The sequence below is a fragment of the Siphateles boraxobius genome, unplaced genomic scaffold (assembly GCF_051911475.1).
Source record: "Siphateles boraxobius isolate OS27281-9 unplaced genomic scaffold, OSU_SipBor_1 19, whole genome shotgun sequence".
Taxonomy (NCBI): Eukaryota; Metazoa; Chordata; class Actinopteri; order Cypriniformes; family Leuciscidae; genus Siphateles; species Siphateles boraxobius.
Window position 1 is genome coordinate 5,090,155 of NW_027508799.1, and position 67,611 is coordinate 5,157,765.

The 67,611-nt window shown below is 40.8% G+C and overlaps 3 protein-coding genes and 2 long non-coding RNA genes across 7 annotated transcripts in view; 4 read left to right on the forward strand and 1 right to left on the reverse strand.

Annotated features, from left to right (window-relative positions):
* LOC143741618 (uncharacterized) overlaps positions 1-12,828 on the reverse strand; it is a 548,742-nt gene extending 535,914 nt beyond the window's left edge. The window contains exon 1 of the mRNA XM_077233884.1: positions 12,825-12,828. The gene's annotated coding sequence lies outside the window, so the exon portion shown is untranslated. The remainder of the gene's footprint in view (positions 1-12,824) is intronic.
* A 24,222-nt stretch (positions 12,829-37,050) lies between these two features.
* On the forward strand, positions 37,051-39,285 carry LOC143741620 (uncharacterized). The gene is made up of 6 exons (XM_077233885.1): positions 37,051-37,080; positions 37,439-37,623; positions 37,803-37,946; positions 38,027-38,152; positions 38,250-38,288; positions 38,375-39,285. The coding sequence occupies exons 2-6, from the start codon at positions 37,617-37,619 to the stop codon at positions 38,686-38,688; spliced, it is 630 nt and encodes a 209-aa protein (XP_077090000.1). The 5' UTR covers positions 37,051-37,080; positions 37,439-37,616; the 3' UTR covers positions 38,689-39,285.
* A 5,695-nt stretch (positions 39,286-44,980) lies between these two features.
* Positions 44,981-46,364, forward strand: LOC143741481 (uncharacterized). Of its 3 annotated transcripts, XR_013205070.1 has the most exons (5): positions 44,987-45,116; positions 45,187-45,388; positions 45,482-45,598; positions 45,721-45,926; positions 46,008-46,364. It is a non-coding gene; the product is annotated as an uncharacterized LOC143741481 (long non-coding RNA). The 3 variants fall into 3 exon arrangements; XR_013205071.1 differs by having other exon boundaries at positions 44,981-45,048; positions 45,721-46,364; XR_013205069.1 differs by having other exon boundaries at positions 45,721-46,364.
* An 8,483-nt stretch (positions 46,365-54,847) lies between these two features.
* On the forward strand, positions 54,848-55,327 carry LOC143741483 (uncharacterized). The gene is made up of 3 exons (XR_013205072.1): positions 54,848-54,892; positions 55,059-55,178; positions 55,279-55,327. It is a non-coding gene; the product is annotated as an uncharacterized LOC143741483 (long non-coding RNA).
* A 442-nt stretch (positions 55,328-55,769) lies between these two features.
* On the forward strand, positions 55,770-60,562 carry LOC143742417 (uncharacterized). Its single transcript, XM_077235265.1, has 8 exons — positions 55,770-55,830; positions 56,789-56,840; positions 56,941-56,991; positions 57,666-57,710; positions 57,800-57,864; positions 57,950-58,037; positions 58,262-58,308; positions 60,433-60,562. Exons 2-8 carry the CDS (start codon positions 56,805-56,807, stop codon positions 60,560-60,562), a joined length of 462 nt encoding a protein of 153 aa, XP_077091380.1. The 5' UTR covers positions 55,770-55,830; positions 56,789-56,804.
* The last annotated feature ends 7,049 nt before the right edge of the window (positions 60,563-67,611 follow it).

The following is a 67,611-nucleotide window of genomic DNA, read 5'->3' on the forward strand; positions in this document are numbered from 1 at the left end:
ACATTTTTTCAGTGTCTCTGTCCCCGGATATTAAACATTGTCCTAAACTGAGCTGGCAGGCTTTCTTCAACGAGTATCCAATTTTCAGAGCAAGAGAGGGGGTTTTAAACATATTTAAATCTGGTTGAAATTGACTTACTTCCTTACAAGATGTGACTGCTAACAGAAAGTTCTCTGGCTTACAGAGCTCTGTGAGGTTCCTCACTTTTTTAGATTTTTTCTTTACTTCGATCATAAACCTGGCAAGCTCCCTCATTTTTTGTATTATGTAGTGATGTTGTGATTTGTCATGTCCACACTTTGTATAAAGCGATTCACCATAAAGTAAAATCAAACTGTCCTTCATTATGGTTTGTGTTATTTCATCTTCGCGCATGGTTTGTAAAAGAGCTCTAATATTTGCAGAGCACTTTGCTGCCATTGGTATCAGACAGGCTGCAGCTGATCTCACACTCTCTCCTTTCCGTTTCTTCACATCCGCCTGTCCCCTACATGTCTTAGAGTGTTTCCATAAGTCTTTTTTCATGAAGAAGGCCAGACAATCAGGGCAGGGAAGGAAATCCGAAATTACTGCATCTGCAGTCGGTTGTCGCCATGTAACAATCTCGCCACGTCCATTCTCCATGACTCCTATATTATGGTAATAATTACCCTGATTCCGAAGCTGTTCAAGAAGAATTTTTCTTTTTTTGGATCCTTTGGGAAAACTCAAGGCTTTAGCAACTTCTATTTCATTTGAATGACTCCTCTCAAGATGTCTAGAAATCTTGCCTTGTGCCTTTTCACAGTACACACAGTACTGTTTTTGTTCCAAATACGTCCAACCAGTTTTCACATTTTCAAAACTCTAAACTCTGCACTCTCAGGTGCAGTGAGAGGTGCAGTGTGAGATGCAGTGAGAGGTGCAGTGTGAGATGCAGTGAGAGGTGCAGTGTGAGATGCAGTGAGAGATGCAGTGAGAGGTGCAGTGAGAGGTGCAGTGAGAGATGCAGTGAGAGGTGCAGTGAGAGGTGCAGTGAGAGGTGCAGTGAGAGGTGCAGTGAGAGGTGCAGTGTGAGGTGCAGTGAGAGGTGCAGTGTGAGATGCAGTGAGAGGTGCAGTGAGAGGTGCAGTGTGAGATGCAGTGAGAGGTGCAGTGAGAGGTGCAGTGAGAGGTGCAGTGTGAGATGCAGTGAGAGGTGCAGTGAGAGGTGCAGTGTGAGGTGCAGTGAGAGGTGCAGTGAGAGGTGCAGGGCCAAGGAGAGGGCAAGGTAGAGGTGTAAGAATGCGTGGTGGTGGCATTCCACGGGCTGCAAGAACAGTAGTCAGTGATGAAATTCGTGCCACTATCATTGACCATGTAATCAACCACGATCTTTCACTAAGAGGCTGGTAAACAGTAAAGGGAAAAAAACTGATTCGCTTTTTACTGGAATGCTTTTGAATGTGAACATTACTGTACATGTGGACATACAGTTCCCAACCAAGAAATTATTTAAAGTTAATTTAGTTTTGTATTAATTACATCTTAATTTTAATCAATGTTTCATCAACCAATTACCTGGATTTAATAAATAAGAAGTAAATATAGTTGACATTAGATAATCACGACACGGAGGCGCTGGCACGTGAACTGGAGCTCGTCTCATAAACGAAACTCAGCGTATAAGGTAGCCTACTTGCCTCACAGACCTGAGAAATATATCTATAGGCCTATTGAAATGTCTAATTTTAAACAGAACCATTCAAAACGAAAGAAAACCGACTGCTCTCTGCTTATGTAATCCGTATGAAATGTGCTTTTCTCTCTGGCGCGTTCACTGCGAAGATCGTGAGTCCGCATCGTCAACTTAATCTTTCCAGCCGAGTGAGCCGACACTGACAGAAAACACTTGTTTATTAATAAGCAATTAAAATGTCTCCTTGCTATATTTGACATATTCATAATCATTACTTTAATTAATCCCTGAAAACTTTAATCCCTGATTCTAGATTGTTTTCAAAAACGCATTATTTTAGCCTAGTCATGGCTTGAACAAGCCGATTTCGATAAAGCCCCTCCTTCCGAAATGTGCTGTGATTGTCAGCACGTAGCACGTGTTCAGGAAATGTACCGCCCATCTAAATAACTGCGAGTTCTGCTCAATTGTGAAGATGAATAAGGATGGCGGCAATTTCAAACCAATTCAAGCCCGATCCAGACCCTGACAATGTTAATGAACAAGAGGATTGTGCTGAACAGAATTCATGCACAGACTTCACAAGCACAGATTTAACAGGATGTTTCAGAGTGGTATGTTTGTCATATTCTTAGCTGTTTGTTGTAGTTCTTGGAAAGTGGATTTTGTTAGATAAAATATCTCCCTTTGGAGTGGACTTTGAGCTTTGTAACCTTGCAGATCATTTTTATACTCCAACAGCAACATTACACACTAACTAAAGTTGAAAAAGCATAATAAGACCCCTTTAAAGACAATTGAACAATAAAATAAGAACAAATAAAATAGAGCAAAGTTACAAATAAAATAAGACCTAACATTAGTTTTCAGTAGCAGCAATGTAATGATTAAGTGTAAAATAACACTGCATATTGTTCACTGAATAAATTAAACAGATTAATCTTTGTTAAGGTAGTGTTTTGTTGTTTGATTAACATTAGACACAGGTATTTATAGGCTGCTGTCCCTTTAAGACCTGATGCACAAATATATAATATACTGATACACATTAGGGGTGTAACGATACACGTATTTGTATTGAACCGTTCGGTACAAGGCTTTCGGTTCGGTTTTCGGTACGTATTTTTAAACCGAACGTTGGTTCGTTGGACCATTTTTCCTGCCGACCAAAATTTCGTAATTTCAAATGTAGGCACATCGCGCGTGGCAATCGTGCTCATAATGTAAGAGACGCTGGCGTGACCACAACATTGCCCAACATCAAATGGCAAATGTAATGTAAACGGAACAAAACTGAGCTACTGGACCGTTTATGAGTTTGGACCAATGCAGCGCGAGCCGATCTTAATGAAGCAGCACTGTTACTACACAGCGAAATCCAGTAAAGAAAGCATTTGAATTCGCCACTGAAGTAATAACATCGCTGTGAGATCTAATGAGAAACATTCACATTTCTCCGTTATTAACGGTTCAAACAGCACTGACGTGAAAACCAGGAAGAAACATTGTGCAATGAATGAACTATTCAGTGTCCACAGATCAGCAACATTCACCATGGCTTTACTGTAGTAACACTAACCGCAACCATGGAAGTTTGGCAGGAATAGTAGGCTATAATGCTTTCAAGTAACATTACGTCGGTTTTATTTTGACATTATGAATACAATTGCTGCCCTCAAATGTTAAGCTGAACTAAAATAAACCTTTGTTTATAACTACTGCAATATTACATTTCATTTTGTCCAAGGAGCTGTTTTGTAGCATCCAGTTCTCCCCGCTCAAGATCATCACCTCGTCAACCCAAGACCCCTAGTCCACCTATTCACCCTGGACTGCCCCCTAAGAACTTTGTGTTTCTTCCACCTCCCCTGCCTTGTTTATTGTTTTGGATGTTTCACCCTAACCCAGTAATTGTCTTTTCGTGTATGCCTTTGTTAGTTTTTGTCATGTATTGTTGGTTTGTGTCTTTGTCACAGTCTGTCATGTCCCGTGTTTAATGTCCCCTTGAGGAGCGTCTGGAAGCCGCTCCTTATGCTGCGTTCACACCGGACGCGAATTGAGCGTCAAATTCGCACCTGCCGCGTCTAGTTATACGCGTGTACACTTTGAATCCATTCGCGCGTCAAGAGCGAAATTGACGCGCGTAAAAAACAAAAGTTTGAAGCGAAATTTACGCGTGTCGCGCGTCGGAGGCGAAATCTGTTGGCGGCCATCTTTTTACAAGACGGCTAATGTTGATCGAGCATTCATCGAGAGAGTCACCGCTCTGTATTTGCTCTGGAGAGCAGAACAGCGGCGTAGGGATCATCGTCGCCGTATTTGGGTCCACCAGACCCTTCGGAGGTGAACCCAGTTTGGCGAATTTCACCATTTGCTCCTGGAGCTGCACCTGGATGACGGCTGCTTTCAGCGGTACTTCCGCCTGTCCCGTGCCCAGTTTGATGACTGTTGTCACGCATCGGAGCGAGGATCACCCTCGCCCTCACACACCTAATCTGTCATTTATTTTTGTTTTGATGATAAATGGAGCCAGCCTAGGCTACTACAAAAGTGATTAAACTGTCCTGTAATTTTTTTTTCCCTCACACAACACTGTCCAGACAGAAACTATGTTCTTGTACTAAAGTACTAGGCTATGTTGGTTCTCTTTACATTAGAATAATAATAATGTTTCATATAATCTAGATTAGATATGGAATAAATACCATACAAAATTAATGTCTCATATATTAAAATCAAGTTTTTATTTGATAACATATTTACTTCACCACGTGACAGCAGCAAGCTGGCTCCTGATTGGTTAACGCGGCGCGAATTGACGCAGAAGTTCAGATTTTTCAACTCGGGCGGCAGACGCGAATTAGCGTCAAACGCGTGAATGCACAAAATGCACCAATCGCGCGGAACGCGCCAGACGGTCAATTCGCGCCATTCGCGCGAACTTGACGCGCGAATGAGGCGTATTCGCGTCTACCGCGCCGCAGGAATTTTTTATGCGCGTAGCGCGTCTTTGCATTGACTTAACATTGAAATCACTTGCGCCTGACGCGCTATTCGCGTCCGGTGTGAACGCAGCATTAAGGTGGGGGTTCTGTCATGATTCTGCCTTAGTGTTCTTAATTTTCCCTGGTCGTGAGGCAGGATCATGACAGAATCATTTTTTATGTACAAGCGCATGGTCTGTTGTTTGGGCCATGTGCTTGTGTTGTCTCGTCTTGTAACCCCGCCCCCATGTTATCCTTGTTTAGCCATGATTTCCTTGTTGGCGTCACCTGTTCCCCTCGTTAGTTTCTTGGTATTTAATCCCCTTGTGTTTGCTGTCCTGTGTCGGTTCATTGTTTGACGTTGTTTGATACTGTGATTCTTAGCTGCGTGTGAGACTTTGTGAGATTCTCTGGGAGTATTTGTCAAGAGTATTGTCCAGAGAGAAATTCTGATTCTATGTTTGCTGATTTGTTTATTGTCTAGTTATTTGTCAAGTCCCAGTCCAGTTTAGTCATTCCTCTTCCAGTCTTGTTTTGCCCCCTCGTGGGTTTTGTTGTCCCTGCTTTGTCGATAAAGAAACGTTGAGTTAGGGCTGGGCGATAAATCGATTTTATCGATTAACTCGAATGTGTAGTTTACGCCGATTTTTTTGAATGAAAATCGGTTTTCTCTTTAACAACCGCCGACGCTCCCATCTGGGCTCCCGTAGTTCCGACCGGGCTCAGCGCTTGCCATGATAGAGATACACAAACAACATGGCAAATGAGCAAGACCGCGGCAGCAGAAGCACACCCGCCGAAAACATTTACAAGCTGAATCTGCAGGGCCGCCAACTCTCACGAGTTCACTGTGAGAGACGCAATTCTGTCACACGCTCTCACGCCACACATCCCTTTTCTCACGCAGAGAAACATTCGCGAAGCAAAGAGGACACTGACACCGACAGACAAGACAGAGCAGGTTACTATCGATATGAAACAGATTCTCAGCTCTCAGATTCTGTCAATTTTATTATGAAATTCAAACAATAAACACCGTTTTGGCGCTTGTAAATGTGACGTGAAAGAACGCTTGCAGATTTCAGTTCAAGCGGCACGTGAACCAAACATCTGTTACTCTTTACTACTAACTTACCGAGATGTAATAAAATCGATCGATCAGTGTTTTTCAACCGCGGAAAGATGTCCATAAAACAGTTGGAGAACAACATATGTCACGTAACGTTACATTTACCTCAGGATGGCTTTTAATGACCCATAGCACGCATGTTAGTTAGACGCATTATATTTAATTTGAGTTAGTTTTAACCTTTAATAATACCAGCTGACAGGGCTCTCTGTATGTTTACAGCATTAGGTGATTTTTTTTTTTTTTGGAAGAACAATTAACACATTAACGTATCTACTTTTAGATAGTAGTACGATAGTTCTTAGGTAGTAGTACGTAGCTACTACGTACCTATTTATCCAAAGGAATTTATATTGAATCAAGATCAGAATCAAATCACAAGAATTGAATTGAAATTGTGAAATTTGTGTTAAGCAATAATAAAAACAGTAGCATACCAGTAAACTTAATAAAATTGTTTAGTTACCAAATAATTTGACAATCACAATAAACTTATTGTGATGCAAGTTTTTTTTTTTTTTTTTACACATCCCCCCAATCCACCCATTTTATTTTATGTTACATTTTCATTGTTTTCAAAGACAGGGCCTGTCCTCTTGTCTTTTTGGCTTGTTGTTTCTGATTGCACTTTAATGGAGATCAAATCCCAGAAGGGAATATTAAAACAAAATAAAGTTAAAACTTGTTTTGAACAATTTCTTTGTCATCTGCAGATTGATTTTAAGTAGGGAGAGAAAAAAATCGATTTAAATCGTAAATCGGATTTTTTGTGAAAAAATCGGGGATTTTTTTTTTAGGCCATATCGCCCAGCCCTACGTTGAGTGTTACATACCCTCTGCGCTTGGGTTTCATACTCACCATCATAACAGATGCCCGCAAATTAGTTCAAATCTCCCGGAATCTCGAGCTCGCGAGCTCCAAACCGTGTAGCGCCTGCTCGGCAGAGAGGGAGAGAGCAAGAGACCTTGCGCATGTAACCCCCCCCCCCCCCCCAGTCAACAAAACCTAACACCCCCCCTCCAACCACAGCCAAACAATATTTGTAACAAAACATGTGTGTATATCCTATTTAAAGACTCCATTTTTGTTTAGTTTTCCATCAAGTTTTAGTTGTTTGGAACAAATTCAGCAGAATGGTTCAATTTGTTTTTAAAGAGTTAAAAGCAAACCTAATGTGTCCTCTCCGACATCTTTTTTCAGTTACGATGGGGATGTCGATATAAGAGCGAAGTGTTTATGCATGAAATGTGGTGTGCAGAACATACAGGTGAGATTATGTGTTGCGAGTTGTGACTGTACATTTGATACATGGTGCCACTGTAGAAATTAAATCTTGATAATTCCATTCGTTAAAAAACATTTCAAGCTTTCTATAGATGTATTTCTCATGTATGTGTATTTCTCATGTATGTGTATATCTCTCTGAGTTTCGGCTAATTTATGATGAGACGCGCTCCAGTTCACGTGCAACGCAAGTGACCGCGCCGGCGCCTACATGTCATGATTAGACTATATTGTCTGCTATATGTGCTAGTTATTTATTATATCCAGGCAAAAAATTGATGAAAAATTGATTAATATTAAGAAACAATTTATACAAAATGAAATTCACTTTAAAGAAAGAATTTCACAACTAAAAACTTACTGAAGTGGTCAAAATCATGTCTTACATCTCCTGATATATATTGCGCCTCCTTTGTCACTCATGCCATTCACTTTTCATATAAACATAGATGAAAATTAAATAAATTAGATTTTAACAAATATGAAACTAAATGCGCTTATTAAATGGTTACAACACATATAGTAGGCCTACAGACTCTATTTGTAAATTGCACATTCATTTAATTCTGAATTTTGCACACATAAGTTGAAAGGCATTTGTTTGTGCATATCCCAGATATACTATAGTAAAACATGGGGCTTTCCATTACTTATACCACATTAATATGTATGCCTACTTGTAGGCAAAGGGCATGTTGTAAGGTGATGTAAACAACAGTCTTATTCAAGCGATTAATTGCGGATGTTTAAAGCTGTTTTGAAACAATCTGTAGCCTGTTGTAAAAAAAGAAAAAAAAAAAAATATATATATATATATATATATATAAACAAATGTGACTTAATTATATGAAAATTACACTTTTGAAATGTACTAAATTCGTTCCAGAGTCATATGGCGGCTCTTTTCTATCTTTGAAATAGTCCAAGAACGGTGAGAATTGGTTCCGACTAATATGTAGGCTTGGGCGGTATCCAAATTTTGATTCCGTCAAACCTCCTCCCTATTTTACCGGGGTATACGGTATTACCGTGACTAATTAAAAATTATGACATAAGGCTCAGACAGCGTCACCAAACTGTTGGCTTGTGTCTACACCGTTCAGAAACTGAATAACAGATCGGGCAAAAAAAAAAAAAAAAAAAATCAAGGCCAACCCGTGCACGTTGTGTCTGATCCCGGCTGACGGCATTAAATGTAATATGAGCCGTAGCCCTATTTAGACTCGACTATTTTTACTACGTTGGCCGTTATAATATGGTGGCGCCAAATAATTTTTTAACCCAGGTGCTGAGGGGGTGGTAGATATCAATACTATTTATAAATTAGCAAAAATGGGACAATTAATAATATTTAATTATTTTAATTATGACAATTAAAGTATTCATTTTATTAATTAATTTAAATTAAATTAACAAGCAAGAAGTGCATTTGTAAATCCGGTGACACGCGTCCATTGATTTTTACTTTTCTGTCAGTGCTGCAAAGATTAAGTTGACGATCGCCATCTGCTAGTGAACGCGCATATATAGAGAGAAATGCAAATCATGGATTACATAATCAGAAGGCATAGGCCTTTTTCTTTTCTTTTTGAATTGTTTCGTTTAAAGAAATTGACGATTGATATCTCCGTAGTGAACGCGCCTATAGATAGAAATGTACATCATGGATTAATCAGAGAGTAAGCTGCCTATATTTCTTTTCCTTTTGAATTGTTTCGTTTAGAGAAATTGACGAATCGCCATCTCCATAGTGAACGATAGTGAGAAATGCACATCATGGATTAAATAATCAGAGAGTAGGCTTGCCTATTTCTTTTCGTTTGGAATAGTTTCGTTTAATGAATTTGATGATCGCCATTTCCGTATGAACGCGCATATAGAGAAATGCACAACATGGATTAAATAATCAGCGAGTGGCCTATTTCTTTTCGTTTTGAATTGTTTCGTTTAATGAAATTTCAAGCTTTATTTAGATACAGGCCTGTCTGTCATGTCTCTGAGACATACACTGAGTTTCGGTTAATTTATGATGAGATTTCAATGCAAGTGACCGCGGCGCGCCAGCGCACGATCATGTCATGATTATTGTCTGCTATATTTGATTCTTATTTATTAAATCCAGGCAATTGGTTGATAAAAAAATTATTAAAATTAAGATACAATTTATACAAAACGAAATTCACTTTAAAGAAAGGCCTTTTACAAAATGAAACTTAATTAAGTGGTCAATGTCTGACTCCCGATGCATCCCATCTTACTCGTGCTGTTCAGTTTTCATTATCAACGTAAAAAAAAATAACATTATAATATTTTAACAAATATAAACTAATGCGCTTATTTAATGAACTAGGGGCAAAATGCATCCTCGCAGCAGTGAGTGGGTGGTTGTTTCGGAGATGCGACATTAGGTTAGAGGTGTTTCCATCTCTCGCGGTCACCTTTTTTATTGCAACATTTACAAATTGCCTCGTCAGTATTTACCGCCTCTCCCTTCTCTCTCTCTTTCTCCACCACACTGTCACTTGATGACAACTACATAAGCATTTTTAAGCATTGAATAAATTATATTTATATATTATAAATGACGGTATTGAAACTGATACCGTTGCTATTTTAAGACCCCGCGGTATACGATATTACCGTAATACCGCCCAACCCTACTAATATGATTATTATCATTTTGGTATACTACAATGTTAAGCTATACCACAACTAGCCTAGCTAGCTGAATGTTATTTTGATGTGTTAACGCATTATGCTACACATTTATGCACTGTATGTAGAGCGTGTGTGGTCAAGCACTGTGGCGAAAAGATCATCCATATCGGGTCAGAAAACAAGATGTGTAACATGCAAACGAAGTAGCATTTGGGTGCATTTTAATAAAATAAACAACAAAAGAGGAACATAATAAAGATCACATCGAGCAGGGACAACCTTCAATATTATAAGCCCTTTTTTAACGATCTAAGCGCATGGCCTAAAGTGCAGCGCGTCGCTGTCTCGTGAGAGAGCTAGCCGAGTCCGCACCGGTCCAGGTATCGTTCGTTCATTTGTTTTTTGCTTTAACATATAAAAACGAAAAAATGAGAAAACAACTCCTTTTTTCATTTTTTTGAAAAGCAAAATTATGACTTGATTTTTGGTTTTCCCTTTCTTGCACGGAAATCAGAAAAACCACTTGGTATTTCGATTTTCCCCTGTGGTTGGTGCTAAATCTGATTGGCAGGATATGCATTCATTGTTTTTCAAAATAAGAGTTTTCCCAACACTCTATTTGTTAGCCTGTAAAATTAATTGTCTATATGCATGCTATTTTTCACCCAATTGCTTGGCTTCACTGACTGAAAAAATCTATTGAAATAGCCTAAATGTAAACATGTTCACACATTGACAGTTGCCATCATACAAATGTAAATAATACATTTATTCTTTGTTTTAGATGGTTTTTATTCACTTAAATTCTTATGAATAATATAATTTTTATAATGTCTATTTGTTATTTATGGCCTGTATGCACTGGACTAGGGAGCTGGGGGCCCCTGGGCTTGAGTTTTTGTTTGGGCCCTGCTTACGCTACAAACATGATGGAGTAGCACAAATTACACAAAAAATTTAATATGCTTTGAGGTTCCTAGAACAAGTAATATGCAACATGCCTATACTCAAAGTTTAGTGGTAGGCTAATATTACATAGTCATTTTAATACAATATAATGCAGGAAGTGCTCACTCAGTTGAGAGAAGATCAAAACTCTAATAATAAAGCCAACTGTATTTTTAAATTCATTGTCATAGCTATCTGTCCTCTTTTATGTCAGATTCTTAAATTTAGTCAACAAATTCTATCAGAATGCAAAGACACCAAATATGGCTATTATGACCAAATAAAAGGAAGTCGGTATCAATAAAATTAATTTTTGGATTGACACAGGCTGTTTAGACTAGAGATGCACCGATTGATCGGCTGGTGATCGGAATCGGCCGATTTTCACGTGATCGGCCATGATCGGCGACCGGCAGGTCAGTCTGACATATGCCGATTTTTTTTTGCCGGTCAAATGCACTCGGGCGGCGCATGATTAACATCGCGCAAAATCAGCATCACACGTGCACACAGAACGCACATGTAGGAAACCTCGTGAATTATGGCCGTTTCACACCGCAGGCGTGAGCAGCGCAGGTTTTTTTTTCCTCCGGCGTGCATGTTTATCAATGGGTGCATTCACACCGAGAGCAGGAGCAGCGCGTGAGCGTCGAGCAGGAGCGTCGGGTGAGCAGCAGTGAAGCGGGGTTTCGGCGCAGTCTATTTTTGCTGCGCTGCTCGCGCTCAATTAAAGTGATTGTTTAGCCTGGCTGGACATGTGGCAGATGAGAGAAGAACTGTTTCCGAAATAAACTTGCCATTGATGTACAAGTTATTGCAATAGGCTGTGTGTGTGCGTGTATTTTTAGTTTCGTAAAATAAGTAAATATATCACTTTTATTTTTTGTTGAATATATGGAAATGAAAATGGTTCTTCCATACCATAACTCTGCATTTAGATATGTGTGAATTTCCCACACCAGGAGTAATAATTTATATAGTTTTATTTTATTTAATTTGTTCAAAAAATGTTCTATGTAAAATGTTCTATTAAAGAAAAGATAGAAAATAAATATTTGTGTTTGCTGTAAAGTGGTTAGAAAAAATGAAATCGGAATCGGCTAAAATCGGTATCGGCAGGTCAAACTCATGAAAAATCGGAAATCAGAATCGGCTTATAAAATTGTAATCGGTGCATCTCTAGTTTAGACATTGTCACGTTTGTCTGTTTAGATCTTCTGTTTGTCACGTTCGTGTCTGTTTAGATCTTCTGTTTGTTTTCATTTTCAGTCACGTCTTGTTTTCCCGCCATTCTTCAGTTACCATGTTAACCATTCATTAGTTCATCTTAATCACCTGTGTCTAATTAATTATCATCATCTGTGTCACCTGTTTCAGTTCATCAGTGTTTGTATTTAGTTCCTTCTGTTCAGTCAGTCCTTTGTCTATAGTTAGTAGGGGTGTCACGATTCTCCAAATCCTTGATTCGATTAAATTTTCGATTCTAAGGTCACGGTTAGATTCGATTCTCGATTTTTTTTTTTTAAAGCACTGGTTGCTGTTGCTCCTGAAAAGCTGACATCAGTTCATCGCAATCTCACACATCTCTGTTATTATCAATGAAGCTGACTGCACAATGAATCTTTCATGATATATAGCCTACACTTTGTTTGTTATAATTAGAGGATTTGCCAGCTTACAGAATTCAGCACTGAACAAAAAGTCAGTTTTGAGCGGTGAGGAGAGTCTATCTTAAATGCTTCTGATTGGTCATTGCGTTCAAGAAATCAACACATATGTCTGTGATTGGCTAAATCGCTCAACACTGCAAACATGTTATAAATAGAAACTCTGGCCTGTAAATCATTTCTATTTTGTTTTAGTTGTTCTTGTTGCTTTTCTGCAACAGATGAAAAAAATGTATTAGTTTTTATATGTTTTATTCATAGATATTTCTAGTTTGCGGGAGTCCCGCAAATCTTTTTATTGTCCCGCACACACAGAGTAAGTGCATTACCGCCCGCGCTCGCACTCCGCCATCAAATCTAGTCCCGCGCCGCACTCTATTGCGTTGGGAGTGCACGTCTATAGATCAAGAGCCCGGCCCGAGGATAGTGACGGGAAATATCGGCCAAGTTCGGGCTCGGGCATAGAATCCAAGTTAGAGGACTCAGCCTTTCAACACGTGTGTTTTTTTCCTGCACCGTGATGAGTTGTTCATGAACGATCCGTTCATTGCCTCTGTCACGCGACAAATGAACAAAAGACTCGGAAGGTCAAGTATTAATGTTCCCTGTAAATTATTTTTGACTGCATTATAATGATTTCTTAATTCAGAATATGATCAAGATTGCGTTGGATGTGTTCGGGGAATTTGCCTGTTAAAAGTATAACATTTAAAGCCCCTGAAATGACTAGAAAAAAGATTAGTTAATTTTGATGAACGAGATTGAACAATAGAGTCAGTAAAACGATCCGAACTTTCCATCACGGACGCGACATGGGGGCGTGGCAGTATCGACGATTCCTTTTTTTATTTCAATTTTTGAGTTTGTGAATTAATTTTGATCGATTTCGATTTAAAATCGAAATCGTGACACCCTTAATAGTTAGTCGTTTTTAACGTGTGTTATCCTGCCTGTCTGTACCTGCCTGAATTGTATTATTAGTAAAGTGTTGGAATTTGAGCGTTTGGACTCCTACACCTTCTTCTGTTTACACCACACCGTGACAGAACTGCAGACTGCCCTAAGATGGACGATGGGGTAAAAATTATCGTCCTGGCTCAGGAGAGCAAAAGTTTTTTTTCTTTTGTTGCGGGCTTTGTCCGCATTGCTGTCATCAGCGATCAAGATGATGAGCGTTTGTGCACACTGTTCCGGATCGGATCGTCAACCCAAATTCCAACACTTTACTCTGTGAAGCACAGAGCCTTCACCGCTGGCCCCGTCCAGCACAGAGCCTTCACCGCTGGCCCCGTCCAGCACAGAGCCTTCACCGCTGGCCCCGTCCAGCACAGAGCCTTCACCGCTGGCCCCGTCCAGCACAGAGCTTTCACCGCTGGCCCCGTCCAGCACAGAGCCTTCACCGCTGGCCCCGTCCAGCACAGAACCTTCACCGCTGGCCCCGTCCAGCACAGAGCCTTCACCGCTGGCCCCGTCCAGCACAGAGCCTTCACCGCTGGCCCCGTCCAGCACAGAGCCTTCACCGCTGGCCCCGTCCAGCACAGAGCCTTCACCGCTGGCCCCGTCCAGCACAGAGCCTTCACCACCGCTGGTTTCGTACAGTCCTGCCGAGCCGGATATTCCCGTCATGCTCCCCGAACCTGTGACTCCTGTTCCCAAGCCTGATCTCCCACCCACCCTCCCTCTCCCACCTCCTCCCATCTGCCACCTCTCAACCCTTCTTCCATCAATGTCTGCCAGCCCCTCTGCTCCAGTCTGGTCGGTGGATCCCCGGCCTCCGCCTCCTCAACCAGGACTCTACCTCGGCCCTTCAACCCATCTGCTCCACCTTGGCTCTTATCTCCCTCAGCTCCACCATGGCCCTTCAGTTCCCTAGTTCCGCCAGGCTCCCTCGTCCCCCCGGATCCACTTTGGTCATTCGTCAACCTTCCCTCACCTCTGGACTTCTCTCCTCTGGCTACGCTTTGTCCCTTCGTCTCCCTGGCTTTGTTGGACTCCTCACTCCCTTCAGTTCCCCTTTGGTCCTCACTCCCTCTGTCTCCACCGTGCCCTTCAGTGTCCCCGCCTGCACCTCAATCACCAGAGCCTGTGGCGTCGCCATGTCCCTTCAGTCCCTCAGCATTGCCCTGTCCAGTCAGCTCTACGGCTCCACCCTGGTCTCAACCTCCTGCTCTGCCTCCGTCAATCGGCCCCCTGGTTTCGTCAGCCCCGCCTCCGCCTTGGCTCCTTCCTCTGTCTGCTCCACCTTGGATCCTCCCTCTGTCTGTTCCGCCTTGGTCCCTCTTCGGGGGGGACCAAGGTGCGAGGCCGCGCCTGATGGAGGGGGGGAGTAATGTCAGGTTTGTGTATGTTTAGATCTTCTGTTTGTTTTCATTTTCAGTCACATGTCTTGTTTTCCCATCATTCTTCAGTTTCCATGTTAACTATTCATTAGTTCATCTTAATCACCTGTGTCTCATTAATTATCATCATCTGTGTCACCTGTTTCAGTTTCTTCAGTGTTTGTATTTAGTTCCTTCAGTTCAGTCAGTCCTTTGTCAGTACTTAGTCGTATTAAACGTGTGTTATCCTGCCTGTCTGTACCTGCCTGAATTGTCTTATTAGTAAAGTGTTGGAATTTGAGCTTTTGGACTCCTACGCCGCCTTCTGTTCACACCACACCGTGACAGACATGGCATGTGGATTTACACAGCAAATTATAATTGCATAAATTATGTTAAGAGATTAATGTTTTAAATTTCCAGTAAATGTTTCAGTTCCCGAGCGCGAGGAGAGAGATTTGTGCTCGCGCATTATATTAATGTGCTTTCGCGCATTATATTAATGTGCTTTCGCGCTACAATAATGCGCTCTCGACATTTGACAGGAAAATAACGCCATAGCTTTCGGTTCATTTTTGTGATGCGTAGTTCCCGGGGACAGAGACGACAGATACACTTTGGTCGTTAGCCTGATGTGAATAAAAGTTTACAGTTTTGAACGATGTAGGCTACTCTACTCTTATCTGTATGACCAAATTAGGTGTGTAAGCCTATTAAGTTATTTTAGCTGTTATGAGAAGAAAAAATCAAAATGAACGCGCCGCCGCTTTTGAACACTAATTCAACATGCCAGAATAAAACCCGACTTTAAAACAATGCATAGCATTGTGCCAAAAAAATTGTGTGACAAAACATTAAATATAAACGTCAATATTTAATTCAAAACAATCTCAAAACGCTTTGTGACATTTTGAAAAGCCGTGCATGCATTAGCCTAAGGCCACTAGAACCATGAAGGCAGGGTGGGAAATTAGCACCCGCCACCAGCCAATGGCGGGTACTTTTTCAAAGTGGCGGGTGACTTTGCCTTGTATACTAGCCAGAGTGGCGGGTAGATTGTAAAACATATTTTTATTAGTTACTACTTAAAACATTCCTTGTAATGGATTGGACAGCTTTTGTCAAAGAATGCTGTTGCTAAGTAACAATAATGCACTTTTGTCAAGTAACTAATTTGATTGGTTTTCAGCGCTGTGCGTCACGGACACAGCGCACGGACACCGCACTGAACGGACCGTGACACATATAGCTGAGCTGAGGTACAGACGAAAGGAAAATTAAATAATGTGGCGACATATACCCGGTGTTAAGAGGCCTGCCACGGAGTCAGCAGTAGCTATGAATGTACAAACTGTTGAGGGCGAAGTAAATAAAAAGAGAAGGTACTTTTCGAACAAGTGGCGCATTGATGACGAAGGGAAAATGAGGGAATGGTTAGCCTACCTTCCCGTCGAACAGTCCATGCACTGTACTTACTGTCGAACCTATGCGTCGTCCGAAAATGCAAACATTTCGTTCGTTAGAGGAACAACTAACCTTAAAATAGGGTCAATAAAAGAGCACGAGTCATCCAAGTCTCATATCAAGTGCACTGCCATACAGCTGGCGAAGACGGGACCCCAGGAGCAAAGTGTGGCAATAAAGGCTATCTGCTCTATGCAATCCGCGCAGTTGGACCGAATGAGAATTCTATTCAGAAACGTCCATGCGATCGGCAAAAAGGGCAGACCTCTTCGGGACTACGTTTGGATTTGCAAGTAAGTAAATTACTAACTTGAAAATATGTTTTGTGATGGCTAGATAGGTAGCGTTTTTTTAGTTTAGTGATAGTTTTAGCAGCCGCGAGGATAGGAGCCGATACCGTGGGTGCTCCGGAGCTCGATTACGTGTCAGTTAAACGTTTCATCTCCAATCCTATCTGTATTTCTGAGAAGTGGTGCTGTCCTGAGTTGAAAGATAGCCTACTTTACGGCTTTATTATCGAGTTAAACCTCTGGGGTCGGCAAACGCGCTGGCGCGTTTTGCTGTTTTTTTTTTTAAAATAGCAGCAAAATACACTTAAATACTCCATCATTTATAGTCATACAGACTTAACTAATATTAAAAAATAAACTGTAAAATAACCATGCATAAAATTCTCTCAAAAATACAAACATGTACATACATGTTGCTCACATATTATGGTAGCCCTGTTTAGTGCTTTTTTTTTTTTTTTTAAAGGGCGTGCGCCCGTGAGCATCCGCTGAGGAAAACATAAATTAGCGCCTGAGTGCAGCATAACTCATATTGTTAAATGGGCAAAAAGGGATTACATATTTGTAATGGATGCAATGTTATTAAAGTCACAGTTCTCATTCTAACTTCTTTCAGAGTGGATGAGCAGAAAGGACTGGTGATTGGGAAAACTTATCAGAACAAGAAGCAGGCCAGGGTTTTCATGCACTATATTGCTGAGGTGTCGAGGAGGCAGCTTAAAAATAAGATTGGTCATTCAAAGTATCTGGCAATTATGTCAGATGGATCAACTGACAGTGCAGTGTTGGAGGAAGAGCTTTTGTACACCAGAGTGAGCAAAGCAGGGAAAGTCGAGGTGCAGTTTGTTGGAATCCAGGCTGTTGAAAAGCCAAATGCAGAGAACATCACAGCAGCCATCATATGAGAGCCATCACAGCAGCCATGATGAGAGTTGGCAGGAGAAAGTGGTTGCTTGGGCAACAGATGGAGCAGCAGTGATGACAGGGTCCAGAAGTGGAGTGGTCAGCAGATTACGTGGCAACAAGTCCTATATCCTGGGTGTCCATTGCATAGCCCATAGGCTAGAGCTGACATTTAAGGATGCAGTGAAGAGTTGCCCCCAGTGCACAAAGTTGAATGACCTCTTGTCTTCCCTCTATGTGTTCTATCACAAGAGTCCACTCAACAGAGCAAACTTGAAAAACAGCTTCAAGGTGTTAGGTATGAAGCCACTCATTCCAACTAGAGTAGGAAGTACCAGGTGGCTTACTCATCTCTTCAGGGCGCTGGACCACTTCCTCAGAGGCTATAGGGGCCTAATCCAGCATTTTGAGCAGGTAGTAGTATTAGTAGTAGCAGTAGTATAGGCTCAGTCCAGGCTAATAATGGTCATTTTAGTTTAAATTAGTTGACTAAAGTTGACAACTCAACATAATGGTACTAATAATCAATAATTGAATAGTTGAACGTAATTGATTCAAATGTGCAATTGTGTGTGTAAAGATCCAGTCACCAGATTCGGAGGGGGTGAATCCTGTGCAGAGAAGCAAGGCACGCAATTTTTACCAAACAGCAAAGAATCCAGGTGTAGTGATGTTCAGCTGCTTTATGCACGACTGCCTGACACACCTCAGCAACCTGTCTGAATATTTTGAATTAATATAACATTGTGCATATAATTAATATAACTACCTGGACCTAATATAAACCTGGACCCAGGCTTAGGGCATGGCTAGAAAATCCAGCAGACACCTTTGAGGGTGTAACCTTGGCAGCACCCAGAGATGACCTCTCCCTGGCTCGTGTGAACTCCACAAAGAACAAGCTGATAGACAAATTTTGCAGCAGTATGGCGACACGATTTTGCGACTTCAGCTCTGGAGTACTACATGCTTCCAAACTGGTGGATATCACGAGCTGGCCTGATGCAGATACATGTGAAGGTTATTATCAAGCACATTTAACATTGTATAACATGTATTTTACATCTTGAAGTTGAAACCTTTTACTGTTTGCGCAACCTTAAGTTTTCCTTGTGTGTGTCTGCAGATTTTGGAGATGCAGATGTGGAGTGTCTTATAAAGCACTTTGGTCCACTATTGGCCTCCTCTGGGGCCAATTTGGATCTGATTCCAGACCAGTGGACATTCCTCAAGAGCAGTTTGTACCAGCAGCATCCGAACATGGACCAGCTGACCTGGCCAGAGATAAATAAGAGAATGGGAGGCCAATGTCCTGATGTCCTTCAGCTTGTTGATGTAATACTGTGTACTCCAGCCTCCACAGCAGACTGTGAACGGGGTTTCAATTTGATGAAACAAGTGAAGAGTGACTGGAGGTCAGGTCTGAGGTCGGACACACTATCTGACCTGCTCACAGTGCAGCTGTCCAGCCCTGACATTAAAGACTTTGATCCCGACTCAGCCATACAGCTGTGGCATCAGGCCAGTGTCAGAGCGAGGAGGCCAGATTTCATGGAAAGAGGAGCCAAGAAGAGCCAACTTGAAGATGAGAAGGAGGCGTCTGAAGATGATGATGACTCTGAAGAAGACTAAAGTGACTTTTATCACATTACTTTTTATTGATTTATTATAAATTTTGTATTAATAATAAAAAAAAAATGATTGAAGCAATTCAAAATATGCTAGTGCACTTTCTTTTATAAATTTGAATTCCTGAAAAAGTGGCTGGTAAAAAATATTAGTGGCTGGTAAAATTGGGCATCCACCAGCCACTGTGGCTGGCGGACAAAAAAGTTAATTTCCCGCCCTGCATGAAGGTAACTGAAACTGGTTCTGATTTTATTGTTTGTCATTTAAACATGCCTGTTGCATATCTTTATTTTATATATTTGATATGGTCTGTTGGTGAAGTAGCCTATAGCATTGATTTTTTAAAATATAGAACAGCTTTTGAAATTACGCTTCGATTATTGCGTTATTATATAAATGTAACGTCATTCTGTTGGATAATATTTGTTCCTTAGTGTAAAATGGAAAGCATGGTGATTTTATTTTATAAATATAAGCAAAAAAACTATAGGCTATGGTGTAACCGTTTTAGAACTAGGCACATCTCTCTGCATTAATAATAGGCTATAAAATGCATTAATAGGCTAGTATAAACTTTACAGTTGTCCATGTTTGTTCAGGATTTGAACCCTTGTCATCTAAATGATCATTAGCTACGTAATGTCTACCATTCGGCCATGAATTAACTCACTGGGAAATGCCCAAACGATCGTTTCTCCAGTGTTTGTTCGCTCACATGCGCGAGAAGTGCTCTTCATTCGTTTCATTCCTCAATAAAATAGTTAAAATTATCAGCTTCATTGCACCTAATTTATTTTTGTTTGTTTATTTTTGTTATTCATTTTTTGTTGTTGCTTTTTTGTTATCGCGCTGCTCCCCCGAGGAATAGGCTTATTATGTCGCCAACCGGCGTCTAGGCATACAATATGAAATATAGGCTATATTGTTCTCGTCTCTATTTTTTCTTATTTCCTGGCCTAAAAATGTTCTATTCTGTTTACCATACTTGTAGTATTTCATCCTTACTGTTAATTGACATTAACCCCACTTTCATTTCAAAATGTGACAATTGCTGCTGTTTTGCACAATATCCATTTACGCTAACTGGCGGTCATTTCGCGAATGACTTTGAAATACGACTGGTTTATTTCTGATGCAGCGGTAATAGGCATTCTGGTTGACTACCTTTAGGTGTTTGCCAATGGTTGTCTTGATTTGCTATTATCATCCGATCGTGGTTGTATCTCTCTATTAGTGTTACTTGATCTTTGTGCTGCATTTGACACCATTGACCACAACATTCTATTAAATAGACTAGAAAACTATGTTGGCATTAGTGGAATTGCACTAGCCTGGTTTAAATCATACTTATCTTACCGTTATCAGTTTGTAGCAGTAAATGAAGAGATGTCTTATCGGTCAAAAGTTCAGTATGGCATACCACAAGGCTCAGTACTAGGACCGCTGCTGTTCACTCAGTACATGCTACCGTTAGGAGATATCATTAGAAAACATGGAATTAATTTTCACTGTTATGCTGATGATACTCAGTTCTATATTTCCGAAACTTACCAATTCACAAAATTAACGGAATGCATAGCTGATATAAAAAATTGGATGACAAGTAATTTCCTACTACTAAATTCAGAAAAAACAGAGATTCTAATTATTGGACAAAAAACCTCCACACGCAGTAACCTAGAATACTCTTTAACACTTGATGGCTGCTCTGTCAAGTCTTCGTCATCAGTTAGGAACCTGGGTGTCCTCTTTGATACCAATCTCTCATTTGAAAGTCACGCGTCTAGTATCTGTAAAAGCGCATTTTTCCATCTTAAAAATATATCTAAATTACGTCATATGCTCTCATTGACAAATGCGGAACAATTAGTTCATGCGTTCACGACCTCAAGGCTAGATTATTGTAATGCTCTACTGGGTGGTTGCCCTGCACGCTTAATAAACAAACTACAGCTGGTCCAAAACGCAGCCGCTAGAGTTCTTACCAGAACCAGGAAGTATGACCATATTATCCCGGTTCTGTCAACACTGCATTGGCTCCCTATTAAACATCGTATACATTTTAAAATATTGCTGATTACTTACAACACTAAATGGTTTAGCTCTGCAGTACTTGAGCGAGCTCTTAACCCATTATAGTCCTTCACGTCTATTGCGATCTCAAAATTCTGGCCAGTTGATAATACCTAGAATATCAAAATCAACTGCTGGCGGTAGATCCTTTTCCTACTTGGCACCAAAACTTTGGAACAATCTTCCTAACATTGTCCGGGAAGCAGACACAGTCTGTCAGTTCAAATCTAGACTAAAAACACATCTCTTTGGCTTAGCATACACATAACACATTATAGATTGCTATAATTCAATTTTAGGCTGCATAGTTTAGATCAGCCGGAACCGGAACACTTCCCATAAATCCTGATCATGAGAAGGATGGTGTCTACGCTAATATTAGTCTCTCTGTTTATCCCGAGTTTTACCGCAAACCGCCGGATCCAGGCCATATCCAGATCTGATGAAGGACCATCACATGCACACGACGACAACGCAGTCCTGAAGTGCCAGCCTCATCAACACTGTGAAGGCCTCATGGACACCTCAACAAACTCATCTCCATACCGGCGTGATGACTCCGACCCCTAACCAGATGAACTGGATAAATATTGTGAAAGTTCTGATCCAATCTGACTTCTGACCTATTATGCCGCCTAAATCATAATCATACACTGTTCGTTTGTTGGCCAAAGGAGGACTGGCCGACTGAGCCTGGGTTCTCCCAAGGTTTTTTTCTCCATTCTGTCACCTGATGGGGTTTTGGTTCCTTGCCACTGTCGCCTTTTTTTTTCGCCTTCATTCGCCATTGGCGTTTGGCTTGCTAAGTTGGGGACATTTAACATTTAATTTTGAATTTAACAAAACTATTACAACTTTACTTTCCTCTTATCTCTGTAAAGCTGCTTTGAAACAATTTGTATTGTAAAAGTCAAGTCAAGTCAAGTCACCTTAATTTATATAGCGCTTTTTACAATACAGATTGTATCAAAGCAGCTTCACAGTGATAACATGAAAATAATATAACTGAGTTTGTTTCTAAAAGAAAATTGAGTCAACGTCCACCTTAAGCAAGGCAGATCAATAATATTATTGAATATTAAATGTCCCCAACTAAGCAAGCCAAAAGCCAAGGCAACAGTGGCAAGGAACCAAAACTCCATCAGGTGACAGAATGGAGAAAAAAACCTTGGGAGAAACCAGACTCAGTCGGAGGGCCAGTTCTCCTCTGGCCAACGAAGGAACAGTGCATGATTTATGATTCGGGCAGCATTACAAGGCAGATTGGATCGGAACATTTAGAATATTTATCCATTTCCATCTTTTGGAAGTCCAAGTAATCACGCCGGTAAAAACAAGTAAAAACAGCAGAAAAGCAAAAAGGGAAAATAATTAGCGTAGCTGCTGTTCATAATGATTTCCATAACACGGGCGTAAATGATAAAAAACATGAAGACAGTGATTCTTGCGTCCCACAGTCACCCCCCTCCGTCCCCCACTCAACTCTGCCCTGCTTACTGACCTCTACATCCCTCCTGCTGCTGAGACCCAACCACAATCTCACAATCTCTCCGCAGCCCAACCATACGCGCCGACCCGTTTGACTAAGGCTGTTGAGCCCCACTGTCGTCGTTAAAGCAGGTTCAGTGGCAACGGTTCTGTATGACATACCACCTACTGCAAAACACAATATCCACCCAACCACCCGTCATTCACGCAATATACACAGGAACGTGTATATTGATCGTTGATCTGATTCAGCAGTGGTATAAAAGGTAAGCATTATGTAAATGCTTGGCTAAAGAGATGCGTCTTTAATCTAGTTTTAAACTGGGACAGCGAGTCAGAGCCTCGAACAATATCAGGAAGGCTATTCCAGAGTTTTGGAGCTAAATGTGAGAACGCCCTCCCTCCTTTAGTGGACTTAGATATCCTAGGAATGACCAGAAGCCTCGAATTTAGTGATCTTAAAGAACGCGATGGATTGTAGGGCGATAGAAGGTCCATTAAATACACAGGAGCTAAACCATTTAGGGCTTTATAGGTCAGTAATAGTACTTTGTAATTGATACGGAATTTGATAGGTAACCAGTGTAGAGATGATAAAATAGGTGTTATATGATCATATTTTCTTGATCTAGTAAGAACTCTAGCAGCTGCATTTTGCACTAACTGTAGCTTGTTTATTGAGGATGCAGGACAGCCAGCTAATAAAGCATTACAGTAATCTAGTCTCGAGGTCATGAATGCATGAACTAACTTTTCTGCATCAGAAACAGATAGCATGTTACGTAGCTTTGTAATGTTTCTAAGGTGGAAAAAGGCTGTTCTTGTAACATATGAAATATGATTTTCAAAAGACAAGTTGCGGTCTAGTATAACACCCAGGTCTTTCACTGTAGTGGATAAAGTAACAGGACATCCTTCTATATTAAAGTTGTATTGTAAGTGAGTTTGTGGGGAGTTTTTTGGACCAATAAGTAATACCTCCGTTTTATCTGAATTTAGTAGCAGGAAATTACGCGTCATCCAGCATTTTATATCTTTGAGACACTCTGTCAAATTTGATAAGTTAGTTTTTTCATCTGGCCGTGATGAAATATATAATTGAGTGTCATCAGCATAACAGTGGAAATTAATTCCATGTTTTCTTATAATATTACCAAGTGGCAGCATATATATTGAGAATAGCAGAGGGCCTAACACCGATCCTTGCGGCACTCCATAGTCTACTGACGTTATCTTTGATTTTTCCCCATTTAAACAGACAAAATGATAACGGTCTGATAAGTACGATCTAAACCAGCTTAATGCCTGTCCCTGAACACCAGTGTAGTTTTGTAGTCGATCCAGGAGTATTTTATGATCGATAGTGTCGAACGCAGCGCTAAGATCGAGTAGAACTAGTATTGAGATACAGCCTTGGTCAGAAGCTAAAAGTAAATCATTTGTAATTTTAACTAGCGCAGTTTCTGTGCTATGATGCGGTCTGAATCCTGACTGGAATTTTTCATATATCTCATTTTCTTGCAAGAAAGAGCACAATTGAGCGGACACAATTTTTTCTAGTATTTTAGACATAAATGGAAGATTTGAAATGGGTCTGTAATTTGCTAAGTTATTTGGGTCTAATTGCGGTTTCTTAATGAGAGGTTGTATTACTGCCTATAATATTAAGAAGAGGCTCTTCCACTACAGGTAACACTTCTTTCAGTAGTTTAGTGGGTATTGGATCTAATGAACATGTTGTTGGTTTCGATGCAATGATAAGTTTATTTAGCTCTTCCTGTCCTATAGTTGTAAAGCGGCGTAGTTGTTCCAGAGGGGCGATAATTGAGGCTGAATCATAAGAGACCATAAAAGAGTGTACATTTACAATTGTGTTACGGATGCTTTCTATTTTCTCATTAAAGTAGTTCATAAAATCATTACTACTATACTGTAACGGAATATTTTGCTCTGGTGATGTCTGTATATTTGTTAGTCTAGTCACGGTGTTAAATAAAAACCTTGGATTATTTTGGTTATTTTCTATTAGTTTGTGGAGATGCTCAGCCCTGGCTGCTTTTAGAGCCTTTTTATAACGTGACATACTGTCTTTCCACGCGATTCTAAAGACCTCTAAATTAGTTTGTTCCCATTTACGCTCTAAGTTACGAGTTTCTCTCTTGATAACATGCGTAGCACTGTTGTACCAAGGTGCTTTAGTTTTCTCTCTAACCTTTTTTGATCTAATTGGTGCAACAATATCTAATGTACTAGAGAAAATGGTGCTCAAACTGCTAGTCATTTCCTCTAGTTCATCTGTTTGATTAGGTTCACTGAGCAGCTGAGATGGATCAGGTCAGCTATTTGAGAATCTATCTATAGTGGTTGGAACGATTGTTCTGCCTGGTCTATAACGTGGCGCAACATGACAAATTTCAGCAGTACGTATTATGCAAGTTACCATGTGATGATCAGTGAGATCGTCACTTTGCGGTATAATATCTATATCAGTTGGATTGGTTCCATATGATATAATTAAATCTAGTGTATGATTTAGACGATGAGTGGGAGCACTGACGTTTTGCTTGACCCCAAAAGAGTTTAATAAATCTGTAAACGCAGCCCCTAACGCGTCATTTGTGTTATCTACGTGTATGTTAAAATCTCCAACAATTATTGCTTTATCGGTATTGACCAATAGATCTGAGAGAAACTCTGCAAACTCTTTTAGGAAATCAGCATAGGGCCCTGGAGGTCTATATACAGTAGCCAAGGCTAGAGATAATAGCAGAGGTGGAAAGAGTAATAAAATATTCTACTCAAGTAAAAGTACTACTACTTCAATGAAATTTTACTTAAGTACAAGTAAAAGTACCGGTCTAAAAATCTACTCAAGTAAAAGTAAAAAGTAGCTCATTTAAAATTGACTCAGAGTAAAAGTTACTGAGTTACTTTTTTAACAGCGGGGGTGGGGTGGGGGACCCTCCCGTGTAGGGTTGTAATGGTATAAGATTTTCACAGTATGGTAACGTCTCAGAAAATATCACGGTTTACAGTATTAATCAATTGTTAAATAAATAAACTGTAATATTAAATTATGGGTATTATTATTATTATCATCAGTTAAAATGACAGTTAAATTAATGAAAACAGGATTTTTTTTTGGTTGAACAAAAGCTTTTATTATAACAAACTTGAAATAATTTGTTTGTTTATTAAAATTTCAATAAAACATGTCTAATCAATTAAATTCGATAATTAATAATGAATTAGATTAACAACTTATTTTTAACATTAATAATTTATTAAAATGTTTAAGAATAATATTGTCCTATGAAATGTATTTTATTCAGAAAATTAATGTTTCTTTTTATTAAGGGTGTAACGATATTCGAACCAAACCGAAGAACCGCGATACAGAACCCACGATTCGAATCGCGATACTCTCATTGGGTACCGAACACGCCCCGACCTGCAAGCTACCCCGGCCCCGCCCAGCCCGGCTCATTGATTGGACCTGGAATCAGTGTTGCCAAGTCCGCTTATTATAAGCGACTTTGGGCTTGTTTTTCTGTAAAGTCGCTTACAAATATTGGTAGTCGTGGGTTGCGGTTTTTTTGGGCTTGTTTCTAAAGTGTAGTTGCTTATTTGGGCTTGTTCTCAGCTCGTTGTCAAGCAGATATTTTCTATATGTTATTTAAACGTAGGAGTTTGTCTTGCCTGTTCCCTCTGTCTCTCCCCTTTCCCTATACACAGAGTTTTTTCCCACCCACATCCTGCTTCTAATTGGCTCTGACCCAGATGGCAATGAGTACTAGCCAATCAGAGGCAGAGCAGGGCAATCGTTTTTTTTTCTGGTTCGGAAAACGTCAGTGAGTGACGTTTAAATGAAAATACGTGCGAGTCGCGACCGTCGCGACTGATGGTGACTGGACTGTAGGAGAGTTTTTATATATAAATTATATTTTAGATATTATAGATATAGATATTATAGTGTAATATTGTTTAACCCTTTAACTGTCACTCCCCCTTTTTTCGCATAGACATGAAAATCACTATTCAAACTTAAATGGTTGTAATTCAAGAATGCTTTGGAATATAGACCTATGGTTGGTCTTGTTTTAAAGAAGACATTTGCCAGATTATTGTTGAAGTGAAGTTTTATGAAATGATGAAAGTGAAACAGAAAAAAAGTTATACAAGTTTGAGTTTATGAAAATGAACAGTGTAAAAATATAACTATTTATATTTTATGTAAAATATATATATTACAAAATATATTTTACTCTAAAACTGCCAGAAAATGTAAGCCAAAAATCTGAAGAAGTTGTGTTCCAAATTGTAGGTTAATATCTCAAAAAATTAGCTTTCAGTAAGATTTTATTTGGCCGCAGTACCAACATTTTTCACTAGATGGACAGCCAAGCTTCATTACAGAAGAAAAATAAACTACCGTGTGCACAGTTTTACAAAACTAGGCACAGTTTACCAATCTGTCCACATGGATGTAAATTGACAATCTGTACCCACAGTTTAAAACTATCTGTCACCATGGATTGTAAAACCGTGCACAGACACAGTTTATTTATTTTTCTCTTCCTGGAACCTAGGGGGGCTCCATAGAAAAAGCTCTTTTACTGTCTTTGAGAAAAAGTCGCTTGTTTTGGGCTTGTTTTCATGGGCCTGGTTGCTTTTTTGTCCCGCGAGATCTGGCAACACTGCCTGGAATGTGTACATAACGAATTCAGTTTTGTAGCCTAACCACCATTAACACCAAATAGCAAGCTCCGTGTTTTGTTACTTTCGATAATAAGCAAGGTGTAATCTTCAAATTCTGACTATTTGATCACAAAAATCAAACAGTAAATGCCGTTTTGGCGCTCTTTAATGTGGCGTGACAGATCGCTGTACTTGCTCCTCATTTCAAGCGGAGTAAACGCGGTCATCTCTTCCTCAGTTACAGAATAAACATGAATGGACACCTGAAGGTATGTTGAAAAATACAGTATACTTACTGAAAGGCATCATAACTCGTGTAATCGCTCAATCAGTGTTTCAGCAGCGCAAAGACGTCAATAAAACTGCATAGCTTGTCACTAGCATTATATTTACCTCAGCAGGCAAGTGATTCAGTGTCCACAACTTGGTTCCAAGAGAAATTAACTCTTGCACTAAATAAATGCACAATATTATCCTATATATTATATTTTACTTAACCTGTTAATTATATCTTGATTATTTAATGTACGTTTAAAATATCTTTCATGAAAATGACAGCAACTGTGTAAATTATTATATTTCAATAACAAATTAGAGTAAAGTTAATGCAAAAACTGCCTTTTGTTCAGTTTACATGTTTTCATACAATGTGTTGGGTGTTGATTATTATATCTAAAAAATAAATAGCATCTAAATTTAGGCTCTGTTGTTAACCTTTAATGTTATAGTAATGTGCGGCTCCCTAGTTTACAGCATTAGCAGATTTTTAATCCTTGCAAAACGTCTAATTGTAATTGAATTAATTTAAAGACAAAGACACCATTTTTTCATTAAACCACTGTTTAATTTTTTTTTTAGCTTTCTAAACCGAACCGAACCGAGACGTCAAAACCGTGGGAAAACCAAACTGTCAGTTTTGTGTATCGTTACACCCCTACTTTTTATGGTTTAATCCAAATATATTATCAAAAACGGTGGTAATCAAATGTAAATTTAAACTTGTGTCTTTTTATTTTTTGGGGAAGCGCTGCAAAAACAGATTTACTAAATTAAACCATGGACAAAAAAAAATATTCCTTTAAATAATGTTCAAATAAAATGTATTATTATTGCTGTTATTATTATTATTTTGAGAAGTAGGCTACGTTCTATTGTATGCCTACAATAGTAATATATTTCTGTCATGATTTCTCCTTTGACGGGATGTAGTGAAGACCTGTTTCAAAGTGTATTTGACAATGGTTTTTCTCAAATAAAATTATGAAAATGCTCATTAGGCGTTCTCTCAGAGCAGCTCTGGAAATGTTCATGTATTCATATCCTCAAATTGTTTGTGAGACGCTGAAACCACCATGAACGTCACGACCCAGATAGCAAAAAATATCGGCACGGCTTCTTTTTGCCGCCGGCCCCAAACTGTCGGCTATAGGTGCGCCCCGCTGGCGGAGATGAAACGTTTGCCGCCGAATACGTCACTCCCATTTCTTGCGAGATGCCGCCGGCGAACAGCCGCCGGGCCGCCGACTTCATTCTCTCTGGCGGTTGCCGCCGTCTAAATGAACCGCGGCCGGCTGGCGGCAAGCCGCTTTGAAATCGACCAGCCATGTCATTGGCATGAGTGGAACTGACAGCATTTTAACTTTCACATTTAAAGCGATTATAATTATTATGTGAATTATATCAAATTTTGTTGTTGTTGTTGCTCCAAAGTCATTAGGGTTTATAACAGATTTGACTCAGTCTGATTCCATGATAAGGTTTAGGAAAATACATTTAAATTACGTTGAAACTCTGAAGCGATTCAGTGATATGCCTATGTAAAATATATAGAATTATTTTAGTCACTTAAGGTGACAATTCTTTACATTTCTTTGATTTATGCACAATTGAGATGCACAAATAGTCCAAAAAGAATTCCTTTTGTAAAACTTACTTGGCAATAAATATCTTTCTGATTAGGTTTTAAAATAAATATTTCATTCATGGTATGAACAATTTAGCAGAATAAATGGATGAAGTTAGACTTTTCACCAATGCCTGAAATCAGTGAACAGTGAAAGACATCTGCAACTTGGCCAAAAGCTTGGGTATGCTTTAGATTTTTTTTTATTAATTTGCAACCATGGTAATATTTATAATAAACATGAAAATCCCTGTTTTGACCTGAAAGATAAAGTGAAATATTTAGAAATATTTTGTCTCTCTGTCACCCCAGGAAATTTCGTTTATGTCTTTCATTTTTTTACAAGCTCGATTTTTTTATTTATTTGACCTTTTACAGGTATAAGGGATTAATTTGCAATTGCGAGTTTTGCAATCTGTACAAATGTTTAAGAAAGTATTAAAGCACAAACAGAGAAGTACCTCCACCGGCCGAGAGGGGCAGTACCTAAAAAACGGAAGCAGATTTACCAACACAACAGTGGCCACTCGTCACACGATTTCAGGATTTGGAGAGGATATCCTATCTAGTCATTGACTACGATCTTTAAAGTAAGTACATTTTTCCTTTTTGTGTAACGCAATATTATGTTCATTTTTTACATTTTTAGTTCATCTTTTTCAAATATGTTCTTGCCTTACTAGTCAAGCTAGTAAGTTAGCCTTGTTTACAAAGTTTCCGTCCTGTTTCTGACATAGCTAACGTTAGTTAGGCTAACGTTACTTAGTTTCTTCCTGGCGTTAGTTTTTTCTTTTCTTCTTTTAACTATATTTACGTATGTTTATGCCAGTGTGAGTACTACAGTATGTGGTTTAAGATAGAATTGGTCAGTCGAATAATTAACTAACTTACGTAACCAAATCCTGAAGGACAATTCTCCCGCCCACGTGGGAATGGTAACGTTAGCAAAATCTTTACGACAAGAAAGACTGATCAGTATAACTTGTGTTGTTTTCTAACTAAACATAATGATGTTTTGTTTGATTCGACAACCATGCTGCTAGTCTAGTTTAACTTACAGTGTTAGCTAACACATGCTGCTTCGCCTTTTTTACTCACTGAATTCAAGCATGTTCGACATGTTGAAATGTATCTAGCTACAGTAAATCGCCAATGCTTTACATCTAGAAAGAAAGCTTTATATCTAGAAAGTTTAACTTTTGGTGTTTATATATATATATATATATATATATATGTGTATATATATATGTATGTATATATATATGTATATGTATGTATATATATATAATGTGTATATATGTGTTTATATGTATATATGTGTGTGTATATGTATATGATTGTGTTTGTCTGAACATGGTTTTCTGTTGATCCACTTGTGAAAATGACTCGTTTTTTTGAAGGGGTGAGCATTTTAATGTTATTGATTTTGCCTGGAAATGAATCAAAAAGTATACTTTATGCAAAATGTTCTTCTATTTTAGATGGTTCACATTGTTCAGTTTATCAACGAGGAGGATCTGCCATTTGCAGTGGTTCCGCAAGAGTGGCTCAGCGAGAGCATGTGCCATTGGCCCCCATTTAACCTCAGCAAAAAGAGGAAGGCAACAATTTAGCCATCCTCTGCACACCTCCACACAGCACCTGGGAGAAACATCATTTTAAGTTCATGAAGGGAGCAGGTAAATGGGTCTGACTTGTGTATTTGATTTTCCTGTATTTCATCTGTGTACTTTATTTTCTGTTTATTGTGGATAACTGACTCTTTCATTCATTATTCCCTACTCTAGAATCTTGGAAGTCTCAAGAAAAGAAAAAACCTCTAGAAAGATGCATCGATTCCAGAAAACCAGAAAAATGCTGAACTGGTATGTAAAATCTATTGCTGTGATGCTGGATTTGTGATCCTGCCACTAAACTATACCATTTGTTCGATTTTCAAATTTCTGTTTCCTCTTTCTCGCAACCAGGTTTCTCACCAGTAATCCAGACTCCACTTCACAGAGCCAAGAGTTTGAGTACAAGTAAGTGATGTTATTTGTGAAGTTTTTTTGTCTTGGAAACTATTGCTTCTATTTGATGTCGGCATGAACCGGAAGTTACAAACGACTTTTCTCCAGTGTTGTGACGTATTTAAAAGTGAAACGGTATATTGAACGGAGGGCAGGGTTTTACTCTAGCGCTCCTCTTCTCCATCTCTGCTCATAGCACGGTTTGAGGGGAGTTGCCACGCCCTCGCACCATAGCACATGACCAGAAGAGAAGTCGTTTCGAGGGGGGAGGGAAGGGTAACGTATTTGATTAAAGATTATAAGGCTACATGAATTTTAAAAGAATAATGAAGTGCACAGATAAATCATTTATAATAAACACTACAATATTACATATAAAAATACGAATTGTAAAATCTTACTTCAAGAGCAGGTGAAACAAGTTCAACAAACAATGTTGAAGACGTTTGCTTGCACTGAGCAATTAGGCACAACTTGCAAACAGCACCTGTGGTTGTCGGTTTAATTCCCACTGGGGCTACCTGTACATGTAGTAGACCTAGATATAAAGTAAAATTTAAGATTGTATACTGCATATATTACAGTCTGAATCCTTAGCCTTTCACATTTTTTATTTATTTATGAGAAGCTTCAGAGAAATGTAATTTGTAACACTTTTTTGGATTTTCAGCTTGGTGTAGGGGATAAAGCATGTTTTAGAGACATGTTCCTGAAGACCATTGTTCAAAGTAAGTTGGATATTTTTTTTAGATTTAAGTAGATGTGTATGTCTTATTGTCCTCATGCAATTCAAATTAAATGACAGATCTGTATTTTCTATATTAGCCATCCGGAAGGACCCGGCAACCCAGGATGCACTGATGAGGCGGTCCAGGTTAACGTTACGCGTTACCTGAAAGGAGCATCTGACCGTGAAGGCAGAAAAAGGCGCCGCACAGCTGAGAGGGACCCACAGCCGACCACTTAAAACTAGACTGACTACTGACACCCCAGAATCACTGACAACTGGAATACTTTCTTTATCTTGCAGTCAGTAGAATCAAGACCCCTAAAGAAGTCAGAAGTGTCAGACTACACTCACTCACTGTGGAAATTACTTTCTTTTTTTCTTTTTCAAATAAAGCTTGTAAATCCTTGTGCCACAGGTCAGCATTGCCGTTATAATGGCCTATTTTACTCCAGAGCTTTACTATAAATTACTACCACTTATCATATTGTTAGAAATGGCTTGTAAATGTAGTTATACTTTTATTTATTTGGTATCTTGCACATTATTTGGTATCAAATATCCTCTTTACTTGTCATAATGTTTACTGGTAATTTTTTACCCTAGAGCTGTCCTTTTTATATGAACACTTATTGTAAGTGTTGTAATTTGCTTGTAAGGCTGTTTAACCAAAATTGAATTGGAAACCTGCATGTTAGTATATTGATTTATTTATTTTTCTGTTATGTTTCAGTGATCTGAAATATCTTGTTTAAATGACAGTTACTGTACTTTGAAATGTGGAATAAAAATGCCAATTGTAAATTTGTCTGGTTTGAGCAATCATTATTCTTGCTAAACTGCATGCTATAAATAAAAAAATATATATATAGCCAGAATAAGCGGCGGCAGAGCGCTCGAAAATAGCGTTTGCCTCCGGCGGGCCGCGGAAGGACGGCCTTCAATATATATTTACATGCAGTATTTTTGTGCTTAGCTTAAATATTCACAGACCATGTCGCGATTGGATTTATTCTACTTTCCATGTATTCATCCATCCATTATTTTGCATGTTTTACGTGACATCTGCATTAAGTGAATTCCATTTTCATGACTGGATTCCGGGATTCCCTCTGCATCACGTAAATCGGGACATATCTTTATCTGCAGGAGGGATGGTGTCCTATATCCTCTTTTTGCAGCCACTTTGCGTCCACATTTTTTGCAAATTGGATATCTATCCTCGAGGACAACCACGCTTTTTTTCTACTTTTCATACTGGCCATAATTCGCTTGGCGCTTAGCTTTCAGCTTCAGCTGGGTCTGCATTACCTTTTTTGCGCGTTTGTTCTCCCGCCCTTCAATCAATTCAGTAGTTTCCGGAGTGTGTGATTTTTTTTTCCCCCTTGTATTGTTATTTTTTACTCAGTAACGGATATGATTTCAAATGTAGCGAAGTACAATACTTCAAAGAAAACGTACTTAAAGGTATTGTAGGTAGAAATCCACAAAAATACTTTTTGTCAAAATTTGTTTAAACTGTCTTTATATATCAATGCATAGTTAAAATGTAAGTACTCTGGAAAAGAAATTATAAAAATCGAGTGTCTGTAGTTCTCTCAGGACTGTAATAAACACAGCTCATTATTCCATTAACTCCCACTCCCTCCCTACTCGGCTCCTTCCAAAGCCACGCCCCCAAAACAAATGAACGCGCAATCCCGGCCATTCGCTCAGCTGGAAGAGTCGGACGTGTTTACCAGCTTTAGTGACATCATGTCAGAATCACAAGTAATAAAATAACTAACTTTATCAGTATGAATATAAACAATTAACATGGCTGTTAGTACTCACTATCCAGCTCGCATAACGATACTTGTAAAGTTTAAAATATTTTACTAGCTCGTAACGGAATCAAACTCAATATAAGGCAAAGCTATAAATAGCTTCATTGATACACGTTTGCCGTTACTATCAGTTACACTGTGATGAAGGTGAATTTGTAAGATTCATAACATAAGATTGTTTACAGATAAACTGAATTACATACACTCAAACACCTTCTCACAACTGCATTGCAGACCCAAGATAATATAACACACACACACACACAACATATATTGTATAGCACATACAGATACAACATAAAGACATAGGTAAACATATGTAGAGCATATAACAACAAACCAAACGTGAAAAAACGGAGTAGGTAGAGTTCACGGTGAAAATAGGAACACCGTTTAGGCAGAGGGTAAAGCTAGGTATAAAAATAGATCCCCTAAACTTTTTAACCTAAAGTTAGATTCGGCGAAATTAAATAAAACAGCTTTCGACTGCAGATAGGCCTATTGCTTATTTATCGTCTCAACCCTGGCTCACTAACAGTAACGTTATACTAGTCGACACCAAAGTTACACTGTCATAGCTAAGCCAGTACCGTTAGTTATGCTACGTAACGTTAGGTAGCTAATATTAGGTAGTTAGGTGTGCTAGTGATACATGCTTCATGAAAAAATAAATGCCATCAAAATGAAAACAGCAAGATTACCTGTCCAGCAGAAATAAAGCCATCATGGAGTCACTTTTCAGCCCCTTGAGATCAATCAGTAGTAGCCGACGCTGGAAAGCCACGCCGACTCTCTTATGATTTCTTTATTTATCCAAAGACTTTTTGTTCATAGCCTTTTCAAATACTGTCTTCCTTTTTTTAACTCGTTTGACTTCGCTGCCTCTATATGCAGGTAACGTTACTGAGAATTGTGACTGTTCTTTCTCTGCCATAATTGTTTGTTATTACTAGCTTCCGTTCCTTTTCAAACGGGTGCGCGCATTTGGGCTCCTCCTGTATCAGCAGAGGTGGTATCCATGGTAGCGAGGGAGAGTGACAGTCGCCCCAGCCAATCATTTCTTTCGTCCCGGTTGGAATAATGAGCTGTGTTTATTACAGTCCTGAGAGAACTACAGAAACTCGATTTTTATAATTTATTTTCCAGAGTACTTACATTTTAATTATGCATTGATATATAAAGACAGTTTGAAAAAAATTGGAAAAAAGTATTTTTGGGGATTTCTACCTACAATACCTTTAAGTAAAAGTAAAAGTACAGATTTTAAAAACTACTTTAAAAAGTAGAAGTACACAAAAAAAACTACTCAATTACGTAACGCGAGTAAATGTAATTCGTTACTTTCCACCTCTGGATAATAGGGATTTCTTTCTTACATCTAAGAGCGTTATATTTAGTACAAGTACTTCAAACGAATTAAACCTGTGACCTGTTTCCTGAGTAACATTAAGAATATCTCTATAGATTGTTGCAACACCGCCGCCACGACCGATCAGACGGGGCTCATGCTTATAACAGTATCCTGGTGGAGTGGACTCATTTAGACCAAAATACTCATTTGGTTTAAGCCAGGTTTCAGTAAGGCAAAGTACATCGAAACTATTATCTGTGACCATTTCATTTACAATAACCGCCTTGGGTGTGAGCGATCTAATGTTTAGAAGACCTAGCTTTAGAAATTGTTTTTGTTCACTGATATTTAGATTTTCAGGTTTAATTACAATAAGATTTTTCCTAGATCCTACAGTAGATTTATTATATGGCCTCACTAAACGAGGAATAGACACAGTTTCTATATAATGTTCTACACTAATTATATCAATTAATTTGGCACAGCAAAGACTGTGATTTGGACTTTGATTTTCTAGTCATATGGTGTGTAACGTCTTGGAGATGTTGTCCGACAGAACAGCCGCTCCGATTCTGCTGGGGTGCAGGCCATCAGCACGGTAGAGCCTAGGTCGCTCCCAGAACAGATTCCAATTATTTACAAAGAGCAGTTTCTGTTCATTACACCATGACATTAACCATTCATTTAGTGCAAATAATCTACTGAACCTTTCCTGTCCTTGTCGGTACGTTGGAAGCGGTCCAGACACGATGATCGTTGCCTCAGGCGCTGTGCTGCGTACCGTCTCAATCAGGCTCTTGTAGTCCTTCTTCAGAATCTCCGTCTGCCGCAGCCTGATGTCATTTACTCCCGTGTGCAGCACTACAGCTCCGACGCGCTCGTCACCGTTCAGGATCTCGGGAACCTGTGCGGCGACATCAAGAACACGAGCACCAGGAAAGCAGTGAGTGCGCACCGTACCCTTACCTGAGGTAGCGCGGACATGATGGACCATGGAACTGCCGATGATCACGGCGTCGTCGCGTTCCGACTCGCGAAGGGGGGAGAAGCGGTTCCGGGTGGAGATCTCGAAGACCGGGAGGGGCGGTGAGGTTCTTGCTCTGGTCCTGGCTCGTGTCTTTCGCTGTGGGATCACCCAGGGTCCATGGTGTTGTGTCGGTGCCGGAGTGAATGATGCCAGAGATGATCGCGTCCTCCTGGGCAGAGAAACGCACGGAGTAGACGAAGTCGGAGTCAAAAAGTTACTAACCACTGACTTATGAGCATCGGCGCGTAAAAGCGCTATATAAATAAAAAATTTATCGGCGCATAAATCGGCGCATAAAAGCGCTATATAAATAAAGGTGACTTGACTTGACTTGAAAGGCATTCTCAAAACCGTGGTGAGCAGGAGTATAGGGAAGGCAAAATTAACCTATATTGCGAAGGAATGCAATATAAACTATAAGAAGGGCCTTCTCTCCATTCTGCCTTTTGTCTGATAACCACCCTGACAACTGTCAATGTGTGAACATGTTTACATTTAGGCTATTTCAATAGATTTTTTCAGTCAGTGAAGCCAAATAATTGGGTGACAAATAGCAAATAGACAATTAATTTTACAGGCTAACAAATAGAGTGTTGGGAAAACTCTTATTTTGAAAAACAATTAATGCAAATCCCGCCAATCAGATTTAGCACCAACCACAGGGGAAAATCGAAATATCAAGTGGTTTTTCTGATTTCCGTGCAAGAACGGGAAAAAAACAAAATCAAGTCATAATTTTTTTTTTTTCGTTTTTCTAAAAAAATGAAAAAAGGAGTTGTTTTCTCGTTTTCATATGTTAAAGCAAAAACAAATGAACGAACAATACCCAGACCCATATGCTCTCCCAGCAGTAGGGGCTCAGCGAAAAAATCGGCAGCTGGCAGCAGGAAGTAGCTGCCGTTGACAGCCGGAAGCCCTGCCAAATTAGGAGGCCTGCCAATTCGTGGCAGCCAATCAGTATCGTCCAAGGTAGCAGCAACCAATCACATGTAACTTGAAGTCAAGCGACAGCGAATTTTCAGTAATGGCGGGGGTTTTTGGCGTGGTAAGTTCGTAAATGAATTATCAGATTAATAAATAATTGGTGCTCTGTAAATTGGATTTTAACTTTTTATGTTAGAGACAGTGTATCTTTGCCTACTTTAGTTTAATTTGTTAATTTAATCATTTGTAGAAACACAGCTTGTGCACCGTGTGGTCCTGGTTTGTGAGGGGCTACCATTAACTTTAAATACAACGTTATTATTACTACTATCACCATTAAATTTTTTTTGCATTTGTTAACATGGTAACTTAATCTATTGATTAGAATAAAGGTAATGCTGATTTATTGGAATTATTGACGAGCTCAGCCTACACGTGCAACACTAACCATATCGTTTTTTGTGTATTTAATTTTTCAGGGGATTGTCTGATATCCAACCATTTATTGATTTTTGTTTTATTACTATTGCATTTTTTGACAAAACAGTTCTTTTAAGAACTACCTTTCTATCACTAACTCTACCTGTCTATCTCTAACTCTACCTTTCTATCTGTGTACACTCTGTTCTACGCCTCTTGTGTAACTGCCAAACAATTATGGCAGGTAAGAAGCCAATTATTTCCCAAAATCTTACTAACTAAAGTTAATTTGAGCAGAACATGCAAACACCTGCCCATGTTAAAGATGTATTTAGACTTCTTAAATGTTCTACCTTTATATATGAATTAATTTGTGTTGCTATTTTGATGTATGTTATTTTCGCGTATACACTGCATGTGTAGGAATACCCTTTGCTTTTGGAAAAGACGATGTCTTTTCTGGGACAGGCAGTTGTCCCTACTGTACAACTGGTGGGATGTCAAGTCCTGAGCACTTTCAGGCAAAGCATGTAAAGCATGCCATACATTTTGAGGACAATGGCATCCGTAAGCATTGTACAAAGCACACATGCATTTTACATGTTTGTTGTAAGTTAAAATGTATTAACATTGTCTTGTCTTTCTAGAAAAATATTGTGTTGCTTGCTTTTGTTTGAATGCCCGACAACAAAATAGGTGCCATTGGCATTGCTCTAAGTGTCAGCACATCTTGTGTCGTGCCCCTGACTTTAAAAAGCACCTACATAATCATAGTGTGTGCAATGTTATTAGTTAAATTTTAAAGTCTTGTTTCATTTTGATTTCATTCATGTTATGATTAACTCACCTCATCTTTTGTCCTTTTTGCAGATATTTCAGTTACATGCAAAATTACCAACAACCCAGACAGTATGTACTTTTGATACTGGTATTTAAGAATGTTTAATATTTGTTGATCTTTGTCTACTTTAGCATGTTTATATATTGTCCCTCAGAAATGCCATCATCAGAAAAACCAAAGGCAGGACAGCAGGTCAAGGAACAGCCACCTGTCATTTGTATTGATGAACGAAATGGGATTTTTGTCACCCCAAAAGATGCCCATGGACCTAGAGTCCCTGTTCACGTAAAGAAACAAGTCGTCTTGGGGTCTATTGCCTGTGAGTCACCTCTGTGTCGAGATTTTATGAGGATTGGAGTAGAAAGTGGCAATCCAGGCATTGAATGCGATCACCTTCAGAGGACCAATAGAGCTGTGTGCTATTCTGCACCAGCAGCACTTAGGGAAGACTTTGCAGTCAATGGTTGACAGTTGCCTGCTGTCCAAAACCCGACAAGATGTATGTGTGCAGCTAACAAACAAAAGTATTGCTGGTGGTGGGGATTGTGTTTTTCCGATTTTTTTGGCATGAGCATACCTCTGTCAGGTTAGTTTCTTTGTTTACTGGGGTAAGAGACAACTGGTGTCAGTTCGAAAGGACCAGAGTCTCTTTTGATAGCCATCTGGGCAAGTGGCACTGCCAGTGCCGCAATAGAATGAGAAGCTGCGTCCACAGATACCTGTGCATGTGGTGGCTGTTTCAAGAGAAACCCCACCTCCTTTTCTGTCAAACTGACCTAAATGCTGAAGACAGTAATGTGGATGAAAGGGTCAGAGATGTTGCAGAGACAGAAGTGGCACCACTGGCTTCTACTGACATACAGGAGTTGACAGATTATTTGTGGCGGCAAAAGAGGGTGCCAGAAAACCTTCCACAGGATTTGTCAACAAAAGAATGCCAAATCCCAGACTTCTTTGAACCCCTGGAGTCCAACTGTCCTTATTGCCCTGGTCCCACTCCACAAGCTTTGGGGGAGAGGGTACTAATTACATGGCATGGGACAGTGTATGGAATATCTTCAGTGACTCAAGGCTGATTTCAGAAATGTATAGATCTCTTTTTCATGTATTTTCCACAATGTGATGAACATTTAATCTTTTAAACAATTTCTGTCTTCTCCAGATGTGCCAGTGTATGTGAAGAACTGCCTTGTTTGTGGATGTCCAGTGAGGTTTCAAGAATATCAGTCTGGTTTCCACAATAGGGGATTATCACGCTGATACGTAGTACTTCCGCATTCAGTGATCTTTGTGCACTGTCACTTCCGGTGAATCACTCTGGCGAATCCATGATGGACGACCCGTTTACTTATACTGCATCCCTCGTAAATTTACCCAAAATAACTTTTTCTGACGTACATCGATTAACTGAACAACATTCCATCACAGCCCGCTCCAAAGTGGACAAGGGATACAGTTTCTTTTTCGAGAACTTCATCTACGACTACGAAGGTGAGTGGCTATTAGCTAGCTAACGCTAGCTAACATAACATTAGCTAGGTAGGTTAGTTTATGCTAATGTCAGTTTGGCGTCAGCTCAGATGTTCGTATGGTTAAACCCACATAAATTAAGATTATTCAAGAGGCTGAGTCAATTCACCCATTTCATTTGTATTCTGAAAGGAAGAAGGTTAGCCTCTCAGTGTCAACTAGATAACGTCAGCATACGAGTGTCCCTTTTGCTAGAATGAACAATCCACAGTATATGCATTAATTATAATTTTGTCCACCAGTGTCCAACATCATTGACAGGGCGGTTGCTGTCAGGTCTAGGTGTTACAGGTCAATGAGGAAGCGAGAACAGTCACATTATTTGAAGGTTATTTTAGGAAGCTAAGGCAAGAAGTTTAACCCCTTCCACTGTTGCCTGTTTACATCAAGTCAGTCAACAGCCATGTGCAATAAATTGCTATACCTTTGTGACATACAATATCATGAAAATGTAACTTTGCATTTAAATTCTTTAATATCCTGTTTGTACAATCCAACATGTTAATGGTGTAAGGGGTTAACTACTCTACTGCGGTTGCAGATTTCCTAGAATTTTTGGTTAATTGTAATGTTATTCCTTACATTTCTATATCATTTGAAAACGATTTTCATTTTAGTTTGACTTTATCAACTAAAATTGTGTTGTGTCTTTAATGTAGATTTTTTTCCAAGCTGATGCAGCCGAACTTCAAGAAACCTCATGCAGCTGTACAGCAGGCAAGGCTCTGTGCAACCATCTAGTGGCCTTGTTGTTCCAGAGTGCCCATTACAGCATGTTGCAGGTGAGAGCTGTGGTCTGGGATGATGTTTACATGGGCAGGAGTGACACTGCCATTGATTGTTAACAAGGGCTGTGCAATTAATTTAATTTCGATTTCATTTTCGATTTTGGCTCACAACGATCACCTAAATAGTACTTTTTTTAATTGATTGTTTAAACATTAATCTCATAAAATTATTACAGTTGTAATTTTGCAGTGTAAATTAATTAATTTGATTGATAACAGCCCTGTTTATTTAAAACTGAATTTGATCAAATGTAAGAATTTGACATAAAAGATTGTCCTTTATAAAGGTAAATAACGCTCTGGTGACCCCCCTACAACAAATTACTTCGTAAACATGTCACATTTTTTACCACTTGTGACTTTGCAGTTCTGTTTAATAGGTCAAAAAGTACAATAAATGGACAAATTTAGATTTATTTTAAGAATTGTTGAAAGGTGTCTTTTTAATAAATGCAACACGTTCCCAAAGTCAAATAATCGTGATTTCAATACTGACCAAAATAATCTTGATTATGATTTTTTCCATAATCGAGCAGCCCTAGCACATCCTCAATCCCGTTTTGCTCTTCTATCTCTTGTTCTGCAGGTGAGAGCTGTTCCACCACCTGTGGCCTGCACAAGTTCTCTGCAAACATGGCATCGACCAAGGACAAAGGTAACATTGTAGCTGCGCGGAGCTGCACCGCATTGAATAGACTTCCAGTCTATTTTTCAGCCGGGGCGTGAGATGTGGGGATAATTTAACACTTAATGTTTTTAATTTTACGTTTCAGGATCCCTCCCTGACCCGCAAGTCTTGTCTCTTGGGAAACGACTGAAAAATCTCAGGCCGCAACCACTAATATCCTCAGTGCTGCATGGCTTGTCTCAACTCTCCATGGTCGACTCCAGGTTCGGACCTGTGCCGCGAGGTTCACTCCTGTCCTACCAGTGTCCTCCTGTGGTCAAACACGGAAATGATGTTCAACACCCAGATGCACCAACATTCCCTAATCTGCCTATAGAGGGGTCAACATTTCCCACTACTTTCCCAAACTTTGACCCAAACTCTCAACAGTCTCTCCATTTGGACAGCTTAACGGTGACACACGAGATGGCAGCTGAGAGGGAGGAGCAGACACGTGAGCAGTCCGAGTGCCCATTATGGCAAGCTTTACGCAAGCCTAGAGTGACAGCTAGTAGGTTCTATGAGGTTAGCCATGTGAAAGGGCCATCTCCTGGTCAGACCCTGGCAGGGCGGATACTAAAGGGAGTACTCCAAACTCCCGCCATGAAAAGGGGCCTTGAACGCGAGCCACAGGTGCTGGAACAATATTCAAAACATTTCAATGTAAATGTCTCACACTGTGGATTTGTTATCCATCCCGATGCTCCTCACCTCGGGGCTAGCCCCGATGCAAGGGTATATGACCCTAGTGCCATTCCGTGTTTTGGCCTTGCTGAAGTTAAATGCCCAGACATCTCTAGCATTTCTGAGGCAGGACATGTAAAAATGGTGAATGGTCAGGCAAAACTGAAGCAGAATCATAAATACCACTGGCAGGTTCAAGGTCAATTGGCAGTAACTGGATTGAGTTGGTGCGATTTTATAACAGACACTGAGGGAGACTTCACAGTTGAAAGAGTCTGGAGGGATGATGAAATGATAAAAGAGATGAAAAAGAAGGTGGACCTGTACTTCTTTGGTACATATATGAATGTGTATCTTCAACAGAAAGTAAAATGAACTAAATTAATAAAGGAATTGAATCAAAGGACTTTATTACATTTTTTTCTGAGTACATTATTTACTACATTACATATTAACATCATTTTGAATACTTTCAGGACAAACTGACCCTTTAGAATTGATTATAGATGAACGACTTATTAAATTATATACATCATTTTGAATACTTTCAGGACAAACTGACCCTTTAGAATTGATTATAGATGAACAACTTATTCAATTATATACATCAATATATACAATGTTTTCAGTACATAGTTAAATGCATGTGATCGGGGGAACACTATTCAACAGGGATGTAGCCTTTTAAATCAAGTGGTCCCTGGAAGTTGGTCATCACACAGCAGACGGTCCACAGCTGGTTGACTGTCCCAGACAAGGTTAGAGGGAGAGTGTGTTCCCAAATGCGATATTCCTTGACTCTGCGTATTGCTCTTTCCACAAGGATTCGAAGTCGGGCGATTGCTTGTGTTTTTAGAGCATCCTCTTTGGTGAACTGCGCTGTGGTTAGAGATGAAATAAGTTAATTTCTATTATTTCAGTGACTGCCTCAGTACTTTTTAAACATTTCTCTGCACATCTTAATGATTATCATTTCACAGTTTTAATTTGAAATGTTCATTCCTTTCATGCCTACCTGTCATCTTGAAGGGTGGTATAATCAGCGTTGCCCCACGGTCAGCTAGCAGCTTCTCAATAGTGAAACCCTTGTCTGCCATGCAGCCATCTCCTGGCTCCAGTAAGTCGAGCAGTCCACTTCGTTCAGTCAGCTCTCGGTCAGAGATGGAGCCGGTGAAGAGACTTGACACAAAAGTCACAGCACTACATGGGGCAATCCCAATTAATCCCTTAAAGGTTGTCGTATTTTTGTCACACGATGAGAAAACCTCTGACTGGAGAGTGAGGGATAATGGATTCTGACATCGTACCTCGGTGCAGTCGATGATTACCCGAACATCTGGACAGTTCTGCACAAATTTGCTTGGCATGGTGTTCTTGACTTGCTGTTTACTCATCCAGATGGGAAGGGAGCCAAGAAGCAGGTAAAGGTAGTTGGTCCATGTTATAACAACACGGGAGACAGTGGACACACTGACCTGAAACATGTCAGCCAGCACCTTCTCTTGCAGGCCTGCAGCAACTCGGCAGCAGAAGAGAAAAAACTCATCAACCAGTTGCAGTCTACGCGTTGGACTGGGAGAAATGGGTTCAAATGTTTGTCCCTTTTTCTGAGCTTTCGACCAATAAACCAGCATGGAGGCAGATGGTTGAATAGCCTCCCAGAAGTCACAAAAAACATATCTTGACGTGAATCTTGTGTAAAAAAGGATGTCCTTGTCTGAGACACAAAATCTGTGAAAATGCACTTGATCCACTTTCAGCTGTGACAGCTCTGTTGTCAGTTCCTTGATTTTCTCTTCCAATTGATGTATGCGTGCAGCAGCAGCATCCAGTGCACCTGTATGAGATGAGAGAAACAATTTAAACATCACATTTTGTCTGTGACTTGCATATTAGAAGTAGTTTGGACCTCTAAAGCTACATGAAATAGCTTTTTATAGCTCAATATTCACCTTTACGTTTAATCAGGTAAGATATAAAATGCAACAATTGTACTTGTGATTAAGCTTCTCACATTGTGGTATTGGTCAAATGCTGGGACATCAGTAAGTCTAAACATTTTGTGCCGGTGCTCTGAAAAGTTACACACACCTCCTCGGTATTAGGGCTGCACGATATTTGTGAAAAAAAGTGCGATATGCGATAACTCATTAAATAATGTGATATTCGATATGGGAGACGATAATGCTTAAAGTGTGTAAAATAAACGTAAATTATCTTTAAAATATATTTTAAATTATATAACCTACATATGTGTTTCACATTCTTTTTGTGACACGAAAACATCTCTACAGCTTCTGAAAGTTAACATCAGTGTTTTACTGTCACATAAGAAGTGTTATTTTAACATCAGTAAACCACAGGGTTTAGGGTTTCAGGAAGGCCTACATTAACAGTTTAACAACAGACATTAAATAATCAAATGTAAAAATAAAACACTGCTTAGTTTTCACTGTATAAATTAAACATATACTGATTCTTATTAAAGCTTCTTATTAAACAATGACATACCTGGTTTAGGAGCAGAAGCGTAATCATGTTCTGTCATCACCACCGAAGCTGCGACCTCCTCCATCGCCTCTTCCTCACATGGCAGGGGCTGCTCCAGAGGAAGGGCTGGGCAAACGTCATGGCCTAAGCGAGTTGACGCTCTTTTATAAGCGGACTCCCTTCTTGGCAGTCCCCAGTTGTTCCACTGGAAACGGGAGGGTACAGACCCGATTTTTAGACGCTTGATTCGACCCCGGTTGGTAAAGTTAGCCTCGTCAGCTAACGCTAGTCTGCTAGCACTACCTGTAACATTAGTGTAGTCTGACTCACTAAAGTGCCGGCTACAAACAAACGTGCTACCTTGTTTTATTTTAAAGTTTGGCCCTTCATCCCGGCGAACCACTTTAATCCACTTCTTCCTTAGACTCAATTCAGTCGGGAATCCATGAAAACTTAAGTAGGGTTGGCGTTGTTTGTTCGATTTACAAAGTGGAACAGAGCAGTGACATCTAGCTTTCGTTTCCGCCATTGTTGAACTGCGCCGGAAGTTGACATGCACAAAGTTGACAAATACCGCCCATGAAACCCGGAAGCGTGATAATCCCCTATAATGAAAACAGGACCTTTTTGACCATTCCCCTCTGTTCTCTTCTGACAGCTGGACTGGCAGTGAGTGACTTAAAAATATGACTTGAATTTCACAAATACTTCTACATGTCGGGTGTGTGTGTGTGTGTGTGTGTGTGTGTGTGTGTGTGTGTGTGTGTGTGTGTGTGTGTGTGTGTGTGTGTGTGTGTGTGTTTATAGAATCATATTGCCCTTGGACGTTTTTTGCAAACAATGGAGGATCATGCCAACATCACTCTTCCACACAATTTGATACGAAAGGCATTTTATAATTTCTCTGCTCTGAGGGTGTACTCCGATGACTATTCATGTGTCAGATGTGGCCACAGCCCTCCGGTTTTGGTTGCAGATGGAAACTGGAAAATTGCATTTGATTTACCTGGTAAGTGAGAGTGTATTGTTAATTGTGAGTGCATATAATGACTGGTCTTGATATATATTTGCTTCTTTGCTCATTGTCTTGGTTGTGTATTAGCACATCTGTTTAAACGGCCAAATTTGGACGAAATCTGCAAAGAGGATACTCAAGTTAATGTGAGAACAAGATGGGAGACACTTGAGAAGGAAATGACTGCTTCTGGGATCTGTGATGGTAAGTGCTATTTTGGGGGTGGAGTGGGGGTACCCATAGCTTACATCCTGAAATGAAACTTTCATTTCAGGATGTAAGCTATGGGTACCCCCACTCCCACTATTTTCCTTTTTGCATTTTAGGCAACACATTTGCCAATCCTTATTCACATCCCTTGACATACACTGCCTTTACTCCATGGCTGGTTAACTGCTCTAGGATAAGCGATATTGTTCCAAAGACAGAAGTGTACAAAGGTCTGTCTCAGAAAGATCGTGCTTTCACCTCTAGATGTGGCTTGGAGATAGATGAAGAAGCCATTTTGAGCCAAGTGCTGGAGTCCAAAACTGTATGTAGTGTACCTTATTCTGCTAATGATGTTTTCTTCTACCATTTTTTTGTCTTTATTAACCATGACTTTTATATTTAGCCAAAGAAAGAAGCCTTGGTGAAAGCCTGCAATGCCCTGGGAGTATCACACATGGGTAGTACCACTGACTTAATTAACAGACTTGAGGAGCTACTCCTTTACAAGGATTTGTACCCCAAAATGTTTGTTAAGCTTCAAAAGGCCGGTGGTAAGACTTTGTCATATGTTAAAGGGTTAGTTCACCCATTTAGGAAAATGTTGTCATTAATCACTCACCCTTATGTCATTCTAAATCCGTAAGACCTTTGTTCATCTTTGGAATACAAATTAAGATATTTTTTATGAAATCCGAGAGGTTTCTGACCCCTCCATAGAATGCAACGCAATAACCAATTTCAATGCCCAGAAAGGTAGTAAAAAGTCTGTCTCCAGTAGTTCAACTTTTTAAAGTTACGAAGCGACGAGAATACTTTTTGTGCGCAAACAACGAGTTTGTGAAAACACTGCTGCACACATCCAGGCAGCAGCGGAAAAACGACTTGAAGTCCGGTTCCCATGGGTGACAAGTGTGGGCTTGTCATCAAGAAAAGGAATCAATGCAGGATTCTCCTTGTATGATCGGTTCCATCAAAAAATCAAAGCAGATAAGAGGTTTTGAGAAGTTTGAAATTGGCACCACACTTAGCTGCTCTTGTGAATTCCCCCGTAGCTGAACAGCAGATATTCTTTGTGTCAAATGAGGGATGAACATTATATGTTCTCCCTACGACTGTTCTTTCATCTTCACAAAAAAAGAGTTATTGAAAAATACACGAAAACTTTGAAGATGCAGGCAAAGCATTCCATCCACATTGGCCTACATGGGTAATTGACATTCAGGAGTGAAGGTAGTTTTAGTGATTACTGATTTTCAATATTGCCTCAAATGCACTTTAGATTGTTTCTGTAGTGAAGTGCCGCTGTTGCGTGCTGTCCTCTCTGCGTGTGTTGACTTCGCCCTGGATGTGTGAAGTTAATCAGCATTTAATTCCAAGGTGTATATTAAGGTGGTGGTTTTGCCACCGGACATGGAGTTAATGTGCTCCCGTCTATGTCTGGTGCTATGGCTGGAGGTGCTGGGCTGTTTATGGATAAGCGCACGTGGTGCTGAGGTTTCGCAACCATTGGTAATACGCGTCGTTTGCCGGATACCATCGCAAGTTATATATCTTGCACTACGTATCGCTGGTGTATTGCTGCTTGGCTTCCTGCTCTGCTTTGTGAACTTTGTTCTGCTGTTGGTGGCTGGACGAATGACGCGACCTCCGCATGTTTGGTGAATTAATCCGCCTATAGAAGGGCACGTGAAGACTGCTGCATGGCTGTGGACTTTCACCGCTGCTGTTTTGTTCCTACTACTTTAGTTTTATTGTTTTTTTTCTTCAATCAACATGCTTCAGTGCAGTTGCTCACGTGTGAGCACGCTTCCGCATTGTTGATGTTTGTCTTTTGCGTTTGTTTGAGTTATTTTGCTTTGTTCGTGGGTGTGTAATTAACCCAGTTGTTTGTGTATTTTTTTGTGTACTTTTCCGTTTGGGTATCTTTGTTGCTTTATTATTTTGTGACTTGTTAATTTATAATTTTTCTGCATTTTGCGTGTTTTGATTTCTTTGTTATTTTTGGGTGCTGTCTTTGTATTTTTTTGGTATTATGAATAATGTTTTTTTTTTTCTTTTGTTCACTGCAAGTTATCCTCTGCTTGTTCTAAGGAAAGGGGAATGGTGAGTGGTAACCGGCCTGTGAAGCCTGGTCAGGTTGGTCCGTAGTGATCTATTCACAATCACTGAAACTGATGAGTGCAGGTTTGAGTGGATTGCGGGGTGTTTTTCCTTTAGTTATGCATGTTATTTTATGTCTTTTTGTATATTGTGTCCTGTAAATTGGTTACCCACATGTGGGTACAATTAAATTTATTTTGTAATTTTTTATTTCTTGTGTTTCAGGCACTGTGAGTCCGGAGCAGGAGGGCTAGTTGCTCCATTTTGGTGGCAGGTCCTGATGAGACACAGTGTGTGGTCTGCAACCCATAGTGATTGATCTTGGTTGACGTGAGTGTGTGTGAAGTGTAGTGCACGTGTGGGTGCTCCTTTACCATCGCTGATGTTAGCGACGTCTGGCACTAGCTTGTCCTGCTTCTGGTAATCACGAGTCCAGTGAGTTGTTTATTGTGTGTCGTGGTTATGATTGAGCCTAACTGACTGGCACGGCAGCATTTTATCGCTGTCCAATAAGTCTCAGAGTCTCTGTGTAAGGGAAACATCGAACCTGTGTGTTCTCACTAGGATACTTCCCTGGCTTAGTGACCAGGGTGGCGTAGTCGACTTTCTTCCTCCCTTTGCTCTCTCTCTCTCTTCTTGCTTTGTCTCCCTGTCTTTCTCACGCTCTTTCTCTGTCCATCAAACGTACCGCTTGCCACATTTCAATTAGCCATAAACAAATAAATGTTTTTTGTGTGCTCTACAAGTAGTACCACAGAACTTCAAGAAGGTAAAGTTGACTTGAATCACTTAAGTAATTGTAAATATCAGGTTTAGGTTTTTATATAAATCATTATTTGGTAGCCAATATCCCAAATATGCCATGTTTTAATACAAAATACCTGATGAAATAAAAACATCAATTTTAATCATCATTACTTCACCATATTCTAAACTTCTGTATTTTGTAGTTCCACCAAGTTCACCAGAGCCTGACACAGATTGCTGGGGACGGACAAACATACGTGCCAGGAAGGAAACGTCTACGGTTACGTATGTAACCCTCGTTCCCTGAGTAGGGAACGGAGACGTTACGTCGGATGACGACGAATGGGGTTTCGCTTAGAAAGCCTATCAACTTCGAGTATTACAAAACGAGCCAATGGCAAAGAAATGCCATGGGTCTGCGGAATTTGCATGGCGTAACTCCGCCCCACCTCGTGGGTATAAAAGGAGGAAGCCGGCAGCAAGCAGATATGTTTCTTCGCTGAGGAGCCAAGACTGAGCTCAGGCGATCCCCGCGGTACAGCGGAAAGTGGCAGGCAGACGTAACGTCTCCGTTCCCTACTCAGGGAACGAGGGTTACATACGTAACCGTAGACGTTCCCTTTCGTTGTCACTCCGAGTTACGTCGGATGACGACGAATGGGGTTACCAGTCTAATCACGCCACCTTCTCAGCTGTCTTCCAGTGCCCTGCGTAAATCGAGATCCCTGTCAGCCTGGACAAAGGACTCCATATAACACAGGAATACCAAGGTACACTGGGAAGCATATCCCAAGCTAGGGGAAGTATGCAATTAATGCCAGCCCGGAGGGGGGGGACTTAGAGAATACACATATGACCCGAAGGAAGCATATGGGAAACACTGGGGTGTCCAGCCGCAGGTGGAATATTTCAACCCCAGGGGTGGCAAGGTGGCTTGCCAAGGGAAAGACACACGCTCAGAGAGGCTTACAGTGGAAATACACATGTGGGGGTCGCTCAGAGGAGGGACCATGCACACGGGAGGCACCTAGCCGACGCACAGGCAATAGACACTGGCGCCGACGTCAGGAGTGCTGGAGGAGCTCAGGGCTTTCGGAGAAGCTCACCTGAGGAAAGTATCGCACGTATCCAGTCCGTGGAGTGGAATGGCGAGCAAGCGAAGACACCTGAGCGGGTCCGGTACTAGCTGGTTGAAGCGAGTACACGAGAGGACACAGGCTCCACTCGGAGATTATAGAATCTGGCGAATGTGTTAGGTGTCGCCCAGCCTGCAGCTCTGCAGATGTCTGTTAGCCATGCGCTAGAGCCCAAGAGGACGCCACACTCCGGGTGGAGTGGGCAGTCACACCAAGGGGGCACGGACGACCTTGCTGCTGGTAAGCCAAGGCAATGGTGTCCACTATCCAGTGAGACAACCTTTGCTTGGAGAGAGCCTTTCCCTTCAGCTTCCCACCATAACAGACAAAGAGCTGGTCTGAGGTCCTGAAACACTGCGTTCTGTCTACATAGGCGCGGAGAGCGCGTACTGGACAGAGCAGTGCCAAGGCTGGGTCTGCCTCCTCCGAGGGCAGCGCTTGCAGGTTCACCACCTGGTCCCGAAAGGGAGTGGTAGGAACCTTGGGCACATATCCAGGCCGGGGTCTCAGGATCACGTGAGAGGAAGCCGGCCCAAATTCCAGGCACGCTTCGTCAACGGAGAATGCGTGCAGGTCCCCAACCCTCTTGATGGAGGCCAGTGCAACCAGGAGCGCTGTCTTCATAGACAGGAACTTAAGCTCGACTGATTGCAGGGGCTCAAAGGGAGCACTCTTCAGGGCAGTTAGAACCACTGAGAGGTCCCAAGAGGGAACGAGAGGAGGACGAGGAGGATTTAGTCTCCTCGCTCCTCTCAGGAACCTGATGATCAGGTCATGCTTCCCTACCGACTTACCTTCGATGAGGTCATGATGTGCGGCAATGGCGGCAACATAGACCTTCAGGGTGGAGGGAGACAGCCTTCGCTCCAGCCCCTGTTGAAGGAAGGAAAGCAAAACACTGATCGAGCATCTCCGGGGGTCTTCTCGGTGAGAAGAGCACCAGTTGACGAAGAGGTTCCACTTCAACGCATAGACGTGTCTCGTGGACGACGCTCTAGCGGAAGTGATGGTAGCCACCACCGCTGGTGGTAGGGTACTCAAACCTGCCTCGTCCCATCCAGGAGCCACACGTGGAGGTTCCAAAGATCGGGACGAGGGTGCCAAAGGGTGCCCCGTCCCTGAGAAAGAAGGTTCTTCCTCAGAGGGATCGGCCAGGGAGGTGCTGTCGCGAGGAGTACTAGTTCGGGGAACCAGGTCCGGTTGGGCCAGTAAGGGGCAACCAGAATGACCTGCTCCTCGTCCTCCCTGACCTTGCGCAAGGTGTGCGCAAGAAGGCTCACTGGGGGAAACGCATACTTGCGGCCCTGCGGCCAGCTGTGCGCCAGAGCATCCGTGCCGAGCGTGCCCTCGGTCAGGGAATAGAACTGGGCGCAATGGGTCGAGTCGTGAGAGGCAAACAGATCTATCTGCGCGTCCCCGAACTGGTCCCAAATCAGCTGAACCGACTGGGGATGGAGTCGCCATTCTCCAGGGAGGGGCTGAAGCCGTGAGAGCTCGTCGGCTGCACAGTTCAGCGCTCCGGGAATGAAGATGGCTCGAAGCGACCTCAGATGCTTCTGACTCCATAGGAGGAGGTGGCGAGCGAGTTGTGACATACGGCGGGAGCGTAGACCACCTTGATGGTTGATGTACGCTACAGTGGCGGTATTGTCTGAGCGGACTAGTACGTGTTGACCCCTGAGCAACGCCCGGAAGCGGTGCAGGGCAAGGCGTACTGCCAACAACTCGAGGCAATTGACATGCCACAGCCGCTGGGGTCCTGTCCAGGAGCCCGCAGCAGCATGTCCATTGCACATGGCGCCCCAGCCCGTGGTGGAGGCATCTGTTGAGACAACAACATGCCGGGAAGCTCGTGCCAGGGGGACACCGGCCCTGAGAAAATCGAGGTTCGACCACGGGGTGAAGAACTGACGGCAGGTCGGAGTAACTGGTACTCGGAACGTGCCGTGTTGCCATGCCCACCTCGGGACTCGGTCGCGAAGCCAAAGCTGAAGCGGTCTCATATGAAGCAATCCGAGCGGCGTGACCGCGGCTGCAGATGCCATATGCCCCAGGAGCCTCTGAAAAAGTTTCAGTGGAACCGCACTCTTGCCCTCGAATTGTCTTAGGCAAGTCAGCAGTGACTGCGCGCGCGCTAGCTCGTAAGCTGCGCGGACATGGCGACCGAGTCGATGTCCATACCGAGAAAAGAGATCCTCTGCACGGGGCAAAGTTTGCTCTTCTCCCAGTTGACCCGAAGGCCCAGACGGGCTAGGTGCCGGAGCACTAGGTCCCTGTGTTCGCAAACCTGATCTCGAGAGTGAGCTAGGATCAGCCAGTCGTCGATATAACTCAGGATGCGAACCCCTTGCTCTCGAAGGGGAACAAGGGCCGCCTCGACGACCTTCGTGAAGATGCGAGGAGACAGGGCTAGCCCGAAAGGGAGAACCGCGTACTGGTATGCCTGCCCCTCGAAAGCAAACCGGAGGAACGGTCTGTGTCGAGGAAGAATGGAGACATGAAAGTAGGCGTCCTTCAGGTCGATCGCTGCAAACCAATCCTGGGGCCGTATGCATTCGAAAACGCGTTTGGCGGTGAGCATCTTGAACGGCATCCGGTGAAGGGAGCGGTTCAGCACGCGCAAGTCCAGGATTGGCCGTAACCCACCGGTTTTCTTGGGGACAATGAAGTAGGGGCTGTAGAAGCCGGACCTCATCTCGGCTGGAGGGACAGTCTCGATTGCACCCTTCGCCAGCAGGGTGGCAATCTCTGCTCTCATGATAGGGGCATTGCCACCGACCAAAGTGGAGCGGACTCCCCTGAAGCGGGGAGGAGACCGTGCGAACTGAATCGCATAGCCGAGCCTGACGGTACGCGCGATCCAGTGGGACAGACGGGGAAGCTCTAGCCAGGCTCCCAGGAACTGAACCAACGGGATCATGCGAGCCACAGGCGTCCCCCCGGAGGGGCAGCGAGGCGGAGTAACTGGCCCAGATGTGGACGGCATAGCGGCCCGGAGAGGGGGCACAGTTAGCAACCGCACCCTGGCAGAGGGGGCCAGGGGAGGACCAGGCTGGTCGTCCCGCGGGGGCCTGCTCTGCCAGGGGTCTGGCGACAGAGGGGGACAGGGGCGAAGCGGTCCGTGGACGGCACGCCGTGTCAACCGCCTCTGGGACAGAGGGGGGCGAGGAGAGCACGGCTTGTGGGCGGCGCTCTGTGTCGCCCGAGAACTCTGTGAGCTCAGGGAAGAGGGGATTGTTTCTGTCTTTAACCACATTAGGGTGCTGCCCACCCGTGGGTGAGCAGCGGGGAGTGGAGAACAAAAGATTCTCCCCCGGCCCTCCACCGGGGGAAGGAGTGGTCCTGCTACCACCTCCTGAGAAACAATCATCATCCCTGAGCAGCCCGTCTCAGGAGCGCCGCTTGGCCCGGCGTTTAGCGGGGGGCGGGGCAGGAGAGGGCTGTGGCGCCTTCTTACGGCTTCCTCCGCGACCGGCCCTGGGTGGAGGCTGCTGCGTGGTCCGGGCGGGAGGGGCGGGAGCCGCAGGAGGGCGCCCTCGGCGGGAAACAGGTCGAGGCGTCTGCCCGGCCGGCAAGGTGGAGGCAGCAGCGGGCCGGCGGGGCAGAATGTGTTTGATGGCCTCGGTCTGTTTCTGGGCAGTTGAAAACTGTTGGGCAAAGTCTTCAACTGCACCGCCGAAGAGGCCGGCCTGGGACAAGGGGGCGTTAAGCAGACGGATCCGCTCAGCGTCCCGCATGTCAGCCAGGTTCAGCCACAGATGTCGCTCCTGGACCACAGCTGTGGACATCACCAAACCCAGGGAGCGCACGGTAACCTTCGTCGCCCGGAGAGCAAGGTCGGTCGCGGCGCGCAGCTCATCAAAGAGCCCTGGGTTTGTCCTACCCTCGTGCATGTCTCTGAGCATCTGGGCCTGGTAGACCTGCAGAGTGGCCATAGCATGCAGTGAAGCAGCCGCCTGTCCCGCCGCTCTGTAAGACTTCGCCACCAGGGTCGACGAAAATCTACAGGCTTTGGATGGGTGCTTAGGCTCGCCCCGAGAAGAAGCATTCTGAGGACATAGTTGCATGGCAACAGAGCGTTCAACCGGGGGAAGCCCAGTGTACCCACGGGCAGCTGCCTCATCGAGGGGAGGAAAGGCGGATGAGACCAGCGAGCGGTCCCGAGAAGACAGGGGGGTCTTCCAGGACTTCGAGATCTCATCATGCACATCCGGGAAGAAAGGTATTGGGGTTTGCCGAGGACGAGGGTCGGCGGCCTTACCCAAAAACCAATCGTCCAGCCGCGAGCGCTCAGGACAGGGTGGAGGCCTCCACTCAAGTCCGATGCTCGCGGCTGCCCGGGAAAGCATGGCCGTCATCTCCGGATCAGACTCGAGCACAGCCGTATGCACACCGGAAGGTGGCAGCTGTGACGAGCCCTCACTTCCAGAAGAGTCAAACCCGCCTAGTGATGCTGCAACAGACATGGCATCTTCCTCTGTAGCTTCAACTGAAGCCCGCGGGCCACCAGAGGGTAGACCCGCGGGAATCAGCAGTTCACTAGCGGGCACCGTCATTGAAGAGGGGGGCTGGGGTCGCGGACACATAGTCGGCGCCTTGTTCCAGACCGTAACCCTCAGATCACCCTGGCCACCAGCCGCAGGACGGGGGGTGGATGAGGGGACTCTCACTCTTGCGAGTTCACGGAGTCTCGACCGTAATGACGCGATGGTCATGTTCCCACAGAGAGAACATGAGTCATCCACGAGCGCTGCTCTAGCATGATCAATGCCCAAACATACTATGCAACGCTCGTGCCCATCAGAGTCCGATACCAATCTGCCGCAACCAGAAGTACACGGGCGAGACATCTTTAAAAAGACGTGCCACGTGTAAGCTCTTTTAGTGAGAGAAAACTCAAGTGTTGAAGCACCCGGGGAGAAACGCACCGACTGGCAGACCACTGCAACAGATCAGCAGGAAGCACGCTCTCGCCGTAGATCGCCGTCACACCAACACTCGAGGTACTCGTTTGTAAAGCTGACAATTCAGAGATGGCTTGTGGAGAGAAGAATACACTTGGCTCCGAAGCGAAAACATATCTGCTTGCTGCCGGCTTCCTCCTTTTATACCCACGAGGTGGGGCGGAGTTACGCCATGCAAATTCCGCAGACCCATGGCATTTCTTTGCCATTGGCTCGTTTTGTAATACTCGAAGTTGATAGGCTTTCTAAGCGAAACCCCATTCGTCGTCATCCGACGTAACTCGGAGTGACAACGAAAGGGAACCTCAGATTTCCAGTTGCAAAACCAACCAAAACCACTGGTATGTTTCTTACATAAGGAACATAATGTTCAAAATTATTTTATACTGTTTTGATCAAAGCAGACAAAAGGCATACTGTTTTGGTTTTAAATATAGTTATGAAAACATTTATAGATTTTATCTAAAATTTGACATATCAGTGTCTGTTTTATTGTTACTGTTTTAGTTTGATCATGTTTTGGATGGGACCCAATCACCAGATGAAATCATAGGTGCAGTGGGTAAAACAGTGTTGAAAAGATCTGACTTGATGTCTTCAGGATTGAACCAGGAAGTGGACGCAACAGTTAGTAGTGGATATGTTACACAACTTTATTTTTCACATATTTTAAGTAACTTGTGATCTCTTTTTTTTTTACCTAACATTCCTGATCCTTATGCAATAGGTGATGAACTGTTGCCTTTCTCAGTTATCCCACATTGCTGGAGAGAAGGTATTATGGGTGTCATTGACAAACCTGTTTAATATAAACTAATAATGATATTACATGATATTTGTGCTTTCTAAAATTAAGTTGTAAAGTGTTTTTTTTTCTTTTTTTACAGGGGAAGGATGTTCATGTTCTTGATTGATATGTGGTGGCCACTTGGCAACCACCTCTGAATTGTGATCCATTTTTGTCCCTGGCGGTAAGTAGATTTAGAAATGTTTGGTTTGATTTCCTGCTTTAAAGGGACATGTCACCCAAAAATGTCCCAAAAAAATACTGGTTTGAAACAACTTGAAGGCGAGTAAATAATGACATAATTTAAAATTTGGGGAGCATTATCAATTTTAATCTATCATTATTGCTTCTTATTGTAATTTCTCAGATGAATTGCCACATTCCAACAATATGCTCTGTTTGTTGTTCCTCTGTTCACTCCAACTGACTGATGCATCCTCAAAAGACTGCATCCTATTTCATTTATGCAAATCAGGTCACTGGACCCTATGTGTAAGTTGTTGATTTCTTCAAATACCATTCGTTTAATTTTGGAAATATCTTAATCATTGTTTTCATTGAAGGTTTTGCTTGACAGCCATATTTGATATTGTTAATTTCTATGGTAATCATAATTAGGCATATTCATTTGTTTTCCCTCTTTATCTTAATAAAGATTGTATACTTAAAAATTAAAACAAGAAATAACAAACCTACACACACAGGCAGGCTATATTGTAGGAAGTTTACTTTGTGTATTCTGCAGGTATTGCTCCCGAAACTTAAAAGGATACACGTCCTTGACTCCACTGACCCTAGAGGTTATGGAGATACTGACTGTGTATCCATGTTCAGGTTTACACACTGTTAGAGTTACATACATTGAGTTCTGTGGGGCAAAAAACTGTTCTGTGTTCCAGTTGAAGTTTTATGCATTATATATCGTGTATATATTGTTAATATTTGTTTAATTATTTTATATAAATCTATACAAAATATAATGGAACTGTTCATTTTTCCATATAACTTTTACCCCCAGTTTTACAGACAAGTCTCAAACTAGTCCCAGACTAAAATGTAGGTTTAACTGAAAGCAACTTACACTTGCATATCTTAAAATGTCAGTGCCATTGTTTCTTTTAATATTCACAACAGTAAACAAAATTCTAAGGCTTGTTTATAAAAGCTACTTCAATGTCCTATTTGAACTAAGGCCTAATCCTGGCATAATCTAAACCCTGTCTGTGAAACTGGGCTTCAAAGTTTTAAAGTCCAGTTGTTCAGTTCAACACTTTGTTCTCTGGCTTTGGATGGGCATAGACAGTGGCATTTAAAAAAAAAATTACACCTGCCCCCTAGTTCACGTAACTGTGTAATGTGTCTATACCAGTCTATACCTACCTCTCTCTGTTTCTCTCGTTCACTCTCTCTCGTGTGTATAAAATAACTAAAATGTTCCCTTCTTTTTAAGCTCAATTGCAATAAAGATGGTTCCAGGATCTTGGAAGCTTGTTAAAAATAAGGTATTGATTTCATGTTACAACAATTGATTTTTTTGCTATCTTTAGTGTATAAATAAGTATAAATAAAATGTTAATTTTTCCATTTTGATTTCTTTTCTAGGGTGTTCCAGCACAGTTAGGATCTGTGAACTGTAGAGTATTCATGCTAATAGTAAGTAATTACAGTGGTTTTTGTTTCCCCATAACATTTATTTTAAGGATAACCCAACATCCATACTAATTGTTATCAAAAGACTGTCAGGCTGATCCCAATGAAAATAGATTTTCTTTTTTTTTTCAGGTATTGACAAGTGAATAATTTGATCTATATTTGTAATTGTCAAAGGGTGTATAATACCCCTCTTTACATCATGTAAAGTCTCTGATTTCCCCAGAGTGTGAAATTTTTAGCTAAAAATACCTCACAGATAATTTTTTATAGCATATTAAGCTTTTTCGAGGGTGAGCAAAAATGCGTTGTTTTGTGTCTGGGCTCTTTAAATGCAAATGAGCTATATCTCCCAACACAGAGGGCGGAGCCTCAACAGCTCGTTCTTAGCAAAGCCATATAGAGCCCTTTGTTGTGTTGCGGGTTTATGTAAACTTTAGGGTTAGTGATGTCACTAACCCGGGAGGAAGCTCATGTAGTCCCTACCAGTTGTTTGTTGTAGTCCTTAAAGTGATTTCTGTATAAAGAAAATTCCCTTTGCTTTGAACTTTGATCGTCGTAACTTATTCATATTGCAGATGTTGTTTATTCTCAAACAGCAACATTACACTAACTAAAGTTAGAATAGTGAAATCATAATCAACCACCCCTTTAAAAATGTGTTATCTGTTTGACAGTATGCACTGTACAAGGTGTTTAACTGGGAGTTTGACTTCACCCAGGTAAGCATTATCCCTACTCTTAATATTTTTAGGAAAGGTATTACTTTTGGACATTTTAAACATTTCCAAATTTATCTTTTGCTTTTCAGAATGATATGGCCCATATCAGGCGGTGGTGGGTGAATCCGCTATTGTCAAAAATGACACATGGAAGGTATAGATAGAATATGTAAATAAAAACTATTTTGGCTAAGTGATGTTTGGTAATGAAATCCATGTTGTTTTTGTTTTGTTTTTAGAAAGAGGAAGCGCACATCAGCCATGTCAATCAGTGAAGAGACAAAACGACAGGAGGCAGGACAAGTACAGAACATCGAAATCTTGATGGTAGTAGTACATTCAATATGACAGAAGCAAAGATCGAACAGATTTCAAGCCTTTATTATCTCACAAACTATTATAGTAGCTTAATGACATATATTATTGTTAAATTAAATGTTTTCAGGTATTACCTGCACCCATAGGATGCACATTTTGTTTTAAGGGAGGTTAGGTCATGATGTTTGGAAAGGGCAGTATTCATTTTTTGGTTTGTTTGTAATACCCAATAGTTGCCAGACGCCGTCCTGTCTGAAATTCTTCTTCACGTGGTCCTCAAGTATGGAGGACCAACTCTACCATATTTAAAAATAAATACAGAAATAAATAAATGCTCAATAAATAAATAAGCATACAATTAATTGCCCAAAAAAATACAATAAACAAATAAATGTAGATTAATTAAATTATACAGTGAGACATAAATGTATATATCTCTTTTAATTAGCTTCTTTATTTATTCACCTTTGTAATAATTACCTCATTTATTTATTGTCCGTTATAATCTTCAACTTTATTTATTAATTACTTATTTTTTAAGTATTTATTTATGTGCATGTTATAATATTTTTGTCTGTTTTATTCTTCCTTTGTATTTTTTTACCCTATTTATTTCTGCCTGTCGTTTTTACATTTCTGTATGCATTTCTGCCTCATTATGCAAATGAGGAGGGGCTGTGTCTTAAGGGGTCAACTTCTGCCCATTGGTTGGTTAGCATTTTACTGCATCGGTCGAATCTACATGCCACCGGCCACAGTCACAACAAAGATGGCTACCTACGATGAAGTTGTCAGTGAGCTGAGGCATTTAGCAACTGTTTTTGAAAACAATGCTAACGTTTGTATTGATTTTATTATTTTTCGTTTGGACGCTCTGACAGAACGTGTGTTTCAGTTAGCGGCACACATGGACACAGATGTCGACAATGTAGTTTTTCAGAATCTGGAGGAAGCGGCCCATCTTCTTAACTCGGTCGCTAACGTTAATCACACACCTGGGATAGCTGGTCGCCCTGCTTATATGCTGCCTGTGGACGCCGTGGAAGGACTTTTACATGCGGGTTTGCCCGTGGGTGCCATTGCAAGGCTTTTTGGAGTCAGCGAAACAACAGTTTGTCGTCGGAGAGTCTAAAGTGGAGTCTGAAGTCACTGTGTGTGCGACTTAGCGTTACTTTCTATGCATTCTTGTTTAGTTCCATAACTTTGTAAATTAACACAAGCTAGGAAGGGTTTGTCTTTCTCCTGTGTCATTCTTGTGATTTGGTAACGTTACACACACTGGTTCTATTGGCATCACATGTAATGGTACACTCACCTTATTTCATTCTCTGCCATCCGACGACAAACTGTTGTTTCGCTGACTCCAAAAAGCCCCCCCTTGACCCCTTAAGACACAGCCCCTCCTCATTTGTATAATGAGGCAGAAATGCATACAGAAATGTAAAAACGACAGGCAGAAATAAATAGGGTAAAAAAATACAAAGGAAGAATAAAACAGACAAAAATATTATAACATGCACATGAATAAATACTTAAAAAATAAGTAATTAATAAATAAAGTTGAAGATTATAACGGACAATAAATAAATGAGGTAATTATTACAAAGGTGAATAAATAAAGAAGCTAATTAAAAGAGATATATACATTTATGTCTCACTGTATAATTTAATTTCTACCTACATTTATTTGTTTATTGTATTTTTTGGGGCAATTAATTGTATGCTTATTTATTTATTGAGCATTTATTTATTTCTGTATTTATTTTTAAATATGGTAGAGTTGGTCCTCCATACTTGAGGAGGGTGATTCCGGATTGTTAAATCTGTCTTTAGTTTGTTCTAAATTCAGAAGTCTGGTGGATACGGACTCATTTAGGAGGAGGACACACTTCTGCTGGCTTGACAGTATGTTTGTATTTACTCTCTTTTACACATTTGATTTAACTGTGGTTAAAATGATAACTGAGAAATGTATTGGTATGTCAACATGTCTTCAATTATTCTCTTTTTAATCATGCTCATTTTTATGCTCCTCAAATTGAAATATTCAGGTGTAACAAATTGGAGAGAGAAGACATGTCAAGAATATTACCAGATGTACACACTGCAGCCCTGCAGACACTGCAATGACATTTACAAGAACTGCTTACCAGGTCTATACATTATGAATGAAAATGTGCTTAATGACCAAATGCAATAAGAATAGTCATTAATGTGGCTGCATCCATGTGTACTGTTAATAAGGTAATTTGGATTTTTGGAGAAATCCAAGGCTTTTACTCGGAAAACACCCATCCAGGGTTTTGCAGTGATTGGTGTCAGCTGCTGGAGAGTGAAAATTCGTTGACTCTACCAGTTCCAGTCTAAAAGCATACTTAATCATCTAACTCATCTAACTGCGTAGGACACAACATCATGAGATCGGTTCCATCCAGCACACGGCTTGTTCCGCCTGCTACAATCGGGTAGGAGGTACGGGTCTCTTCAAGCCAGAATGGCCAACAGCCTCTGTCCTCAGGCAGTTCGACTGCTGAATAAGCACCATCCCCGGGTACCTCCTCCTCTCACTTAATCCACTCATTTAACACTACCCAACAACTACAATAACTGTGAACTGGACTTTGCATTGTTGCAGCACACACAATTATACACATTTTCTGGTTAATAGGGATTCTTTGCCTCATATGCCCTTTCCTTGTTTGTTTTATGTCGCTTTCCCAGTTTCCTTGCTATTGTTGATCTCGCTTAATCCGTCTATTATGCATATTATCAAACATTGCAATAATTGTGACCGGACTTTGCATCGCTGCAGCACAAAATCACTGTGAGATTTTGTGTACGGTAGAGTCTCTGGCCTGCAACCTCCTCGATGAAACTGCAAACTATTCTTCAGTAAATTTTTACTTATTTAATTGAACCTCACGACTCTTGGTCTTCTTTCATCATATCTGGTCCTGGGTCTTTAAGCTGTTATCCGCTAACACAAGAAACATGGTAAATCGTGTTAAACCAGACCATTTTTGTTAATGAATCATGGGTAAATTCGCTAACCAGTTAAAAGGTGGATATTTTTCATTATTTAACAAACATGTATTCATGTTACATTTATACATGTACAAATTCATAATTTCAAGTGTAGCTTTTTGTTTCTTTTATTATGTCTATGATCTTCGTAACTTGATTTTAATCAAATAATATAAAATAATACTAATAGAAGCATTGTATGTAAATAAGTACTAAATTATATATAATATTATATATAATACATGAATATTAATAATAATAAAATAATATATAATTATAATGATATAATAATTTATTTACCTGGCTAAAAGCGGCATACACCTCCGACTTCCGGTTATTAGCGGCAGCTGACGTCCGGTTTTATTGGCAGGTACTGCCAGCTGCCGATTTTTTCGCTGAACCCCCTCTATGGCGTTTATTTAGTCTCAAAACTCGCGCACAGGATACAAGGGCAAAAAACAGTATACGCGCGCAGAATGCCATCGCGTTTCAAGTTGACTTTTGAGACTTTGGAGGCGGGGACAGTGGCTGATGACGTCACCGCTTATTTGATTGGCCACTTTCAACATAGTCACCTTGAGTCTCCCGCCTCTCTCTTTTACCCGCCACTTTTGAGGGAAGGAATCAGCCAAGATGTCTGAGAAAAAAGAGAAAAAATGAGGAATAATCTGTATGGTTTAAAATGTATATAAACATATAGACCCAATGCATAACCAGGTAGCAAACTGAATAAGAAATGAATGAAAGAATGAATGATGTTGATCCAGCATCCTTTTGCGCATCGAAGTAACGTTAATGTTGAACCGACGTCAGGCGCGCCATCGACACAATTAACTTAACGTTAGTTTGTTTACCTTAAATGCTGCAATACATGACATGACTTTTGCTCAGATTTTGTATAGATGTGTCTGCACTAGGTAGAGCACATGTGTATGTGTGGGATCTCAGATATTGATGTGTCATATGTGATATCTGACATATCACTAAACTATATGCCTATTAATGCTTATACTTAGTTTAAAAACTTAAATTATACAAAGTTAATTAGTATTTCTAAGAATAATAATTTTTCAGAATAATTAAGATAAATGTTTGTATGCACAGATTAGGTATTATATAGAAAACAGAATTTATGTTTTTAGGTTTACCTATTCCACATAATGATCAGCCTATGTTAGGTTAATTTATAAAATAATGTTATGTCTATATAAAAGGAAGAGTTGCAGGACGCTGCACGGCGGGTGGTCTCCCTGCTGCAGAATTCCCTGTCTATGCCAACACAAAGAGAAAGTGAGGATTGTTGTTATTGTCACCTTAATATTGTTTAAAAGCAATTATTTGTAATATACTCATGATGGGCAAAATTAAATATGCTTTGTTATTCAAATAGTACTCTTTATTTGAATGGCAAATTTGTGGTTTTGCCGGTTTCTCATAAGGAGTTTCTGCAGATTCTGCAAACCAGAGGAATACTGGTAATGACATTGAGCAAAACATGACAAGGTTTGTCATATTCAGGCAATAGAGCTGGACAGTGCTGGGGGTTGTTTTGTATTAATTTTACATAATTTCAAAATTACAATTTTGTATGTCGTGCTTAACATTGTTTGTCTCTTTAATGCATCTTACCCGGTCTCATTTCTTATTTTACTCTTCTATAGATCCTTCCCAGGACTGTTTGGGAAGAGATTTACCAAAAGAAAATCAACAGGGAAAAAGGGAACAAATTCTGTTCCTTACGTAAAAAGGCTCAGTACCATTAAATGCTTCCCGATTCAGTTCTATTTAGTGAACAAATATGTGGAGAAGACACCCACAAACATAGAAGAATTAAACCTTCTTCAGGCAGGGATGGGCCGGAGAACAATTTCTGTAATGGAAGATGCTGACCATTCATGGGTAGGTTTTTTCTAACACTGTCTACATTTAACATTTAATACTTTTGCAGATGCTTTTATCCAAAGCAACTTACAAATGAGAACAATATATTTTAAAATATAATGTTATCTATTTCCAAGAACTTGTTGTCCGGAATCCAGTGTTTCCCACAGAATTTTGTGTTATCTGTGCTTGGTGGACATTATACATAGGTTTTTCTTTAACAAAAAACGTATATTAATTATACACAGCTGTCCACAAAACTTGAGGAGACATACACTAAAATGGCTCAATTGAAAGGAGCATGGATGTTGTACAAGGCTGTTGGTAAGATGATGAATCTTCTTATCTTTATGTACATTGTCTATTAGCAAATTTACTTTAATAAAAATTCTACAATATTTAGAAAAAAATTTCTTGTAGGGTGATGTGGACAAAGGAAATTGTGCATTGTGCCCCCTGAGGCAGAAGGATATTCGGGTGTTTATCTAAATTCAGTTACACGTGGGAAGTCAACACTGTTCATAGTACCAGTGCAAGGAGCACTTGATTTGACACCCCTTCCTTACTCTTCAAAGGAGTTTGAAAAAATGCCAAAAGCAACATGCCATTCCTGTTCAGAAAACATGCCAGTCCAGTTATTAGCCGCACACGTGGTATTTTGTGAGACAGTGAAGGTCTCAACTGACTCTGATGAACAGGCAGGAATATTTTACCCATAACAATTGCTCTAAATAAATGAATTAATCTGATTAATGTACTTTGTCATTTGGCTAATATGTATGTTTTGTTTGTTTATTTGTTTGTTTTCTTGCAGACTGAACATTTCCCGGGGTCACCAGATAATGAGGACCTGCCATCAACCAGTCTTGCCATTGACATTATCCATTCACAACTCTCCGGATGACACTCCCGACATTGACTTGTCTGTGACAGTAAAGGCCTCATTATGCAACTCCACGGCGTAGCTACGCCGTCATTCCTACGGCGTTGTGGCCGTTTTATGGTTCTGCGTCAGGTTGAGTTGCATCGCGGTGCATCTGACCAATCACAGCCCTCGTGGTCTGCGTCGCCTCGACGCGTAGTTACAATTTTTTGGAGGTGCACATCGAGCTACGGCGGAGGGGTTCGCAGTGACGCAGAGGGGTCTGCGGGGGTACGCCGTCGATTCGACGCAGAAGCATAAAACAGGCTTAAAGGGTACATATCATGCTTTAAAATTTTTCCTTTTTACATATAAAACATACATTTGTGGTCTATATAAAGCGAAACTGCAATTCTTGGGTCTGAATTCCTCATTATTATAGCTCCACAGGCCCCTATTTTACTCCTTTTCTGATGTGCTTCTGTGAGTGACTCGTTTTGAAGCGGCCCCTTTAAATGCAAAGGAGCTGTGTCACACCCCGCCCGCTCTCCAGGGTGCTGAGTTGACAGTCGGTTCAACTCCACCCCGTTCGGCCATTTTTGTAGTTTGATTAGTGATATACGATCTTATAGCGTCACAGAACATTTATATTCACACAAAATGTCAACAACGGAATCAACAACAGAATTGTCAATCAAGCCTTACATGTTCGAGCCAGAGCCGGACCCGGAGCTAGTTGAACAAATAGACGACGAACCTGAAGAACAACGTCTGCATATGGATGTATCTCAATGGTATGTAACTATATTTACAGTAACTTCGCCATCCATGCCCACTGCTACAATACTGTATGTTTTACAACGACAATTTAACACTCACAAAACAAAATATAAGTTATATTATAAAAAAAATAAAGAAAAGCACTATAGTAATAGTGAACTTTTGTGTTAATTTATCGTCTAAAGTTTATAGTCTAGGGATAAAATTTTAGATGATTTTTTTTTCTGTTTGTTCTTACCATGCTAAACACAATCTGTTAACAGTTTTGTTTTTATCTTTATTCTAATCATGTGTTCAGGTGTTCTTGTGGTAACTGTGCAACTATGCCAACTGAAGTTGAAAATCGATGCTGTAGAGAAACTCCTAAGGTCGGTGTGCTTTGTAAATAAAAATATTAGATTAGAGTATACACAATCCATAATAATAAATTCAACATTTGTTAGGTTACTTCTCGAATGGAGGAAGTATCCAGTCAGCTGACATGCATGGTAGATCATCCTGGATTTGAGCCTGTGTGTCTAAATGTGTATTCTATACAAAATGCAATAAATGTTTACAAAGCACAGTATGAGTATTTACAGCTTACCGAAGTGATCTGTTCGTCGTCTCCAAAGATAGGTGGAATTGACCCCTCATTCAAACGAAGTCGATCGGCAAACCCTTCTTTATACTGGCCGAGGTTGTTGAAGTCGGAATCGTCGAAGTGCTTCGCGCACACGAAAATGACTTGGTAAATAAAACTCAACCAGGCACTTCGAAGAGGTTCTAATGCTGGGAGACGGTGTAACGAAGCGTGTGGGTCACTACATCCAACAACCGAACATTTTGACTTGAGCTCTCGACACTTCTGCATCATTGAGCTTGGACTACAAAATCGGAGCGAGGAATAATAATGGCGGATTGATCGAAATGTTGGGCCGGTAGTCAATGTCCTTATTTGGTAGTTCCGCTGCAAATACTGTGACGTAATTGTTCAGAAAACGTCATAGAAAACCGAAAAATCTGAACTGGGTGAACAATAAGACCAAAACAGAATATAAAGATATAAACGAAACACCTGAAGAGAATAATTTCAACTTTTCTGCACTTTTAAACACTCCAAATATACAACAAAATGCATTTAAGGGCTAAAAAAGTGGTTTTAGCATGATATGTCCCCTTTAAGTCTGTTTGAAACTCAAATATAAAGTCTGACATATGTTTTTTTTATTAATATTGGGCTACATTTTAGACGGCCTGTCCAATTTGTGAGCGGTTGTACCCCAGTGACTTTGTGGAAATCCATGCAAGCATCTGTGGTGAAAGGTATTTCTCAGTCTTCTCATTTTCATCTCATCATTTTCTGAAGCATAATTTCAAGTATCAAACAGTCGTTTTATCCTGTTATGTTGAAATACAGACTGTATCTCAATCTTTTAGTATGACTAAAGCATGTATTCCAACAGATCTTATGATGAAACAGAGACCATCAACTTAGATAAAGAAACCGATGGAACAGACAGAACAGAGAAATGGCCTCGAAAACGATTTAAGGTACATCAAGAGATTAAAAGGTACTTTCAAAACAAAACTTTCTTCAGAAAGTTAATTTTATATTTATGATATGAAATTTACTTAACTCCTATTTTTTTCTTTCCCAATATTAAACATTGCTGATGTCATCAAAATCCTTACTGAACGGATGGATGAAACCAGCATCTTCAGCATTTGTGTTATAAGGGATCAGATGCTTGAAAGAGGCTTAAAACAGTGGCAGCGACAGAAAAAATCTTCACCAAAAAATCCTCTTAGAGTTTCTTTTATTGGAGAAGCTGGCATTGACAATGGGGCTCTGAGGAAGGAATTTTTAACCAGTATGGCTTTTTTTGTTTGTTATCTACCAAGAGCTGAACAAGTGATGCAATTTTTTTTTATGTTCTCTATTTCATATTCTGAAAAGAAATGATGGCAGGAATAGAGAAGCGGTTCTTTGAGGGAGGGGATAACGGCAAAAACCCCAAGTATTCAATGACGGACATGGACAAACACAACTTCAAGTAGGTTATAAAAAATGTAAATAGAAATTACATAGTAACACTTTTCTATATACCGAATCCATGTTAGCCAAGCATTTCACACTGACTGTTCACATACACACAGATACTTGCATTACAACAATTGTGTTGTTTCAAAAAGATTAACATTAGATGGACTATATGTAACGAGATTTGCATACAAGTATGTGCATACACAACGATATTGTTCCACAATATATTGTTACACCCCTACATACAAGACATGTTTCAGATTATTGTACTTTACTCTCAAAAGCAACCTCACTACTCACTCATTCTGATATTGCTACCCAATGTGCAGTAATTATTTTTGTTGGATTGCAGGACTATTGGGGAAATATTTGCTCTCAGCATCACACAGGAGGGACCACCCCCAAATTTTTTTATGCAGTGGTGTTACACCTATATATCCACTGGAGAAATCGATCAGGAAGCGATAAATGAAAATGACATTACAGACCCTGAACTCATGGAACTAATAAAAGAGGTAGTTCACAAAAATTGCATTGGAGGAAAATGTTATCATTATTAATTTCATACTTTCAGATACTTAGTTTCAAAATAACAAAATGGACCCTTTTTATTGTACACCTTATTAAAAGTCTTAATCAGGTAGGAGTTATTTCAGGTGGGAGTTTAAGTGTGGTTTTGTGTGTTTTATAGATTAAGGCAGCTGACAATGCAACCCTGATGGTGTGCACAGACAGGATTTTGTCATGTGGATACACAGGAGCAGTGTCCATACAAAGAAGGGAAGACATCGTGCGGTAGGACATTTCCTTTAAAGGAACACGCCGACTTTTTGGGACTTTAGCTTATTCACCGTATCCCCCAGAGTTAGATAAGTCCATACATACCTTTTCATCTCTGTGCGTGGCGTAACTCTGTCTGACGCTCCCACCGCTAGCCTAGCTTAGCACAAAGACTGGATGTAAATAGTTACAGCTAGCATACTAATCCCAATTTTTGCAAACTTCAGGTG

Coding starts and splice junctions, on each gene's coding strand:
- LOC143741620 (XM_077233885.1), top strand. Junction 37,947..38,026: donor TTTTGAGGACAATGGCATCC/GTAAGCATTGTA, acceptor TTGTCTTTCTAG/AAAAATATTGTGTTGCTTGC. Junction 38,289..38,374: donor AATTACCAACAACCCAGACA/GTATGTACTTTT, acceptor ATTGTCCCTCAG/AAATGCCATCATCAGAAAAA.
- LOC143742417 (XM_077235265.1), top strand. CDS start 56,805: ATGGTTCCAGGATCTTGGAAGCTTGTTAAAAATAAG. Junction 57,711..57,799: donor GGGAGTTTGACTTCACCCAG/GTAAGCATTATC, acceptor TTTGCTTTTCAG/AATGATATGGCCCATATCAG. Junction 58,038..58,261: donor AGAACATCGAAATCTTGATG/GTAGTAGTACAT, acceptor AATACCCAATAG/TTGCCAGACGCCGTCCTGTC.